Genomic DNA, 71,901 nt, shown 5'->3' on the forward strand with positions numbered 1-71,901 from the left:
ATCCTTGATATCCTTCGTCTGCGCTTATGGACTGCCCTCTTCAGTTCAAACCTGTTTTTCCAATGGGGTTCAAGTCCGGAGACTGAGATGGCCATTGCAAGATGATGATTTTGTGGTCAATTAACTATTTCTTTATGAATTGTTGTGTGTGCTTTGGGTTATTGTCTTGCTGGTAGATGCACTAACAGAGGCAACCATGTTTTTGGCTAAAATGTCCTGGTACTGGGTAAAGTTCATGATGCCTTTGACCTTAACAAAGGCCCCAGGACCAGTGGAAGCAAAATAGTTCCATAACATCAAAGAATACCTGTTGTATTCGGCGCATGTGACAAATAAACTTTGATTTGATTTGATCCACCACCATATTTTACAGTATGTATGGGGTTCTTTTCTGCTTATGCATCCTTTTTTCGATGCCAAACCCACCACTGGAGTGCGTGGCCAAAGAGCTCAATTTTCATGTCATCTGACCATAGCACCGGTTCCAATTCAAGTACCAGTGCCATTTAGCAAACTCCAGGTGTTTACACTTGTTGGATGACATTTAAAAAAAAGAGCTCTTTGGCCATGCACACCAGTGGTGGGTTTGGCGTCAAAATAAGGACACATAGGCAGAAAATAACCCCATTCAGACAAAATATTGATGTCATCCCTCATTATGAAGAACACTGTTCATGCCTCTCTCTCTCTCTGTGTGTGTGTGTGTGTGTGTGTGTGTGTGTGTAAGAGAGAGAGACAGAGAGAGAACGAGAGAGAGAGTGAGGGGGTGGGGACATGTGAGAGTCATTTATAATGAAGTCTGACAACTTTAGTCAGCACAATGATGTCATGATCTTGACTACACAGGCATAGCCTACGTGATTCTATGAGTTGTTGAACATTGTGTTACAACACTAACTCACACCTGAAAAATTATGTAATTAATTTCCTAGCCCCAAGCTTCAGAAATAATGCCTTTGGAAAGTATTTAGACTTTTTACCCAAAAATGTAACTTACAGCCTTATTCTAAAATGGATTAAATCGTTTTTTTTTCATGCATCAATCTACATACAATACCTCATAACAACAAAGCCAAAACAGGTTTATAGAATGTTTGCTAACTTGTAAAAAATATCACATTTACATAAGTATTCAGACCCTTTACTCAGTACTTTGTTGAAGCACCTTTGACAGTCTTCTTGGGTATGACACTACAAGCTTGGCACACCTGTATTTGGGGAGTTTATCCCATTCTTCCCGGATCATCTCAAGCTCTGTCAGGTTGGATGGGGAGCGTTGCTGCAAAGCTTTTTTTTAGGTCTCTGCAGAGATGTTCGATCGGGTTCAAGTAGGGCTCTGGCTGGGCCACTCAAGGACATTCAGACACTTGTCCCGAAGCCACTCCTGTGTTGTCCCATTGGAAGATGAACCTTCGCCCCAGTCTGAGAGCTCTGGAGCAGGTTTTCATCAAGGATCCCTCTGTACTTTGCTCCGTTTATCTTTCCCTCGATCCTGACTAGTCTCCCAGTGCCTGCCACTGAAAAACATCCCCACAGCATGATGGTTGCCACCACCATGCTTTACCTTAGGGATGGTGCCAGCTTTCCTCCAGACGTGACGCTTGGCAATCAGGCCAAAGAGTTTAATCTTGGTTTCATCAGACCAGAGAATCTTGTTTCTCATGGTCCGAGATTTTAGGTGCCTTTTGGCAAACTCCAAGCGGGCTGTCATGTGCCTTTTACTGAGGAGTGACTTCCGCCTGGCCATTCTACCATACAGACATGATTAGTGGAGTGCTGCAGAGATGTTTGTCCTTCTGGAAGGTTCTCCCATCTCCACAGAGGAACTCTAGAGCTCTGTCAGACCGACCATCGGGTTCTTGGTCACCTCCCTGACAAAGGCCCTTCTCCCCCGATTGATCAGTTTGGCCGGGCGGCCAGCTCTAGGAAGGTGCTTGGTGGTACCAAACTTCTTCCATTTAAGAATGATGGAGGCCACTGTGTTTTTGGGGATCTTCAACACTGCATACATTTTTTGGTACCCTTCCCCAGATCTGTGCCTTGACACAATCCTGTCTGAGCTCTACGGACAATTCCTTTGACCTCATGGCTTGGTTTTTGCTCTGACATGCATTGTCAACTGTGGAACCTAATAGAGACAGGTGTGTGTCTTTCCAAATCTTGTCCAATCAATTGTATTTACCACAGGTGGACTCCAATCAAGTTGTAGAAACATTTCAAGGATGATCTACGGAAACCGGATACACCTGAGCTGAATTTCGAGTCTCATAGCAAAGGGTTTGAATATGTATTACTTTAATTTTTTTAAATACATTTTCAAAAATGTCTAAAAAAACTGTTTTGGCTTTGTCATTATGGGGTATTGTGTGTAGATTGCTGATCCTTTTTTTTGGTAATCCATTTTAGAAGACTGTAACGTAACAAAATGTGAAAAAAGTGTTTCAGGACGCACTGTAGGTCAACTTGTAGGCTAGTAAAATCATGAAATGCTGTTATTTTAAGCAATAACCAACAGAGGGCAGCAAAAATGAGTAAATATCTGTGTTGGGGTTTCAAGATGAATTGGGGCCCTGCAATGATGTGTTTACAGTGCCTTCAGAAAGTATTCATACCCCTTGACTTACTGCACATTTTGTTGTATTACAGCCAGAATTCAAAATGGATTAAATATTTTTTTTCTTCTCACCCTTCTACACACAATACTCTAAAATGACAAAGTGAAAACACATTTTTGCAAATGTATTGAAAATGAAATACAGGAATATTAACATGAGTCAATACTTTGTAGAAGGACCTTTGGCAGTGATTACAGCTGTGAGTCTTTTGGGGTAAGTCTCTTAGAACATTGCACTCCTGGATTGTACAATATTTGCCCATTATTCTTCAACAAATTCTTCAAGCTCTGTCAAGTTGATTGGTGAACATTGCTCAACAGCCATTGTGACGACCCTCCCACTCTGTCTGCCGTATTCTGTCTTTGTTCTTGTTTCCTTATTAGGATGCCGGTGGGCGGAGTTGGGAGGGTCGTCAGCTTCATGGGAAACACCTGGGCCCGGTGTCTCCCAGGATAAATAGACCTCTTCCACATTCATGGAGGAGACTCTCCATGCAGACACCATTGTAGATTGTGTTGTGGTTCTTGGTGGCCTTTTGTTTGTTTGCTTTGGCACCTTTCAACACCCTGCATTATCACATTCATGCATGCAAAACACTCACTTACACTACTGATTACTGATTACACACACCATTGTATATTTTCCTTAGTTGCTTTAGTTAATAAATATATCTTTTGTTATGCCTTATCTCCGTTGTCTCCCTTTTGTTACGGGCTTTGAGCCGGTTTGTGATACCATTTTCAAGTCTTTCCATAGATTTTCAACCCTATTTAAGTCCAAACTGTAACTAGGCCACTCAGAAACATTCAATGTCGTCTTGGTAAGCAACTCCGATGTAGATTTGGCCTTCTGTTTTAGGTTATTGTCCTGCTGAAAAGTTAGTCTCCCCATGTCTGGAAAGCAAACTGAACCAGGTTTTCCTCTAGGATATCGCCTGTGCATATTCAGTTAATTTTTTTAACTCCCTAGTCCTTACCGATGATAAGCATACCCATAACATGATGCAGCCACCACCACGCTTGAAAATATAGTGGTACGCAGTGATGTGTTGGACTTGCCCCAAACATAATGCTTTGTATTCAGGACAAAAAGCTAATTTCTTTGCCACATTTTTTGCCATATTACTTTAGTGCCTTGTTGCAAACAGGATGCATATTTTTATTCTGTTCCTTCTTTTCACGCTGTCAATTACGTTAGTTAGTATTGTGGAGTAACTACAATTTTGTAGATCCATCCTCAGTTCTCACATCACAACCATTAAACTCCAACCATTTTAAAATCCCCATTGGCCTCATGGTGAAATCCCTGAGCAGTTACCTTCCTCTCCAGAGTTAGGAAGGGCACCTGTATCTTTGTAGTGACTGGGTGTATTGATACATCATCGAAAGCCTAATTAGTTACTTCACCATGCTCAAAGGGATATTCAGCATCTACTTGTACTTTATTTACACATCTACCAATCGTGTCCTTCTTTGCAGGACTTTGAAAAAACCTCCCTGGTCTTTGTGGTGGAATCAGTTGCTGAAATTCACTACTTGATCGAGGGACCTTACAGATAATCGTATGTGTCGGGTACAGAGATGGGGTAGTCATTCAAACATGTAATGATTCCATTCAACTTAAGCGATTTGGTAAGCACATTTTTACTCCTGAACTAATTTAGGCTTGCCCTAAAGTAGTTGAATACTTGCCTCAAGCCATTTCAGCTTTTTCATATTTTTTCTAACATTCTCTACAAACAAAATTCCACTTACATTATGGGGTAGTGACTAGATCAGTGACAAAAAAACACCATTGAATCAAATTTAAATTCAGTGCAGAAGTAATGGTTTATGAATACAGTGCCTTCGGAAAGTATTCAGACCCCTTGACTTTTTCCACTTCGTTAGGTTACAGCCTTATTCTAAAATTCATTAAGTCATTCCCCCCCTCATCTACACACAATACCCTATGACTAAGCAAAACTGAAATATCATATTTACATGAGTATTCAGACCCTGTGCTCAGTACTTTGAAGCAACTTTGGCAGTGATTACAGAATCAAGTCTTCTTGGGTATGACACTACAAGCTTGACACACCTGTATTTGGGGAGTTTCTCCCATTCTTCCCTCTCAAGCTCTGTCAGGTTGGATGGGGAGCGTCGCTGCACAGCTATTTTCAGGTCTCTTCAGAGATTTTTGATCGGGTTCAAGTCCGGGCTCTGGCTAGGCCCTCAAGGACATTCAGAGACTTGTCCTGAAGACGCTCCATTGTCTTGGCTGTGTGCTTAGGGTCGTTGTCCTGTTGGAAGGTGAATCTTTGACTCAGTCTGAGGTCCTGAGCAGGTTTTCATCAAGGATCACTCTGTACTTTGCTCCGTTCATCTTTCCCTCGATCCTGACTAGTATTCCAGTCCCTGCCGCTGAAAAAGGTCCCCACACTATGATGCTGCCACCACCATGCTTCACCTTAGGGATGGTGCCAGATTTCCTCCAGATGTAACACTTGGCATTCAGGCCAACACATTCAATCTTGGTTTCATCAGATCAGAAAATCTTGTTTCTCATGGTCTGACAGTCCTTTAGGTGTCTTTTGGCAAACTCCAATTGGGCTGTCACGTGCCTTTTACTGAGGAGTGGCTTCCATCTGGCCACTCTACCATAAAGGCCTGATTGGTGGAGTGCTGCAGAGATGGTTGTTCTTCTGGAAGGTTCTTCCATCTCCACAGAGGAACTTCAGAGCTATGTCAGAGTAACCATCGGGTCTCGGTCACCTTCGTAACCAAGGCCCTTCTCCACCGATTGCTCTGTTTGGCCGGACGGCCAGCTCTAGGAAGAGTCTCTGTGGTTCCAAACTTCACCACTTAAGAATGATAGAGGCCACTGTGTTCTTGGGGACTTTCAATGCTGACCAAATGTTCTGGTACCCTTCCCCTTATCTGTGCCTCACCACAATCCTGTTTCGGCGCTCTACGGACAATTCCTTTGACCTCTTGGATTGGTTTTTTGCTCTGATGTGCACTGTCAACTGTGGGACCTTATATAGACAGGTGTGTGCCTTTCCAAATCATGTCCAATCAATTGAATTTACCACAGGTGGAATCCAATCAAGTTGTAGAAACATCTCAAGGATGATCAATGGAAACAGGATGCACCTGAGCAAAATGTTTAGTTTCATAGCAAAGGGTCTGAGAAATTATGTAAAGGTATCTTTTTTTAAATGTTTTTAATTTTCTAAAAACCTGGTTTACTTTGTCATCATGGGGTATTGTGTGTAGATTGCTGAGGATATTTTTTTTATTCAATCAATTTTAGAATAAGTCTTTTCTAAAGGCACTGTACATGTACATCATTGGGCCCTACCCTTGTGTAGTTTCAGAATGTGATTTGTTCAATTTACAAATTGATTCCTGAGGTACCCAATGGAGGGTGCTCGGTGTAGAAATGTTTTACTTTTTCGGTGGGAACTCACATTGAGGAGGAGCCCTGATTTGATATGGGGATGCCCACGTCTCCTATGGCTCCCCTGTTATTTGAATGATGAGCTTGGATGAACATTTAACATAAGTGGGTTCGGGGCTGTTTCTTGAGGGCCTGAGGCTTTAAATGGGACAGAAGATTTAAGGTATTGCAGATAGAAAATTAACTGTCAGTGGCAATAGAACCTTGTTTCCTTAGCCTGGTCCCATATCTGTTTGTGCTATATTTCCACTCCTGGTCATGCAAAACATGTTTTAGCATTAGCTCTCGTTTACACAAGAGGGGGGCCTCTTGGGTTCTCAATTGAAACATGGATAATGGCTTGGCCAATGTGTACAACAGTACCGACGCTCTTTTTAAATAATCATTGCTTGCGATACTGTTTTGGTAACCTTGTCATTGAGGGGGAAAAAAGTCAAATACACGTTTTTTCTATTTGTTTTACACGGGTCCCACAGGTTATGGCTAGTTTACAGAAGAGAGGTGCCCACCTGTTCTAATTAGCTATTTAGCGTCCCAGAACACCTGTGTGTAACGGAAGACTGAATGGTGTTGTAACATAAAAGGACTGACTGGAACTGTGTTAAAACAGTACGTGCATATTTTGCTGTGATATGAAAGTAGAGGGCCTTACGTTTATAAAACTGTATTGCAATTGAGTGTCGATTCAGATGGAATATGTTCCTGTCAGAGCACCTCTTAACATAAGGGCCTTGGACGTTAAAAGAGTAGACTAGCCTTTAGCACATCTTGGGCTAATTTGCCATATGACACGGTGTAAACGTCAGCATAAACAGAGATTGGTACCCAGGCTAATGTTTTCTATTAGTGGCTTCTTATTTCCTTCAACCACACTGAAAAATCGGTACGCCACTGTCTGTTTAATACAATTCGTGGAGGTGACAGATGAACATAATTAAAACTGGAATGGCTAGTCTGAAATCAAGTCAGACCTTCTTAGATCTGAAATAATCGGTTGAGTAAAAAAAAAAATCCACCTAGACACCTGGTAGGTTCCACCATATTGCTTACACCCATCAGATATTGCGGTAAATGTGTAGCTAGCTATGGTTAGTGTTTGATTTCACACTGGGTTGTTTGGCCAGCTGGAAAATAATCAGCGTAGACGCAGTCGAAACCTGGGGGGCGCTTCAACTCTAGTTAGTCTATAGCCCACCCGAGATTCAGCAAATTGAGCATAGCGCGGAGGGACAAACTCGGAATTAAACTTGATTACATATGTCGCTTTAGCTAGTTATTCTGATATTCAAACCTGCTAGTATAGACAGCGAGCTACAATTTATACACCACATTTATAAAAGCAAGACCAAAGACGCACCGAGCGAGCTAACTTACTGGCCAAGTAACATAGCAAGCTAACTAACGTACGTAGCTGGTCAGGAAGAATACAGGACGTTGCGGTTGTTTTGCTCGTGTACCATTTTAGCTAACCGGCTAGTCGGCAGTTCATTTTCAGTTTAACTCGCGGATTCGTACCTCTGCCGTGGAGGGAAACTGGCCTACGCTATCTAGCAATCTAGAGTTGGCAAAGACAGCTCGCTGATAACGTTATCATTACAACGGAGGGTCGATAGTGTATTATAGTTAATTATATTTAACTAGCGAGCGTTTTTTTTTATCCCTCTAAAGAGGACGTTTGGACTGCTGCTATCGGCGTGGCCAAAGTTTCGTAGAATCCCCGGACTAGATTTGACCGTCTACTTGTGGGAACAAACCTCGCTTTGGGTGGAGCTTTGGCTCGTATAGCCCTCTAAACTTGACAGCTCATCCTTCCACTGCACAGCTCCGTGTGTAACTGGCAGACCACTTTTCTCCATTGAGTGGAATAGGCGTACCAATGTAAGATAGCTTGTGAATGCAGGGTTACCTTTTCACGTGAATAGCTGTTATTTCAGATACTTGTGATTCCAGAACTTTGAACAGTACTTATATTATATTGATAGGTAGCTAACTACTAACGTTATATTACTACTACCTGGACTAGGTATGGTATTTCATTGACGATTGAGTAACTTCAGCTAGCTGGATAGCTAGCTAGTTAGCTAGCTAGAACTTTAGCTCGCTAGCTAACTAGCTAGTTTAATTACTCCTAGCTAGCTAACGTTAGCCCCGAGCTAAGGCTACGCATGAGTAACTTTTTGATAAGTTGGCTAGCTAACTAAATTAGCTACACAAACAATATAGTCCCCAGTTCAGCAATAACAAACACGGAGGACAGATGTATAGTGAGTTTTGAGATTCTGTTAAGAAGTTACCCCCCGAAAATCTGTTAAGATGTCAACCCGGACGCCATTATTAACAATTGAACATTCGTCAAACCAGGTAAGCCAACTGCAGTTGCAGTATATCAGACAGTTTTTAGGTAGCTAATTTAGCTAGCCTGAGCTAGTTAACCTAAACCACATAAACCCTCTTTCTTTTCCTAGCCCTCAGGCTTGCTATCTTCCTAACTTTGCTACCTTACCAATCACATTGTTTGTGGCTAGGAGGTATTGCATGGTGTAGAATTGAAGTTTAAAAAAAATTAGATATTTAGCTAGCGAACTATGATTAAATAACGTTAGAGGGCTAATAGCCTAACTAGTTAGGAAACATTATTGTAACCAGGTTTAGACACTTTAGGAAGCATTTCAGTATGAAATGCCAATACTTTTTAAAACTCACTTTTCCATGTCTTCTTCAAATCGTGTCAACAGGAGCAGATATAATCTCTACACAGAATATATCAATCATGTTTACTTTTATAGTTTTTGACAACTTTATAGGTCTTCCTCTTTTCCTGTATGCCCCCACATTGTTTGAGTGACTTTGTCTAACTCGTCAACAGATCATTCACTGCCAGTAAGTCAAGTTGTAGGCCCAACTAGATATTGCCACTTCTACAACTGTTTAGAGTGTGAGCTGCATCCTCTGCCATCTTGTTTGTGTTAGCCAGTAGCTCGTGTCTGAACTGGAATGGGGGATTCCATCATACAAATTGCCTGAGAGTGTCCTAAATATACTTTAGTAGGAATAGCTCAAATCAGGTGTAAGTAGAGGACAGCATCATTTACATTTGTGCATTTGAGGAGCAACTCAGTCATGAACACACATCTGCTTGCAGTGAAGGCTGGCTCTCATTACTGACATGAATGTTTTAGTCAATAATGACATTATGAAACAATTGTCTACTCAAATCACAAATTGCTGATCTTTATACATGGGTAGCAGAGATGTTGACGCATTCCATTGTAGTGAAAATACCCTAACTTGCACATGCTACTAATTCCAAGGTTTTGTTTGCCACTGAATTTGGCTGAAGCAAGGAGTGGTACCCTGCCCAGCTTGTTTGATTACAGACTGCTGTTGACCAGGGACTCAATGTTCTTCTTACCCCAGTTTCTCTGTTCGTTAAACCAGCATTTCCAGTTGAGCTGGGCGTAGGATATGTGTGAAGGCCAAGGGGAGTGCTTCTTTTCTCCACTTTGGACAGATTAGCATTATTTGTATGCACGCACATCTGTCAGAGTTTCCCTGTGTGTGTACTTATACATTTTAGCAGAGGCTAATATCCAGAGCGACATACAGGTGCAATTCGGGTTAAGTGCCTTGCTCAAGGGGACATTGGAAGATTTTTCACCTATTCAACTCAGGGATTCTAACCAGCAACCTTTTGGTTACTGGCCCAATACTCTTGACCGCTAGGCTACCTGCCTCCCACTTTCTCCTGCATCTGTTAGTAATTATGGTTCTGGATATGGCATCATATTTATGATTGGTCAATGAAAGATGAAGAGAATTTATCCATCTGGTTGTAGGCCTATTGAAAACAATTAGGTTTTTACTATCTGGTTTCAGTGACAGTGTCTTTGTTTTTACCAGCCCTTAGTGATCTTGGTTTCTCCCTGTGGTCTTTTTGTCATGACCTAACCCCAATCATATACTTGTGGGTATTAATAGCTCACATAGGCAGGGGTGGGATAATTTTAAAAGCTTGTGTCAACACTCTTTTTCTTCCACCTTTGTTTAAAATTATCATTAGGTTTCTTGTCTGAAAGGATTCATCACTATCGAGTATTCCTTTTATTTCTCAGCTTTGTAGCTTGTGCTGTCTTCTCGGAGGAAAAAGTTGACATATTTTTAGTTCTGCTACGTATTTTTACATTTAGGCTTACTAATTCATGTATTCTCTTACAGCATAGGCTACCTGTCTTTATCTATACTGAACAAAAATGTAAATGCAACCATTTTAGTGTTCAAGTGTATATATAAGGAAATCGGTCAATTGAAATAAATTCATTAGGCCCTAATCTATGGATTTCACATGGGCCCAATCACTGGGGAGCCAGGCCCAGCCAATCAGAATGAGTCCGTCCACCACCCCAGATGATCCCCACAGGTGAAGAACCCGGATGTGGACATCCTGGGCTGGCGTGGTTACATATGCGATTGTGAGGCTGGTTGGATGTACTACCAAATTTCCTAAAATGACGGAGGTGGCTTATGGTAGAGAAATGAACAGTAAATTCTCTGCGACCAGCTTTTGTGGACATTCCTGCAGCCAACATGCCAATTGCACACTCCGTCAACTTGAGACATCTGTGGCATTGTGTTGTGTGACGGAACTGCCCATTTTAGTGGTCTTTTATTGTCCCCCGCACAAGGTGCATCTGTATAAAGATCATGCTGTTTAATCAGCTTCTTGATATGCCACACCTGTCAGGTGGATGGATTATCTTGGCAAAGGAGAAATGCTCAGTAACAAGGATGTAAACAAGTTTGTGCACAAAATTTGAGAGAAATAAGCTTGTTTTGCGTATGGAACATTTCTGTGATCTTTTATTTCACCTCATGAAACATGGGACCAATATTTTACATGTTTGTATTTTTGTTCAGTATAGAATATATAAAACCAGAGCCCCAGTGGTGTGTTTTCCTCCAGTGCAGTGCAGGTCTATGTGATTGTGCAAGCCTATGGTTGTGGTCCTTTTCATTTTAGCAGCTTGAGTTGTGCTCAATTATAATTAAAGACTAAACAAAACTGGGTTGCAATTGACTTTTCTCTCCCCCATAGTTCCACTAGGCCATGTGTTTTGATTTCAGGATGTTCTACTCATGTTATTGAGGTAAAGGACTGTCAGAAGTGTATGGAGAGGGGACTGGAGGGAGAGCTCAGTTAGTGTCTATTTGTGGTTCTTGCTGCCGCTACCCTGACTGGAAATAGCCGTGTGTGATATTAATACCCAGATAAATGACAAGCTGGCTCACTCGCCTCCTTTATTTACCAGTTCGTCTCTCTCTCCCCACCAGTCTGTTACTTTGTTTACTCACTTTTCTTCTTTCCCTCTTAAGTTTCAATAAATTGAGCAGGCAAGAAACACTTTTCCTCTGACAGGTAGCCTAACAATTACTAATAGGCCTTTACATTTAAAAAAAAAAAAAATTAAAATATGTTCACGTCTTTAGGCCTAGGCTATTTTCTTTGTTGGAAAAAATGTGCTTGTCCTTGTTTGACTACTGTGTTTTGCTCAGTCTGAATTGAAAGCTTTTCTCTGAGTATGTTAAGGAGAGCGAGATGTGAGGCGACAGCTAGGCTGGAGTGAGTGAGTGTTTTCTGTGTATGTATGAGAAGGTTGGGGAGGGAGGAGGGCAGAGTAGAGGACAGGTTTAAGCAGCAGGTCTCCATGGCAACACTCCCACAGCAAGACTACTTTTTCAGAGAGGGACCATTCCTTCTGATCTTAGCAACGCTAAAGCATTTCCCCAGCATTTCCCCAACCCAAGCAGCATTGCACATTACTCCAACAAATCTTATGTTTACATTTACATTACATTTAAGTCATTTAGCAGACGCTCTTATCCAGAGCGACTTACAAATTGGTGCATTCACCTTATGACATCCAGTGGAACAGTAGTGCATCTAAATCTTTTAAGGGGGGGGGGTGAGAGGGATTACTTTATCCTATCCTAGGTATTCCTTATAGGTGGGGTTTCAGGTGTCTCCGGAAGGTGGTGATTGACTCCGCTGTCCTGGCGTCGTGAGGGAGTTTGTTCCACCATTGGGGGGCCAGAGCAGCGAACAGTTTTGACTGGGCTGAGCGGGAACTGTACTTCCTCAGTGGTAGGGAGTTGAGCAGGCCAGAGGTGGATGAACGCAGTGCCCTTGTTTGGGTGTAGGGCCTGATCAGAGCCTGGAGGTACTGAGGTGCCGTTCCCCTCACAGCTCCGTAGGCAAGCACCATGGTCTTGTAGCGGATGCGAGCTTCAACTGGAAGCCAGTGGAGGGAGCGGAGGAGCGGGGTGACGTGAGAGAACTTGGGAAGGTTGAACACCAGACGGGCTGCGGCGTTCTGGATGAGTTGTAGGGGTTTAATGGCACAGGCAGGGAGCCCAGCCAACAGCGAGTTGCAGTAATCCAGACGGGAGATGACAAGTGCCTGGATTAGGACCTGCGCCGCTTCCTGTGTGAGGCAGGGTCGTACTCTGCGGATGTTGTAGAGCATGTACCTACAGGAACGGGCCACCGCCTTGATGTTAGTTGAGAACGACAGGGTGTTGTCCAGGATCATCTGCATAGCAATGATAGGAGAGACCATGTGAGGTTATGACAGAGCCAAGTGACTTGGTGTATAGCGAGAAAAAAAAAATGCAATCTTGCAACCTTACAAAAAATGTTCTCGATTGTTTAAAGTTATCAAGTCTAAAATAACATTAGTGCAATTGTGACAACAGGCACAAGTGTAAGTCAACAGATACTTTTAGAGGATACAGTTTAGAGGTCCAAAAAATTATTATGATTTTTCAACAACGATACCGATTATTGGAGGACCAAAAAAGCCGATACCTATTAATCGGCTGATTATTATTTATTTATTTGTAATAATGACAATTACAACAATACTGAATGAACACTTATTTTAACTTAATATAATACATCAATAAAATCAATTTAGCCTCAAATAATGAAACATGTTCAATTTGGTTTAAATAATGCAAAAACAAAGTGTTGGAGAAGAAAGTAAAAGTGCAATATGTGCTAACGTTTCAGTTCCTTGCTCAGAACATGAGAACATATGAAAGCTGGTGGTTCCTTTTAACATGAGTCTTCAATATTCCCAGGTAAGAAGTTTTAGGTCGTAGTTATTATAGGAATTATAGGACTATTTCCCTCTACCATTTGTATTTCATTAACCTTTGACTATTGGATGTTCTTATAGGCACTTTATTATTGCAAGTGTAACAGTATAGCTTCCGTCCCTATTAGCGTGCGCTAACTAGCTAGCCATTTCACTTCGGTTACACCAGCCTCATCTCGGGAGTTGATAGGCTTGAAGTCATAAACAGCGCAATGCTTGACGCACAACGAAGAGCTGCTGGCAAAACACACGAAAGTGCTGTTTGAATGAATGTTTACGCGCCTGCTTCTGCCTACCACCGCTCAGATACTTGTATGCTTGTATGCTCAGTCAGATTATATGCAACGCAGGACACGCTAGATAATATCTAGTAATATCATCAACCATGTGTAGTTAACTAGTGATTATGATTGATTTGTTTTTTTTTATAAGAAGTTTAATGCAAGCTAGCAACTTACTTTGGCTTACTGCATTCGCGTAACAGGAAGTCTCCTTGTGGAGTGCAACGAGAGAGGCAGGTCGTTATTGCGTTGGACTAGTTAACTGTAAGGTTGCAAGATTGGATCTCCCGAGTTGACAAGGTGAAAATCTGTCGTTCTGCCGCTGAACTAGGCAGTTAACCCACCGTTCCTAGGACGTCATTGAAAATAAGAATATGTTCTTAACTGACTTGCCTAGTTAAATAAAGGCATTAAAAATCGAATAAATCGGCAAATCGGCACCCAAAAATACCGATTTGTTATGAATAATTAGGGCCGATTTCAAGTTATCGGCCATTCCGATTAATCGGTCGCCCTCTAGTACAATTGTGAATGCAATACATTTCAAGAAATGTATATTGATGGTTTAAGCTGGACTAGGGGGATGGGGATAAGAGGGAGAATGGTTGCTAAGGTAGATGGGTAAAGCTAGTTCATCAGCCTATGATGTTATATATGGACCAGAGCATGGAAAAAGTTTTCAGGAGTTACTGGAGTACTAGTTACTGAGCACATTCATCATGTGTTTGTGTGTGAGTAACCTGATTTGACACCAGGTAAATGTTTGAAAAGGTAATTGGGCAGTGTTTTTAAAAGGGGTGTGGTACAGAGACTATTACAATACATGGATTTGCTCATCTGTTAACCAATTGGTGATGCGTTTTAAGGAGATCTAAGTTGTGCTTCCTGTTTTATTCTCTTTAGTATTGGGGAATCCTTGACCTTCCCCCTTCTATTTTTTTTCTCTCCCTCTCATATCCACCCTTCTTTCTCCTGATTGTATCTGTGGCACAGCTGTCTGAGCATGTCAGCTCTTGTCCATCGGGCTGCCTCCCTCCCTGGTCATGTCTCACCAGTGCTGCTGCTCTCTTAGCCAGACAAACCTAGGCACGTCTCACTGGCACTTGGAACCTGACCCTGTCATTGTGTCAGCCATTTTGTTAACTTTTTTATTTTTTTGTGTGTGGGGAGGGGGGGGTGGGGTAAATCACAATACTTCCTCAAATTACCCAAACAAACTTCCTGTTGACCGTTGCGACCGGCGAGGTTGTCTGGCCCTCTGGAGAGCCTGGCTGTGTGTCCTATTTTAGCCTGAGACCTCATGGCCCCCTGTGTCCCACTTCTTGGTCATCCATCCAAGCCATCAACACCCCCTTTATGCTTTGAAATCTGTGTCGAGGGGGACACTTACAATCTCAACTCTGTCCACACCTTTTTCTTAGAGCATAGCTGAAGTCACTTCCTCTATGAAGAGACAGACAAGGTTCCTATAGCCTGAATGGTATCTGGATGGTCAGTTCTCATGCTACTGTTAGCAATGGATGGAGTCCACAAGTCCCACTTCAAGCATCAAAATAACAGGTCAAGTACATTTGCATGTGTAGTTGTTTTGTGCGTATCGCTGAATGATTCATGTAGGAGTTTTTTTTTTTACAGAATGATAGCCGGCTGATACGTGAGGTTTTGCCCAAATACTACCGGCTAATATAGAGAATTATTTTTGAATTTCAAATCTGTCATCTTCAAGTGTTTGAGTGTGGTTCTTGCCTCTCTCCACCTGAGGCTGAACAAAGAGATGTGGGGCTGTATATGTAATTGATGAGACCCTCTAGGTCCCTCAGGCTTTTCCTGGTTGCACTCTCCTCAGCCTGTCTCTGTCTTTCGCTGTCAGTCAGTCAGCCCTGGAGCTGAGCTTCCATGACTTTGACGGTATGTCTGCATTTCTCTCGGTTTTGTCTGATATTATGTGTATTTGTGAACATTTTATTTATGCATCTTTGAATGTGCTGCTGTCTGTGTGCCAGCCTCTGCGAGTGCGTTTTAGTTTGTGTGGTAGACTAATGTGCGTATCTGGTAGGGATAGAAGTGCCGGCTGCTGTACTGAAGGTCAAAGCTGTGTTTGTGAGGACTGCGACTGCGTTGCTGACGCTCTGTTACTGCAGAGCATCCTCTGCAGATGAGCTGGGTGCAAGACACCTCTTTGACATGCAGTGGACACTTTCCCTCACACTCCCGACACACAACAAACCCACTGTAGATTGATAGCTAAACCATGTCTGCCAGCACAGAAATGAAAAGGAAAACAAAAACGAGGTCCGCACACTGAAAGTGTGGTAATCTGGCTTACCCTGTTCTGCTCTGTATGGAGCTCTCTGTGATGAGGCACTTCCTCATGCATTTATGCCAGAGTGTGTTTTTTGTTGTGTATGTGTGTGGGAGGGAGGGAGGAGCGTTTAGATGACAGCTGCCTTCTGGCTCAATGGCTCCTGCTGGTTCTACAGGCAGACTTGCAACAAGCTTCTGATTTATCGCTCTATGAAAACTCTGGGGCGGGACTCAACACACACTACACCGGTGTTACGTAATTGAACACAAAGCAGGCACACCTTTTGAAATGCAGATATTGGTGCGTAAAAAAAAAAAAAAAGTCTTACGTGGAATGCTGTTTTGTTTCTGAAAGGGAAGTGGCTTGTTGGGAAAAGTGACGTACTGTCTTTGTCTCATAGCCCGTGCTTTTTGTTTCTTCTTGGATTAAGTAGAAGAGCAGAACTTGACTTATATTACACAACGTTGTTTGTGTCAACTGTCAATTATTCACCCTATGCCAAATAGCCTTAACATTTCTGTCCAATTCATTGTAAATGACATTAACATTGCTCTTGATAAGAATCCGTTTAATTTTCCAGTTCAGAATGCAGAGAAGTAGTTCCGCTTGGGCCCAGACTTGGAATACGGAAACTAAGGTCCATGCGGAACAAAACGGTGCCCGTGTCAATAGCTTTTCTGTCCACTTACGTATGCTTACAAGGTAACAATCTCCTGGAGAGAGCGAGCGCAAAAGGATACATTGCAGAGTTTGTGAATACAGAGAGAGCAGGGACATGTAAACAGATACCCCCCCTTCAGTCACCTTCTCATCCTTGCTTTCCGGGGCTCCCACACACGAACTACCCCTCTTGCACCTTTCCCCATAAAGGTACTGTACATTGTTATTTTTCTCGTGGTCACCCCCCCTTCCTTCTGTTCTGTCTGCTCACTTTTGTCTTCTTGAGTCACTCTTCAGTCCCCCAACACTTTCTCTCTGTCCTGTTTGCTTGTCAGTGTGGATTTGAGTTGCTAGCAGAGACAAACATGCCCTCTGTCAGTGAGAGCCTCATTAGCTGAGAGGTGGGGGACTATGTAGATTAGTAAAAAGCATGAGCTGAAATTATTGTAGAGGTGCTGAACCATACTCCCTGTTACTAGCCGGCTACCACCCTCTACTCTACACCTTAGACTGCTGCCCTATGTACAGAGTCATTGAACACGGGTCACTTTAATGTTTACATATTGTTTTATCCACTTCATATGTGTATGCTGTATTCCAGTCAAGGATCATCCTATATAACTACGACTGTACACAACTTTTCTATTCATATAGACTACTGTTCATACAGTATATTTCACACCCATTATATACATATATACACTGCTCAAAAAAATAAAGGGAACACTTACATTTACATTTACATTTAAGTCATTTAGCAGACGCTCTTATCCAGAGCGACTTACAAATTGGTGCATTCACCTTATGACCTCCAGTGGAACAGTAGTGCATCTAAATCTTTTCAGGGGAGGGGGTGAGAGGGATTACTTTATCCTATCCTAGGTATTCCTTAAAGAGGTGGGGTTTCAGGTGTCTCCGGAAGGTGGTGATTGACTCCGCTGTCCTGGCGTCGTGAGGGAGTTTGTTCCACCATTGGGGGGCCAGAGCAGCGAACAGTTTTGACTGGGCTGAGCGGGAACTGTACTTCCTCAGTGGTAGGGAGGCAAGCAGGCCAGAGGTGGATGAACGCAGTGCCCTTGTTTGGGTGTAGGGCCTGATCAGAGCCTGGAGGTACTGAGGTGCCGTTCCCCTCACAGCTCCGTAGGCAAGCACCATGGTCTTGTAGCGGATGCGAGCTTCAACTGGAAGCCAGTGGAGGGAGCGGAGGAGCGGGGGTGACGTGAGAGAACTTGGGAAGGTTGAACACCAGACGGGCTGCGGCGTTCTGGATGAGTTGTAGGGGTTTAATGGCACAGGCAGGGAGCCCAGCCAACAGCGAGTTGCAGTAATCCAGACGGGAGATGACAAGTGCCTGGATTAGGACCTGCGCCGCTTCCTGTGTGAGGCAGGGTCGTACTCTGCGGATGTTGTAGAGCATGAACCTACAGGAACGGGCCACCGCCTTGATGTTAGTTGAGAACGACAGGGTGTTGTCCAGGATCACGCCAAGGTTCTTAGCGCTCTGGGAGGAGGACACAATGGAGTTGTCAACCGTGATGGCGAGATCATGGAACGGGCAGTCCTTCCCGGGAGGAAGAGCAGCTCCGTCTTGCCGAGGTTCAGCTTGAGGTGGTGATCCGTCATCCACACGGATATGTCTGCCAGACATGCAGAGATGCGATTCGCCACCTGGTCATCAGAAGGGGGAAAGGAGAAGATTAATTGTGTGTCGTCTGCATAGCAATGATAGGAGAGACCATGTGAGGTTATGACAGAGCCAAGTGACTTGGTGTATAGCGAGAATAGGAGAGGGCCTAGAACAGAGCCCTGGGGGACACCAGTGGTGAGAGCACGTGGTGTGGAGACGGATTCTCGCCACGCCACCTGGTAGGAGCGACCTGTCAGGTAGGACGCAATCCAAGCGTGGGCCGCGCCGGAGATGCCCAACTCGGAGAGGGTGGAGAGGAGGATCTGATGGTTCACAGTATCGAAGGCAGCCGATAGGTCTAGAAGGATGAGAGCAGAGGAGAGAGAGTTAGCTTTAGCAGTGCGGAGCGCCTCCTTGATACAGAGAAGAGCAGTCTCAGTTGAATGACTAGTCTTGAAACCTGACTGATTTGGATCAAGAAGGTCATTCTGAGAGAGATAGCGGGAGAGCTGGCCAAGGACGGCACGTTCAAGAGTTTTGGAGAGAAAAGAAAGAAGGGATACTGGTCTGTAGTTGTTGACATCGGAGGGATCGAGTGTAGGTTTTTTCAGAAGGGGTGCAACTCTCGCTCTCTTGAAGACGGAAGGGACGTAGCCAGCGGTCAGGGATGAGTTGATGAGCGAGGTGAGGTAAGGGAGGAGGTCTCCGGAAATGGTCTGGAGAAGAGAGGAGGGGATAGGGTCAAGCGGGCAGGTTGTAGGGCGGCCGGCCGTCACAAGACGCGAGATTTCATCTGGAGAGAGAGGGAGAAAGAGGTCAGAGCACAGGGTAGGGCAGTGTGAGCAGAACCAGCGGTGTCGTTTGACTTAGCAAACGAGGATCGGATGTCGTCGACCTTCTTTTCAAAATGGTTGACGAAGTCATCTGCAGAGAGGGGAGGAGGGGGGGGGGAGGAGGATTCAGGAGGGAGGAGAAGGTTGCAAAGAGCTTCCTAGGGTTAGAGGCAGATGCTTGGAATTTAGTGTGGTAGAAAGTGGCTTTAGCAGCAGAGAGAGAAGAGGAAAATGTAGAGAGGAGGGAGTGAAAGGATGTCAGGTCCGCAGGGAGGCGGGAAGTTTTCCTCCATTTCCGCCGGCTGCCCGGAGCCCTGTTCTGTGAGCTCGCAATGAGTCGTCGAGCCACGGAGCGGGAGGGGAGGACCGAGCCGGCCTGGAGGATAGGGGACATAGAGAGTCAAAGGATGCAGAAAGGGAGGAGAGGAGGGTTGAGGAGGCAGAATCAGGAGATAGGTTGGAGAAGGTTTGAGCAGAGGGAAGAGATGATAGGATGGAAGAGGAGAGAGTAGCGGGGGAGAGAGAGCGAAGGTTGGGACGGCGCGATACCATCCGAGTAGGGGGCAGTGTGGGAAGTGTTGGATGAGAGCGAGAGGGAAAAGGATACAAGGTAGTGGTCGGAGACTTGGAGGGAGTTGCAACGAGGTTAGTGGAAGAACAGCATCTAGTAAAGATGAGGTCGAGCGTATTGCCTGCCTTGTGAGTAGGGGGAAGGTGAGAGGGTGAGGTCAAAAGAGGAGAGGAGTGGAAAGAAGGAGGCAGAGAGGAATGAGTCAAAGGTAGGCGTGGGGAGGTTAAAGTCGCCCAGAACTGTGAGAGGTGAGCCGTCCTCAGGAAAGGAGCTTATCAAGGCATCAAGCTCATTGATGAACTCTCCGAGGGAACCTGGAGGGCGATAAATGATAATGATGTTAAGCTTGAAAGGGCTGGTAACTGTGACAGCATGGAATTCAAAGGAGGCGATAGACAGATGGGTAAGGGGAGAAAGAGAGAATGACCACTTGGGAGAGATGAGGATCCCGGTGCCACCACCCCGCTGACCAGAAGCTCTCGGGGTGTGCGAGAACACGTGGGCAGACGAAGAGAGAGCAGTAGGAGTAGCAGTGTTGTCTGTGGTGATCCATGTTTCCGTCAGTGCCAAGAAGTTGAGGGACTGGAGGGAGACATAGGCGGAGATGAACTCTGCCTTGTTGGCCGCAGATCGGCAGTTCCAGAGGCTACCGGAGACCTGGAACTCCACGTGGGTCGTGCGCGCTGGGACCACCAGATTAGGTGGCCGCGGCCACGCGGTGTGGAGCGTTTGTATGGTCTGTGCAGAGAGGAGAGAACAGGGATAGACAGACACATAGTTGACAGGCTACACAAGAGGCTACGCTAATGCAAAGGAGATTGAATGACAAGTGGACTACACGTCACGAGTGTTCAGAGAGTTAAGCTTACGTAGCAAGAATCTTATTGACTAAAATGATTAAAATGATACAGTACTGCTGAAGTAGGCTAGCTGGCAGAGGCTGCGTTGTTGACTAAGTAGGCTAGTTGGCATTGGCTGCGTTGTTGACACTACACTAATCAAGTCGTTCCGTTGAGTGTAATAGTTTCTACTGTGCTGCTATTCGGGGCTAGCTGGCTAGCTAGCAGTGTTGATTACGTTACGTTGCGTTAAAAGAACGACAATAGCTGGCTAGTTAACCTAGGAAATCGCTCTAGACTACACAATTATCTTTGATACAAAGACGGCTATGTAGCTAGCTATGTAGCTAGCTACGATCAAACAAATCAAGCCGTTGTACTGTAATGAAATGAAATGAAAAATGTGATACTACCTGTGGAGCGAAGCGAAATGCGACCGGATTGTTGAGTGCAGAAGTTCTGTTCGGTAGACGTTGGCTAGCTGTTGGCTAGCTAGCAGAGTCTCCTATGTTAAGGACGACATAAAACTACACACTCTAAACTACACAATTATCTTGGGTACGAAGACAGCAAAGACAACTATGTAGCTAGCTAACACTACACTAATCAAGTCGTTCAGTTGAGTGTAATAGTTGTGCTGCTAATCGGTGGACTAGCTAACGGTGGACGTTAGCTAGCTGGCTAGCTGCAGGGCAGTGTAGACTGCGTTAGGACGACGAAATACGATAATTACGCAATTATCTATGATACAAAGACGGCTGTGTAGCTAGCTAAGAAGGAATTGCTAAGATTAGACAAATCAAACCGTTGTACTATAATGAAATGTAATACTACCTGCGGACCGAGTGCAGATGCGACCGCTCGCTCCAACCCGGAAGCCGACTAAAACTTAAATAACACAATGTAACTCCAAGTCAATCACACTTCTGTGAAATCAAACTGTCCACTTAGGAAGCAACACTGATTGACAATAAATTTCACATGCTGTTGTGCAAATGGAATAGACCACAGGTGGAAATTATAGGCAATTAGCAAGACACCCCCAATAAAGGAGTGGTTCTGCAGGTGGTGACCACAGACCACTTCTCAGTTCCTATGCTTCCTGGCTGATGTTTTGGTCACTTTTGAATGCTGGCGGTGCTTTCACTCTAGTGGTAGCATGAGACTGAGTCTACAACCCACACAAGTGGCTCAGGTAGTGCAGCTCCTCCAGGATGGCACATCAATGCGAGCTGTGTCTGTCAGCGTAGTGTCCAGAGCATGGAGGCGCTACCAGGAGACAGGCCAGTACATCAGGAGACGTGGAGGAGGCCGTAGGAGGGCAACAACCCAGCAGCAGGACCGCTACCTCCGCCTTTGTGCAAGGAGGAGTAGGAGGAGCACTGCCAGAGCCCTGCAAAATGACCTCCAGCAGGCCACAAATGTGCATGTGTCTGCTCAAACGGTCAGAAACGGACTCCGTGAGGGTGGTATGAGGGCCCGACGTCCACAGGTGGGGGTTGTGCTTACAGCCCAACACCGTGCAGGACGTTTGGCATTTGCCAGAGAACACCAAGATTGGCAAATTCGCCACTGGCACCCTGTGCTCTTCACAGATGAAAGCAGGTTCACACTGAGCACATGTGGCAGTCTGGAGACGCCGTGTAGAACGTTGTGCTGCCTGCAACATCCTCCAGCATGACCGGTTTGGCGGTGGGTCAGTCATGGTGTGGGGTGGCATTTCTTTGGGGGGCCGCACAGCCCTCCATGTGCTCGCCAGAGGTAGCCTGACTGCCATTAGGTACCGTGATGAGACCCCTTGTGAGACCATATGCTGGTGCTGTTGGTCCTGGGTTCCTCCTAATGCAAGACAATGCTAGACCTCATGTGGCTGGAGTGTGTCGGCAGTTCCTGCAAGAGGAAGGCATTGATGCTATGGACTGGCCCGTCCGTTCCCCAGACCTGAATCCAATTGAGCACATCTGGAACATCATGTCTTGCTCCGTCCACGAACGCCACGTTGCACCACAGACTGTCCAGGAGTTGGCGGATGCTTTAGTCCAGGTCTGGGAGGAGATCCCTCAGGAGACCATCCGCCACCTCATCAGGAGCATGCCCAGGCATTGTAGGGAGGTCATACAGGCACGTGGAGGCCACACACACTACTGAGCCTCATTTTGACTTGTTTTAAGGACATTACATCAAAGTTGGATCAGCCTGTAGTGTGGTTTTCCACTTTAATTTTGAGTGTGACTCCAAATCTAGACCTCCATGGGTTGATACATTTGATTTCCATCATTTTTGTGTGATTTTGTTGTCAGCACATTCAACTATGTAAAGAAAAAAGTATTTAATAAAAATATTTAGGATGTGTTATTTTAGTGTTCCCTTTATTGATTTGAGCAGTGTATTTATATTCTGGACTCTGACATGGCTTGTTCTGATATTTCTTTCTTTACATGTTTTGGATGTGTGTGTGTTCGGTATTACTGCACTGTTGGAGCTAGAAACATAAGCATTTCACTGCTACTGCGATAACATCTCATATGTTTACACGACCAGTACATCTTTTTTTTTTTACTAACAAAGTGTGAACCGTATAAAAAGAAAGTTGCACACTGCAGTACCTTCAGAAAGTATTCATACCCCTTGACTTATTCCACATGTTGTTGATTGGACCGGGTCTGGATCCAACCAGGTCTATAAGGAACTGGTGTAGTTGTCCTCTGGTCCGTTCAGAACGGGTGTCTATTTATTTATGCATACATTTGAAGACTTCTACTTGAGGTCCAACATCCCTGTCACAACAGACAATGCCAGGAACATTGTGAATGCGGTCATAGAAGCTGGTCTTGTACCACAAATAGGGTGCTTTTTAGTTGTCTCTTGCCAAATTAACTACAGTAACTGTTGGCGTTTAATTTTCCCACTGTAATGTTACCGAACCGTGACCCCATAACTGTGAAACGTACACCCTTAATTTCTGAACACTGCTACATTCATGAGGATGCTACCATGATTACATATAATCATGAATTGTGAAAAAGGATAAGTGAGAAAGTTTGAGGAACAAAGGTCATAACCACCCCAAAAAAATGCGAACACCCAAAATATACGCTACATTATTCACCATTCAGTTCCCATTGGGCAAAACATAACCCGAAACACAACCAAAACAAACTGAAAATGCATTCAAGTTTGTAGTCACACGATTGATGTAGTCATTGTGTGCTAGGAATTTGGGACCAAATATTAAACTTTTGACTAATTGAATCATTGTGAATTTGTTTAGTCATTCCACCTCAAAAAGCACAAGAGAATTTCGACACCCACTATCTCCGATTGTTCTAACATCGTTACTTTAGTTTAAAGCAAATAAGATGATCATTCGTGAAATATAATTGGATTAAACGAATGAATTGCACCCAAATGTGCAATTAAAAAAAAAATGTATAGGATTCATATCTTCAATAAATATGGTACCTAAACATCCGATTTGGACCATTCTTCCTAACAACGATTAAGATGATCTATCCAATAAAAGGATCAAAAGCCACCCACAACCCCACCTCCAACAACCAGTATACAGTATCAGTTCTGTCTGCTGTATTCCCTGTGAATCTTAATTTTTTTTTTGTTCAGAGAAATTAGCCATTGGAGTCAAAAGCTATTGGTTTTCTGCCCAAAGTTGCCAAGAAAATGTTGTGATCAATTTAATAAACACAAGAGACTAGTCAAATTTGATAAAAGGGTGTTGCGGAAGTAGCAAGAACAGCAGCATCCAGTGTGCAAACCTGGTACTTTCACACTAATTTATGGTAAATTAATGCAAGCAACTTCAATGGTTAATTTCTCTGAACAGGGGAGGAAAACAACATCACCAGATTCACAGGGAATACAAAAGATCAAGAAGCTATACAGCATCTCCATACTACCTATCAGACATAGATAACTAATGTTGGTTGTTGGTGGGATTGCTGTGGGGGGGCTCCTTGGGTGGCTTTTGACCCTTTTATTGGATTGCTCAAGTCTTACTCACTGTTAAGGAAGAAGTTTGATCCAAATTGGATGTTTTGGTGCTATAACTGTTGAATATTATGTGAATTCTATACATTTTAAAAAGCCAATTTGGGTGAAATTTTAAATAAAATATTTCAGGAAAGCTATCTTATGTTTCTAACTACAGAAACAATTCCAGAACAGTCTGAGATGGTGGGTATATCGTGGCTTGCTGAAATGACATAGAATGACCCCAAATACTTATGAAGAAAGGTCAAATGGGGGGACCAGATGCATAAAGTGCTTTCATTTCTAAACGGTAAAACAGATGTATGAAAACCCCCTTAAAAGGTGACATTCTGAACTATCGCCTCATGAAACATTTGATCTCCAATTCAAAATGCTGGCGTATAGAGCCAAATTTACACATTTCAGCTTCACTGTCCAAATAAAGAGGAGTATATGCTCCCAACAATTTTAATGGGTGAACCTAATGGCTTAGGTTGACCCATTAAATAGTTTGGAGCATACATAGTGTGCAACTTTATTTCATAATTTTTTATATAGTGACTATGTAGATTGAGAGATCAAAATTATTGGACAGTATCAAGTTATGCTCAGTTGCATTTTTCTATGAGGTCACCTTGGATCCAAGGCTCTTTCTCCTTTGATGGGAGTCTAAAATGCATTGTCTGGATTTGTGTCGGAGGTGTTGTGTAGGCTAGTGTTAGGAAATCGCCACTCCTAACAGAATCTTGTTCTCTTTCAGTCTCACTCAGAGTCCAAGGCAGGAGGGCGTCCTAATATGCCGCGGTGCCGGAATTCTGTCGCCACAACGCCAGACGAGCAGCCACACATTGGCAACTACCGTCTGCTCAAAACCATCGGCAAGGGCAACTTTGCCAAGGTCAAACTGGCTCGTCATGTCCTCACAGGGAAAGAGGTGAGGATAAACTGAGATCAAACCAAGTCCAAACATTGGATTTAGTGGCGCTGATGTTACTGCTTTTTTGTTAGATGTGTTTAGGGATGTGACTCTTTCCTTTCAAACACGGTTTGATACGCATCTAGATACATGGGCTCTGATATGATACTTTCATTTTGAAACGATTTGGTGCGATTCAGTTTGATTAGTGGAAGGAATCGATGTGATTTGATGCACTAACATTTGTTGTCTGAACACATTCATTTTCCAGTCTAAATTAAAAATTTGATGGAGCTCAGGAGCTGGGCCTCTGAACTGGATCTGTCTGAGCTGAGTGGCCCTCGTGTATGTGTCTCAGGGGTTGTGTTAGTTTTCAACATTTCAGACTGCGTTTTATACCAGTTCACCTACGTTTTATATTGAAAGTCAAGTTTTTTTTGTTGCATCAATAGAGTGATCAGAGTGTGCAACTATAGTTTTCCTTCATAGAAAATACATTAGTGCAACACATTTGGCAGAAAAAAGCTTACTTTCCATCAAATGACAACAGAAGTGCAACACTACAGTGCCATCAAACTATTCACACCCCTTTACTTTTTCCACATTTTGTTGTTACAAGGTGCGATTAAAATGTTGACAAAATTACAATTTAAATCCAGTCTACACAAAAAAAATAAAGTTATATTCATGTTTTCTAGTTATTTTTTATCTTGATTAGTTAATTATTCAACCCTCTGAGTCAAAACATGTTAGAATCACCGTCGGCAGTGATTTACAGAGACTTACCCAGAAAGACTCACCGCTAAGAGCTTTGCACACCTGGAATGTACACCATTGTTGATCGATGCTAGACAGCCATTTTCAAGTCTTGCCATAGATTTTTAAGCCAATTTAAGTCAACTGTAACTAGGCCACTCAGGAAGATTCAATGTCGTCTTGATAAGCAACTCCAGTGTATTGTCTATTTGGCCTTGTGTTTTAGGTTCTTGTCCTGCTGAAAGGTGAATTTGTCTCCCAGTGTCTTGGAAAGCAGACTGAACCAGGTTTTCCTCTAGGATTTTGACTGTGCTTAGCGCTATTCTTTTTCTTTTTATCCTACAAAACTCCCTAGTCTTTGCCGATGACAAGCATACCCAAAACATGATGCAGCCACCACCATGCTTGAACATATGAAGAGTGGTCTGTGGAGAAGTGCAACTGAAGCACAAAATTAGTCTGTCGAACAGAAATTACAATAAGAAGCATTTTATATCTGCATTTACAAAACACAAAGATATTTCTTATGAGTTTAGTCTTTTTCTCTTGTGAAAAATGCAGAACTCTGTTAATGCGACCCCCTGGTGGGTGTGTAGACTCCTGAGCTGAGCCATAGGGCAGACTGAGCATCTAAACACTATCCAATTGGGGGGAGGGGGGAATTTGCTTTATGTCCCCCTACTTTATTCTGACATCCCCGTCACCCACTAATTAACTTGCCATTTTACAGGTCTCCAGACTGCGACCGTTTAATCGCATTTTGCAACCCTTTGACTTGGCTCTGCGCGAGTTACATTTTTAATTGGTTGCATCAGACAAGTGTTCTGATTGTAACATTTCAAAATCCAACCACGGGGAAAACACAGCAATCCTGTGTAGTACTGTTGTTGCCATTGAAGAGAGGAGGTTCTCTGCTTTCTGTAGGTAGGATTTTTTTATTTCTCAACTGAATATTCAGCAGGATGTTTGATATAGCTTTGAGATACGGAGTGCACGAACTGTGCATCGGCGATTGTGATTGCATAGGCGTCATTGGATAGTAGGCTACAACTGCGAAGTTTTGGGACATTACATTTACTGTTAGATTAATACATGGCTACTAGCAGTGGGTATTAGATTTAGAGTTGACGATCTAGCTAATATTTTGAGTTTCCATTTACTCAGGTGTAAATTAGCCCCAAATAAATTGGCCTATGATATTAGTGCACATAAAGACGTAGGCAAATTCATCTCTTTTGAGCAAGAATTCTGGAGCCCTATTTTTAACAGCACAATATAACAATTGCCTTGTAGTCATCCCAAAATTCAAAATGGATTAGGTTGCACATCAAATGATTTAAAATCACAACCCGTGAGATGAAACTTATTTCTTGAATACCATTACATTACATTTAAGTCATTTAGCAGACGCTCTTATCCAGAGCGACTTACAATCTCAGTAGTCTATTACACTTCTTATTAAAGCACTGTGAATGACTTTAAAATGATTACTCATTTTGTTCTGTTGTGTGACCCCACATTTTTGTATACGAGATCAAATCATGGGCTGGTGCTCGCACAAACAATTTCACTCTTTGTAATGAAATTACAACTTTACCATGTTCATGTAAAAATGACCAGATGCACTGACTGTTTAAAGCAAAACTAGGAAAACTATTATTTTGAAATGTGCAATCTCAAAGCCCCGATCAGCAGGTAGATGTGCAATCGGCAAAAATGCGAGTTGTCCACTCCACTAGCCGACACAACTATGCCGGTAAAACACAATTTTCTACAGCACATTTGGTAACAATGACCCATCAAATTACATTGGTTGTCACCCAACTACACTGAACAAAAATATAAATGCAACATGTAAAGTGTTGATCCCATGTTTCATAAGCTGAAATAAAAGATGCCAGAAATGTTTACATCCCTGTTGATGTGCCATGAGTGCTTGGAGTGGGGCATCACATGGAGAAACAATACAGAGAGTAATAGAGTTGTTTGGGGGGGAAAGAGTCCTCATCCAGTTCTTTCCACTGGTGGGTGGAATAGTTCAAGTCGAGCTACTCATGTCTAACTTTCCCCCCTCCCCTCCTATAAAAGGTGGCTGTGAAAATCATAGACAAAACGCAGCTCAACTCTTCCAGTCTCCAAAAGGTGAGGACAATGAGATGCTGGGTTAATGCTATACGGTTGTTGTTTTGATTTGTGTGTTCAGATAGGGGCGGTTTATTTCTGAAATAGAAAGAATACAGCTCAAATCAAGAAGAGATTGTGACAGAGCATTGCTTATTCACATCCATCCTCTTGAAGCATCTTCCAGTCCCTAACCCCAATCTTCTCCTGAAGAGGGTAGTTCCCTCTGTAGGGCTTAGGGCAGGATATGGGGGTAATTACAGGAAATTAGACCCAAGTACTTCCTGTCGTGATGGTTTGGGTGGGGTGCCAGTACTCTATTCAGAAATGTATGCATGGAGACGTGCACACAGTGATTTTCACATACAGTCTTGGAGTGTAGAGTTTAAATTATATTGGATAAACTCTGACTTTGTCGCATATAAACTGATTGATCTTCTGTTAATGTCTCTGTTCTCCTGCCCATAGCTGTTTCGTGAAGTGAGGATCATGAAGCTGCTCAATCACCCAAATATCGGTGAGCTTTGTGCTGCTTTCCTTTTCAGATTATCAATCCCCAACCAAATAACAGAAACATGTTTTGCTTGCCTGCTTATTGGTGGAGGCTTCCGATGTAGAGGTCATAGTTCACTTTTTGAAAATTGATCGCTAAGTTGTGATGGAAGGTGTTGTCTTGATTGAATTTAACAAAATGTATATTTTCTCTGTAGTTAAGTTATTTGAAGTTATTGAGACAGAGAAGACGCTGTACTTGATCATGGAGTATGCCAGTGGAGGTGAGTAAAGACCTACTCAGTTCAACCTGATGTTCTGTTTTCAGCATTTAATAACATCAGTTCTGTCTCGCTTTATTCACATACTCTTTTTACTCAACCTTTTATCCTCCTTTGTTTCCACTGCTTTCTTCAACACTCCCCTACATTCTGTCTCCCCCTCAACCCCTCTCCTCAGGTGAGGTGTTTGATTACCTTGTTGCTCACGGGAGAATGAAAGAGAAAGAGGCCAGAGCCAAATTTAGACAGGTGAGACACTGTTTGTCTGCTGGTTTCATTTCCTGTTATTGCCAATACTGTTTAAAAGGGAATGGTCATCCTAGCTGTTGCTCCTTGTCTTGCTACAGATTGTGTCAGCGGTACAGTACTGCCACCAGAAGTGCATCGTACACAGAGACCTGAAGGTGAGGATGGACAAGAAATGGGGAAGTGTTTTGATGTGTAATGTAGAGAAAGAGATGGCTCCATTTGTGACAAAATCAAGATTATTACATTATGAAATGCATAAACATTCCTTACCTCAGGATACTTCAACTGGTGACTACCCCAGAGAATAAACAAGAAGGAGCACTCTGTTGCTTCGTATATCTGATTTTTACGTAAGCCTATTGTTTTTCCCGTCAATAAATCCATCAGATTTACCCAGCAACAGTGCTCCTTTTTTTCTCTATTTATTCTCCCGGATAGTCACCAGTAGAAGTATCCTGGGGTAAGGAATGTTTTTGGGATCCACCCTTTTTTTTCATTTAAGCTGGGCTGAAGTGCCTTTTGAGTACACCTTTTTTCCATGTTCATGTTGTTCTTTAAATATTTTTGTTGAAAGAACTGGTATCAATAGAAAACAATTTCTCTCCAGGCAGAGAATCTACTCCTAGATGCTGACATGAACATCAAGATCGCAGACTTTGGTTTCAGCAATGAGTTCACCATGGGGAACAAGCTGGACACGTTCTGTGGCTCTCCCCCCTACGCCGCCCCGGAGCTGTTCCAGGGGAAGAAATATGACGGCCCCGAGGTGGACGTCTGGAGCCTGGGGGTCATCCTCTACACACTGGTCAGCGGATCTCTGCCTTTCGACGGACAGAACCTAAAGGTGGGCAGTGAACAGTGAAGGTGGAAGGGATGCATGGTAAACACGTGATGTTGTTGAATACCTACCCACACCTCACTTTAATCCTTGTCTGTTGCGCTCGTCTTCCCTTTAGGAGCTGCGCGAACGGGTTCTGCGGGGGAAGTATAGGATTCCCTTCTACATGTCCACAGACTGCGAGAACCTGCTCAAGAAGTTCCTCATTCTCAACCCAACCAAGAGGGGCAGCCTGGAGGTTAATAGTACCTCACCTAGCCACTGCCTCCGCTGGATACAAACCAGAATTGTGTAGAGACAACTGTTAGTACTGTGTTTTTCTATCCACCTCCCTTTCCCCATTAACTCCAAGACTCCGTCCTTTCTCTCTGCTTGTGTCCAGCAGCAGATCATGAAGGACCGCTGGATGAACGTAGGCCATGAGGAGGAGGAGCTGAAGCCCTTCATCGAGCCCCAGCCAGACTACAAGGACCCCAAGAGGACAGGTCAGCACCCCGACCGAGCGGGGGGGTGGAAGAGAGGTGGGGCAGGCGTCTGGTGGATGAGCTGGTGGCAGTAAAGGGGTTACTGGGGAAGGGGTTAGAGGTTACATTAATTGGGGGAGGGCCCCTCTATCTGAAGGTAGTCTTATTTTACGTGCCCTGTTAGTCTGCCTACCTCTGTGTTGCGTAACATGCCCTTTGCTGTGTCAACATGTGCCTTCATGTTTAGTAAAACTAAATACTATACTTTTTTTGTTAGACTCTAATGATATGCCTTTATGGTCTAACTATTTTGTCTGTAGAATCATGTGTTTGTGATCGGTTTCTCTCTGCAGTATGCTGCATGTGTGCGTAGTACTTCTGTCTTTGATGCGGTAGTACGGTTGACCTTTTCTCGCCATTCTGTCCAGATATCATGTTGCAGATGGGCTACTCTGCGGAGGAGATCCAGGACTCGCTCGTCAACCAAAAATACAATGACGTCATGGCCACATATCTATTACTAGATTACAGGAACTCTGAGGTACGAAGTGAATACACTCTATATGTAGGAGCAAAGTGTGTCCTACTCCTGCCATGGTAATATTTATGACCATCCCTCTTCCCCCTCAGATGGACGAATGCATCAGCCTATCAATGAAACCCCGCCCAGGAAGTGATCTCACAAACAGCAATGCCCAATCCCCTTCTCACAAGGTACAGCGCAGTACCTCATCCAATCAGAAGCCCCGGAGAGCAACAGATGCAGGTAGGAAGCTGTTTGGATTGATGAGGATACTGTAAATGTACTGCTATTTTGGACAAATGCTCTTATTTTGGTTTCAACTATCTTTTTATATTGATCTCCGTCTTTGCGTCTCTGTCCCACTCTTTCCATTCTTCTGTTGTCTCTTGTTCTTTTTCCCAGGTTCTTCAGCTTCTAAGCGTTCCCAGGGCGACAACAAGCACACAGCAGAGGATTATGGGAGGAAAGGTTCTGGCACTGGCAGCTCCACTAAAGTCCCTCCCAGTCCCTTAGCTGCAGCAGATCGTAAGAGGAGCACCCCAACCCCCTCCACCGTGAGTGGACTTATTGTTCTGCATGCCTGCCACTCCAGGGTTGATGGCATGTACCCTACTGTACTCTACATCATATCCTCTATCGGTCCTACAGAACAGCATCCTGTCCACTGGTACGAGTCGCAGTCGAAACTCGCCAGTCCCTGAGAGAGCCACACTTGGGGTCCAGAACGGAATGGACAGGTAGACACAAGCACCCGTGCGCGCACTCTTACACACTCGCAATCACACACTCTCTGACATGGCAGTGGAGATCTGTTTTTGGGGCTAGTCAAATGTCTAGGTGGCAGTGTTTACAAGCCGTGGCCAGCCGCCAGTGGATTTAACACAGAGCAGGTGGATTCCTAGTGTACATACTAGAGGTTGACCGATTAATCGGAATGGCCGATTAATTAGGGCGGATTTCAAGTTTTCATAACAATTGGAAATCTGTATTTTTGGACACGCCGATTTTGCCATATCTATATATATATTTTACAACTTTATTTAACGAGGCAAGTCCGTTAAGAACACATTCTTATTTTCAATGACGGCCTAGGAACGGTGGGTTAACTGCCTTGTTCAGGGGCAGAACGACAGATTTTTACCTTGTCAGCTCAGGGATTCAATCTTGCAACCTGTTACGCGAATGCAGTAAGAAGCCAAAATAAGTTGCTAGCTAGCATTAAACTTATCTTATAAAAAACAATCAATCAATCATAATCACTAGTTATAACTACACATGGTGGATGATATTACCAGTTTATCTAGCGTGTCCTGCGTTGCATATAATCGATGCGGTGCGCATTCGCGAAAAAGGACTGTCGTTGCTCCAACGTGTACCTAACCATAAACATCAATGCCTTTCTTAAAATCAATACACAGAAGTATATATTTTTAAACCTGCATATTTAGCTAAAAGAAAGGTTAGCAGGCAATATTAACCAAGTGAAATTGTGTCACTTATCTTGCGTTAATTGCACGCGGAGTCAGGGTGTATGCAACAGTTTGGGCCGCCTGGCTCATTGCTAACTAATTTGCCAGAATTTCATGTAATTATGACATAACATTGAAGGTTGTGCAATATTTAAGCTTAAGGATGCCACCCGTTAGATAAAATACGGAACGGTTCCGTATTTCACTGAAAGAATAAACGTTTTGTTTTCGAAATGATAGTTTCCGGATTCGACCATATTACTGACCTGAGGCTCGTATTTCTGTGTGTTATGTTATGATTTGATAGAGCAGTCTGACTGAGCGATGGTAGGCACCAGCAGGCTCGTAAGCATTCATTCAAACAGCACTTTCGTGCGTTTTGCCAGCAGCTCTTCACAATGCTTCAAGCATTGCGCTGTTTATGACTTCAAGCCTATCAACTCCCGTGAATAGGCTGGTGTAACCGATGTGAAATGGCTAGCTAGTTAGCGGGGTGCGTGCTAATAGCATTTCAATAGCCACTTGCTCTGGAGTAGTTGTTCCCCTTGCTCTGCATGGGTAACGATGCTTCGAGGGTGGCTTTTGTCGATGTGTTCCTGGTTCGAGCCCAGGTAGCAGCGAGGAGAGGGCAATACTAAAGTGCCTATGAGAACATCCAATAGTCAAAGGTATATGAAATACAAATGGTATAGAGAGAAATAGTCCTATAATTGCTATAATAACTACAACCTAAAACTTCTTACCTGGGAATATTGAAGACTCATGTTAAAAGGAACCACCAGCTTTCATATGTTCTCATGTTCTGAGTAAGGAACTTAAACGTTAGCTTTCTTACATGGCACATATTGCACTTTTACTTTCTTCTCCAAAACTTTGTTTTTGCATTATTTAAACCAAATTGAACATGTTTCATTATTTGAGGCTAAATTGATTTTATTGATGTATTATATTAAGTTAAAATAAGTGTTCATTCAGTATTATTGTAATTGCCATTATTACAAATATATATTTTTTTAAATAGGCCGATTAATCGGTATTGGTGTTGAAAAATCATGATCGGTCGACCTCTAGTACATACACATTCTCACATACAGTCACACAGGAGCAGTTTTGAAATCTTTTATAATGGATTAGTGACACATTTTAGCAAGTATGAAAGAATCAAAATATACTCAAGGCCAGCTTACTCACAAAGTGAAACACTGCATCTGCAATCAACTGAAACCATAATAATTTCTTGACCCTGATAGTCAGATCTCACTCTTTCATCTGGGATTTATGATGCTGGCTGCTTTTATATGCAGGCTACTTCCAGGCACAAAAAGGGAAGAATGCAGAGGGAATGTGTTTAAAGAACATGTTCTGTGTGGGAGAAGGAGAGCAGCGTTGCCAACAGCATGTGACTAAAACATGTTTGCTTGAAAGAGATGATGAGAGGGCAAACTGACACGGTGTGGTCAGCACCATCGCTACTAAACTGTATTGGTTGAACACTAGCACACATTCTCCTCACTGACAGAATGGCGCTTTCACACAATGTTATGTCAAATATGCCTTTTTAATTTAATAGAGTTTTGTAACATTGTCCCCATTTAAATTTAAAAAAGGCAATTTATTCCTTTATGCATTTTTTAAAGCCACTTTTTCTTTCCTCAAACTTGTGCTCTGGTCTGACAGTTTCTCTCTCCATCTCTTCTTTGGGGTGCAATGCTTCCCAGAAGTAATGCAGTCTTCGATTTAAGGGAGCTTAATGGAAGCTGTTCTGTATAGTCATCCAATACAAATCTGCCTTATCTGAGATCCTGTGTTGTTTGTGTTGTTTTCCTCCCGCCGTGTCCCCCTCCGCTTCCTCCCCACTTCTAACCTTGATTACCCCATGGCCCTCTTCCACCCCTCACGGGGGGGCGGTCGGCACTGGGTTTATTAATTTCTCTCCCCCAGCCTAACCACCCCAGGGTCCCGCGCCTCCACAGCCTCGGCAGCCGCAGTTCTCTCTTCCTCCTCCCGCCCCCGACACCACAAGTCCCTGTCCACCTCTGCCCATCCCACCCCCTCAGACATCCACGCACACCGGCCCAGGCAAGTGTCACCAGAGCGGGGAACACAAGGACAGTCACTCGTCAGAAGGGAGAACAGAGAGGGGATATGAAAGGGTTTGGGTTAGATGGTCCCTGGTGGCAGTTCTCAGCATTGAGTATTCAAAATAGGTAGAGATGGATCACAGATGTAGGGGTTAAAAGTTAGCAATATTGCTGGAAGGGCAACATTGAAAGCACCCTACTTTTTTCTGTCTGCCACTTTTCCCACCCCCTGAAACTCACCCTACAAGCACCCCACCTCTTTGGGAAATACCTTTCTCCCCAACACTGCTGTCCTTATCCGACCAGTCCTACCACAAATATTGCACATGAAATCCAGAACCTTCCCAACCCATGGTTCATGTGTACCTGCAAACCCTCAGTTACACATCAAACACCATCACACTTTGAACGTGGCCCGGCCGGTGCCATGTTTTTGCCTGAGCCGGAACTCTCTCAGCTCCTGGCTGGTGTGCATGTCATGTAATCTCTTTTTAATACCTCCTGTAACTCCCTGTCCATACAAAATCTGACATCTCATGGGCCATGCACATTGTAAAAAAAAATCAACAAAAACAATCCTAGTGAATGAGCTATAATGGTAGGATGTCATTCACTTATCAATTGGTTAACACGTAATCCACTTTATCACTACGTGGTTTCGCTATAACCTCAATGAGTGAGTGGTCCACGACAGTATCACAGCTCCATGCCCCTTCCCCAACCTTTCCTTCTTTGTAGTGATGCTGCATTTGTTGTTACCCTGTTAGCTGATCCTACTGTGTCACGCTGATTTTGCGATAATGCAGAGTGCCTCTGATTTTAACACTCAACAAAGCTTCACTGGCCTCAAATTCCAAGTCTGTAGTTTATACCTGCTGCCCATGGCGGGTCACGAGGCTGTAATCGTTTTCTGGGCAATATGTCATTTTACTAGGCTTCATCTTTCAAGATTAAAGTCAATCATGGAATATTTTGCGGTGTGGATGGCATGTTGTAGCCTAATAGAAGCAGCTACATTGTTGCACACATTCCTTTAGTCAAAGGCTTTTGTATAGAAATTATATGAATTTACTGAACTTTTGTTTCACCATCTCAAGCTCAGTTATGTTTTTATCATACATTCTTTGTGGGGAAATAGCTTCAGCAATGGGGAAAATGTTGATGTGCATGGTGATAGTGAAATCTATAAATGTCTCTGCCTACTCATTCTACTCCCAAAACTATAAAACAGCACTGCCCCTCTGAGAGTACCAGTGGCGTCTCCCTCTGCCCACAACGTCAGCAGTTCCACGGCGACTGAGCGATCCAACTTCCCCAGAAATGTGGCCACCAGAAGCACTTTCAGTGCTGGGCAGCAGAGGGCGACGCGGGACCAGCATGCCTCCACCTACAATGGTCCCCCAGCATCCCCCTCCCTCTCCTATGGGAACAGCCAGGCCCGAAGAGCTGGGGGCACTGGTATCTTCAGCAAGTTCACCTCTAAATTTGTGCGCAGGTGAGAGAATGGGGGAACGGGGACCTGTGATGTTGATTTTCTGTTTTGCTGATCACATCCTGGTGTTGAACAACTTGCCTTAAGTGAATGAGAGTGAGAATTACAGTGAGGTATTCATGTTTGTGCATTGTGATTTTTGGACTTTTCGTTCTTCTCTTCACTGTGTCCCTGTGATTATTTTTTTTGTCTGGACATAATGTTCTTGTGCTCACAATGTGCTTGACTACAAGTACTCTCCTCTTTTCTTTTCTTTTGAGTTGGTTTGGAGCTGTGCATGTTTTTGTTGCTATGGTCAGTTGCCACACATGTAATTGGAGCAGCTAGGGAAGTTACTCTGTGTAGAAATACCTTCAAATACAAATCTGAGTATCTTGCTATAGTTCAATTGTTTTATTGATAAATTGTACAACACTCAGAATGTAAGGTGTTATACACAGTGTACAAAACATTAAGAACACCTTGCTAATATTGAGTTGCACCCCCCCCCCCCCCCCCCCAATGTTGCCCTCAGAACAGCTTCAATTCGTCAGGTCATGGACTCTACAAGGTATCGAAAGCATTCCACAGGGATGCTGGCCCATGTTGACTCCAATGCTTTTGTGTCAAGCTGGCTGAAAGTCCTTTGGTTGGTGGCCCATTCTTGATACAAAAGGAAACTGTTGATTTATGAAAAATCCAACAGCGTTGCAGTTCTTGACAAAAAAACGGTGAAGCTTGGCACCTACTACCATACCCCGTTCAACGGCGCTTAAATCTTTTGTCTTGACTGTTCAACCTATGAATAGCACACGTACACAATCCATGTCTCAACTGTCTTAAGGCTTAAAAATCTTTCTTTAACCTGTCTCCTCTCCTTCATCTACACTGATTTGTAGTGGATTTAACAAGTGACATCAATAAGGGATCATAGCGTTCACCTGGTCAGTCTGTCATGGAAAGAGCAGGTGTTCTTAATGTTTTGTACACAGTGTAAATATATCATAATTGGCATGCATGTCTCCCAACCAGTGCTAACGTTAGTCCTAATCCGAGTCCGTTCATCTAACTGCTCTGCCTTTAACATCCTGAAGACTATGGTAATGTCAAGCTACATTAACAGCTATTTAGTGACAAACTGTTTGGCTTAAGCAGCTCACCTCCTGAGGGACACCGGGGGGAGTATTCATCTCTTTCAGTTGACTGACATGTATAACAGATTTGCTGTGGTTTGTTTATGCGCACGTTTGTGTACATACAGTTTTCTTTTTCTTCCCCCCTCCCCTTTTTTGTAGAAATCTCTCATTCAGATTCCCCAGAAGGTAGGCAAAAATAACCACACCCCTGAGTTTTTCCTCAACTATTACCTTGTCGTATCTCTCCACTGTGAGGCTATTTTATGTGTCATGACCCTTTTTTTAAATTTATTTTAATTTTTTTTAATAAGGATTTATTTTTGTAACGATTTGCCTTTTTATACTAACTCACCCTGCTCTCCATCGCCTGGTTCACCGTCATCTGCTGCTCTCGTCATCCCTCAGTGAATGATACTCCTCCCTTTCTGCTTTCTCTCATTCCCGTTTCCTTTTTGTCTCGGTTAGTGTTGAGTGTTGCCCTATGGGTCCTTGGCCAATTGAATAGAATCCTCCGTGCAGCCCAGTCTGATCATGCCATGCTACCCAGTGTGCATAAAGCTAAGAAGCTTAGAATACAGAGAGATGGTGATTGTTGAGAAGAACACGCATTCTTCTGAAATCTAATGCCATTGTCAGCTGCCTGTATTGTTGGGAAGGCTTTCAACATTACATGCTCAGACAAGAGTAGGGATTATTGCTGTTGATTTTGAAAAGGTCACGTCACTGTTATTTTGGGAGTGATATCTCCTGCTTTTCTTTTGTCTGATACCAGGCCACTGGTCCTGGCTTGCAGTTTGCACTAAACAACCTCATATTTCAGCAACGTCCTGCTGTTTTCTTTTTCTTAACTTGGCTTATTTTTGTTTCTATTTCGAATGAGTTCCCTGAAGTGTCATTTGAGCCGTCTGTTTCTTGGCACTAATATAATATTCTCAGCAACAAAGTGATGAAGATAGAATTGTATTATGTTTACTAAAACTTGCGTCGAGTGCATGCATTTGACGTCGTATAATTGTGGTGGGCACAGACTTCAGGTTTTGGGCACCTTGGGAAACTGAGAATAGGTCCGCAGAATGCCTGCATATGCATCTGACCGATGCTGTTTATTTTATTCTTATGGATGCCTTGCTGTGGGAGTTTGAGGAGAGGGGTTATTGGATGGTGGTGATGGGCCTTATTAACATAACAGACAAAGGTGTGATCTCTGACTGTTCATTCCAGTTGTATGCTAAACAAAAATACAGCAGTATCCATGGATTGTGTGATTCCACTTCGGGGGGGAGGGGGTGTAAATCCATTTTTAGGGATTTGAAATAGAATTAGTAGAGATACCTAGTTATTTCCTCATAACCCTCTAAAATGTAGTGGAGCTCACATGATTGAAATCTATGGATACATACAGTATAATCTCTAAGAAAAATACTATAGAATCTGGAATTTGAAGGTGCAGGGGTTGCAATGGGAGTTGATGGCGTTTGTACTAACCTGGTAATAAAGTCTAATTGGAATTTGGGGAGACTAAACTTTTGCCGATTTTCTTTGAGGAGCCCGTATGAGGGAGAGGGTCGAGATGAGGCCAACAGGTGAGGATTACGATAGTGACAATTTGATCAATCTGTTGATTCAGTGAAAAAAATGTCAATCAAATAATGATTAGATGAATTGATTTAGGTGGTGTAAAGAATAGCATGCTGATTATATGATCAGTAGCGCTCCTTCGGTTTTGACAATGTAAGCATTGATCTTTTAATAACAGAAAGAGACGCATGTATTCTGTTGCTCATTGAAGAGTCCATGTAAATGCACAACTTAAATGTTTCATGCTCATGCTGTCATTGGTTCCCCCTGTGATTGAATGCATTGTTAACCAGCCCATAACCTTGCTGTTTTTGTCTGTTTTTCATTCATTCTGTCCTTGCCTTATATTTATTCTCCTTTCCTACTTTCTTTCCCAACTCAGACCCATGTTGACCACTGCTGAGAAGCTGGAGAAGGGCACCCTGGGCTCTGCAGGAGACGAGAACAAAGACTCCCTGTCCTCCACCTCTACGGTGCCCAGCACCACGACCCCGGGCCTGATCTCCAAGGACAACAAGCCCCGCTCGCTGCGCTTCACCTGGAGCATGAAAACCACCTCCTCCATGGAGCCCAACGAGATGATGAAGGAGATCCGGAAGGTTCTGGACTCCAACAGCTGCGAGTATGAGCTGCGAGAGCGCTACATGCTGCTGTGTGTGTCTGGGAATCCCGCCCGTGACGACTTTGTCGAGTGGGAGATGGAGGTGTGCAAGCTGCCCCGCCTCTCCCTTAACGGGGTTCGCTTTAAGCGCATTTCTGGCACATCCATCGCCTTCAAGAACATCGCCTCCAAGGTTGCCAATGAGCTCAAACTGTGAGCTTGTGGAAGAGGGGTAGTGATGATAACAATGAGTTGGACGGTGGATGGAGATAGACTGGAGCACAAAGGCAAAGAGGCTGAACTTTGAGACTGAACTGAGAGCTTTTGAGATGAAGGCAAAGGAGGATGGAGAGACTTTTTGGGTGGGTGGGGGGAGCAAAGTGGCTAGGGGGAGGTTGTGTGTGTATAGACCGTTTTGAGGGGATTGTTAATTTTCTTGGGAGGGGATGTTTTTTTCAGTTTGGGGTTTCTGGCCCCTCTCGCCCCTCTGACTTTTCTGTTGTCTTCTGAGACCGTTTTGTTTCTCTTAAACCTCACAATCATCTTTTTCCAAAATACATTTATTGGTGGAAAATATGAAAGGAAATGAGTTTAAAAAAAATGTATGAACTGATTTGTAGGTTTTCTTATTTTTATTTTGAGCCCAAAATGGCCCTGGACTCAGCCAGCTGTAACCCTCAGGCCTTTCTCCCTTGCTTATCCTGCACCAAGCCCAATCTATGGTCTAAGCACCATGTTACTGTACTTGAGTATCTTGCCCCCATTTTCAGTTGTTTGTTTTGAACAGATGAAGAGAGCTGCAGTTTGACACTGAATGTACAACATGATTAGACTAATGTATCTGAGGTACAACGCATATTCACTACAGCTGTAAATTGGTTTTCACATCATGTTCTAATTTTAATCAGCTAATGACAGTTGCACAAGGTGTTTCCGTGTGGTCCAGAAAGCTTCTGCCATTTTTTACATCATTGTACAGTGTCTTACTTGAGGCTACCATGGACATGCAGACTTGAACTCTTTGCACTCTGATTGCGAGCCTTCACCTGCCTGCTCCCCAAGCCCCTTCAAAAAAATTTTTTTTTTTTTTTTATACAGCAGGGGTAATTTATCTGATTAAATAATTAAGGGCCAATTGATAATTATTGGTGGATTGTAATGTAATTAAAGAGTTGCTGGTTGGTTTCAATGTGCTGCACTGGAATGTCTGAGTCAGAGTTCCTTTGCCTTTCTCTGGAGAAAATAATTATTAATATTGTTATTATAAGAATAAACAAAGTTGGATGATATCTTTGCTTTTCAGTTTTGTTATCTGTTATAGAAGCCCACTTTAATATGCCCACATATTGCTGATGAATGAAGAAAATGCAGAACAATTGTACACGCTTAAGAGACTCATTATTTCACTATAAACATTAGATATGCTACTAATGTATATACAATCGTTCAGAAAGTATTCAGACCCCTTGACTTTTTACACATTTTGTTACATTACAGCCTTATTCTAAAATGTATTAAATGTTTTTCCCTCATCAATCTCCACACACTAACCCATAATGACAAAGCAAAAACTGGTCTTAAATGTTTGCAGATTTATATAATTTAAAAAAAAAATGAAAAACATACCTTATTTACGTAAGTATTCCCTTTGCTATGAGACTCAAGATGGATCTCAGAGGCATCCTGTTTCCATTGATCATCCTTGATGTTTATATAACTTCATTGGAGTCCACCTGTGGTAAATTCATTTGATTGGACATGATTTGGAAAGGCACACACCTGCCTATATAAGGTTCCACAGTTTGACAGTGCATGTCAGAGCAAAAACCAAGCCATGAGGTTGAAGGAATTGTCTGTAGTGCTCTGAGACAGGATTGTGTCAAGGCATAGATCTGGGGAAGGGTACCAAAAAATGTCTGCCGCATTGAAGGTCCCCAAAAACACAGTGGCCTCCATCATAAATAAATGGAAGCTGTTTGGAACCACCAAGACTTCCTAGAGCTGGCCGCCCAGCCAAACTGTGCAATCGGGAGAACGGCCTTGGGCCGGGAGGTGACTAAGAACCTGATGGTCACTCTGACTGAGCTCCAGAATTCCTCTGTGGAGATCATTCCAGAAGGACAAGGATCTCTCCACCAATCAGGCCTTTATGTTAGAGTTGCCAGACAGAAGCCATTCCTCTGTCAAAGGCACATGACAGTCTGCTTGGAGTTTGCCAAAAAGGTAACTAAAGGACTCAGACCATGAGAAACTAGATTCTCTGATGAAACAAGATTCTCTGAAGCCAAGATTCAACTCTTCAACCTGAATGCCAAGCGTCACGTCTGGAGGAAACCTGGCACCATCCCTACGGTGAAGCATGGTGGTGGCATCATGCTGTGTGGATGTTTTTCAGCTGCAGGCACTGGGAAACTAGTCAGGATCAAGGGAAATATGAACGGCTCAAAGTACAGAGGGATCCTTGATGAAAACCTGCTCCAGAGCGCCAAGGACCTCAGACTGTGGTGACAGTTCGCCTTCTAACAGGACAATGCAGGAATGGCATCGGGACAAGTCTCAATGTCCTTGAGTGGCCCAGCCAGAGCCCCGACTTGAAGCTGATTGAACATCTCTGCAGAGACCTGAAAAGAGCTGTGCGGTGGTGACGCTCCCCATCCAACCTGAGAGAGCTTGAGAGGATTTGCAGGGAAGAATAGGAGAAATTCCCAAATACAGGTGTGCCAAGCTTGTAGTGTCATACCCAAGAAGACTCGATGATGTAATCGCTGCCAAAGGTTCTTCAAGAAAGTACTGAGTAAAGGGTCTGAATACTTATGTAAATGTGATATTTCATTTTTAGATTTTATCAGCATAATGCAACAGGAATCAGTATTAGTCAGATGAGGCAATGTTTTTCTACTCATCAATTGTCCAGTGTTGGTGATCGCGTGCCAACTGGAGCTGCTGCTTCTGGTTTTTAGCTGATAGGAGTGGAACCCGGTGTGGTCGTCTGCTGCAATTGCCCATCCGTGACAAGGAGTGACGTGTTGTGCGTTCCGAGATTGCCAGAACACACAACTCGTTGTACTGTGCAGTTCTTTGCCTGTTCATTGCCTGTTAGTGACCTGCCTGTAAGCTTGCACAATTCTTATCATTCTCCTTCGACCTCTCATCAACAAGCTGTTTTCGCCCACAGAACTGCCTTTGGCTGGATGTTTTTTAAACATTTTTTTAAATAAACCATTCTTGGTAAACCCCAGACACTGTTGTGCGTGAAAAGCTCAGGCCAGGCCCTTTCTGAGATACCTAAACCGGCACCTGGCACCAACGATCAATCATACCGCGCTCAAAGTTGCTTAGGTCACCCATTTTGCCCTTTTTAATGCTCAATCGAACAGTAACTGAATATCTGTCTGCCTCCTTTATACAGCAAGCCACGGCCACGTGACTCACTCAAGTAGGAGCTAACTATTTCTGTGAACGGGGTGGTGTACCTAATAAACTGGCCACTGCGTGTAAATCACAACAGACCTTGATTTGAGTTGACCTTTGCCTTGTACCCATAACTGCAGAAAGCAATGCTATTTTGTTTTCCGTTTCAATACAAAGCACAGTGCAATAAACACACATAGAAACAATGTGAAAATCAACACAAAAACAAGTGTCTCTGCTAAAATGAAAGGAGACCGGACAGTGAATTAGAACACGGAAGAATGACGCATTCCTGGATTGCTGATCTTGGTGTTGTGTTCTTTAAACCAGGGGATCCTCACAAGACCCAGTAGTGGGGCAAAACATATTCTGGCCTATATTATAGTATATCTGACTGAATATTTATCACTACACAATTTCACTTTGTTTAATAGGGGTAGCCTGGATGCAAAAAAAAGGGATGAGCCTGTAAACAGACCAGCATGGATGAAATATTCCATGCACTCAATGTGGACTGGAAAATGTTCTGTGGTAGATTTAGGCTACTTCTTGGGCCTTGAGTCCATTTGTCTCTCACTTCTTCTGGACCCAACAGTTTGCCACATAGTTGGCATATTTATTTCAGACCCTGTCCTCAGGTCTGGAAGGTGGTGTAATCCGAATGGAGCGCAGGAATGACTTGGCATTAGGCACTGAATCAAAGATGTGGGTCTCGCTCTCATGGGTGATGTGTAGCTTTGCAGGGAACATCAGAGAATATGTGATGTTTTTGGCTGCCAATTCTCTCTTGATCCCGTCTTAATATTTTATTTTCCGCAACAGCTCTGCAGTATAGTAATTGAAGACAGATATGCGCTTGTCCTTAGAATAGTTATCCCTTGGTTCTCAACAACTGCATCATCTCCTGTTTCCATTTTAGTTTTGAAGCAGTCTTCACCTGACAAAGTTATGTTAGTGTATGTCAGTTATCCCGTGAGCACTTTTGTGCCGAATGTTGGGCATTGGGCCAGTAACCAGAAGGTTGCTAGATCGAATCCCCGAAGGTAAAGATCTGTCGTTCTGCCCCTGAACAAGGCAGTTAACCCACTGTTCCTAGGCCGTCATTGAAAATCTGAATTTGTTCTTAACTGACTTGCCTAGTTAAATGAACTTTTTTTTTTTAAATGGAAACTGTACCGCAGAAATGGAATGGAATTCATAGAAAAACATACAAATGCATTTGGAAAATATTCAGACCCCTTGACTTTTTCCACATTTTGTTATGTTACAGCCTTATTCGAAAATGGATTAAATAGTTTTTTCCCCACATCAATCTACACACAATACCCTATAATGACAAAGCAAAAACAGGCTTTTAGAAATTTTAGCAAACCCTTTACTCAGTACTTTGTTGAAGCACCTTTGGCAGCGACGACAGCCTAGTGTCTTCTTGGGTATGAAGATACAAGCTTGGCACACCTGTATTTGGGAAGTTTCTCCCATTCTCTGCAGATCCTCTCAAGCTCTGTCAGGTTGGATGGGGAGTATCGCTGCACAGATATTTTCAAGTCTCTCCAGAGATGTTTGATCGGGTTCAAGTCCGGGCTCATGCTGTGCCCTCAAGGACATTCAGAGACTTGTCCCGAAGCCACTCCTTCGTTGTCTTGACTGTGTGCTTAGGGTCGTTGTCCTGTTGGAAGGGGAACCTTCACCCCAGACCGAGGTCCTGAGCGCTCTGGAGCAGGTTTTCATCTCTGTACTTTGCTCTGTTCATCTTTTCTTTGATCCTGACTAGTCTCCTAGTCCCTGCCGCTGACAAATATCCCCACAGCATGATGCTGCCACCACCATACTTCATAGTAGAGATGGTGCTAGGTTTCTTCCAGATGTGACGCTTGGCATTCAGGCCAAAGAGTTCAATCTTGGTTTCATCAGACCAGAGAACCTTGTATCTCAAAGTTTGAGTACTTCAGGTACCTTTTGGCAAACTCCAAGCGGGCTGTCATGTGTTTTTTACTGAGGAGTGGCTTCCATCTGGCCACTCTACCATACAGGCCTGATTGGTGGAGTGCTGCAGAGATGGTTGTCCTTCTGGAACTCTGTCATAGTGACCATCGAGTTCTTGGTCACTTCCCTGACCAAGGCCCTTCTCCCACGATTGCTCTGTTTGACCGGGCGGCCAGCTCTAGGAAGAGTTGTGTTGGTTCCAAACTTCTTCCATTTAATAATGATGGCGACCACTGTGTTCTTGGGGACCTTCAATGCTGCAGAAATGTTTTGGTACCCTTCCCCAGATCAGTGCCTTGACACAATCCTGTCTCGGCGCTACGAATAATTCCTTCAACCATATGGCTTGGTTTTTGCTCTGACATGCACTGTCAACTGTGGGACATTATAAGGACAGGTGTGTGCCTTTCGAAATCATGTCCAATCAATATAATTTTTCCACAGGTGGACTCCAAGTTGTAGAAACAGCTCAAGGATGATCGACGGAAACAAGAGGCACCTGAGCTCAATTTTGAGTCTCATAGCAAAGGGTCTGAATACTTATGTAAATAATTGATTTTATTTTTAGACATTTGGAAAAAATTCTAAAAACCTGTTTTTGCTTTGTCATTATGGGGTGTTGGGTGTAGGAAAAAAATGTATTTAATCTATTTTAGAATAAGGCTGTAGCGTAACAAAATGTGGAAAAAGTCTAGGGGTCTGAATACTTTCAGTATGGCACTGTAGATGTTGTGGTGGCAGCTGCAGAGAAGTACTTGTTGGTGTGAGGTTTTACTGCAAAAGACTTACAAGGTGTGTTTAACAAAAGAGTCCCCTCCTCCCAGGCCGTTAGCCTGGTGTAGGATTAGTTCGGCTCAAAGTAGTGGAATGTGGTGTAAAAAGATGAAATAGTGATATATAAGTGAAGGGTTAGTTGGTGGTGAAATAATTTTTTGGGGTATCACAAAATGTAACTTGATTGACCACACACTCCCATTACAGTAGGTGGTGGCATGCACAAACAAAATGTGCAAATGCCATGATACCAAAGAAGAAGAATACCACTCATAGGTTTCTGTGTCAAGGAGGACGGAGGAGAGAGCTCAGTCAGAGTGACCATCAGGTTCTTAGTCACCTCCCGGCCCAAGGCCGTTCTCCCGATTGCACAGTTTGGCTGGGCGGCCAGCTCTAGGAAGTCTTGGTGGTTCCACACAGCTTCCATTTATTTATGATGGAGGCCACTGTGTTTTTGGGGACCTTCAATGCGGCAGACATTTTTTGGTACCCTTCCCCAGATCTATGCCTTGACACAATCCTGTCTCAGAGCACTACAGACAATTCCTTCAACCTCATGGCTTGGTTTTTGCTCTGACATGCACTGTGGGTGTAGGAAGCCAAACAGAGTAGATATTTGCTCTAATTCATGTGCAGTGTTTGTGTCTCCAGTCCTTAAGCTCACATAGCAGACAAGACCTGCTTTATGAGGTGCTACAAACCCATGGCAGGATTAGACAAATGTGTATACAGAAAGGATTTATTTTGGTCCCTGCCCATGCGAGGGTGGAGGGGAATGAGGCAGTTGATGTACTGGCTAAACAAGCACTTAGTAGTGGGGGTGTTGATGTTGTAGTTTCAATGAGCAAGGAAAAGGCAAAGGGCCTGATATGGACAGTGATGGTGCAGAGATGGCAGGAGCAGTGGAATAGAGATACTAAGCGCAGGCATTTATTTCAAGTACAGAGGAAAGTCGGGGAGGATGGCAAAATATGTTTTATTTTATTTAACCTTTATTTAACTAGGCAAGTCAGTTAAAGAACAAATTCTTATTTACAATGACGGCCTACACCGGCCAAACCCGGACAACGCTGGTTCAACTGTGCGCCTCCCTATGGGACTCCTAATCACGGCCGGTTGTGATACAGCCTGGAAGGGACAGAAGAGGGGAGACTATTTTTACAAGATTAAGGGTGGGACACAGCCAGTTGAATAAATGTGATAGGAAAGCATCCAACAGGAAAGTGTGATTATTGCCAGGAAACAGAGACCATGGAGCATGTATTGCTACAGTGTGGGCAGTAACCTGGGGAAAGAGAGAGGATGAGATGTAGTATGAGGGAGAAGGGATACATGATATAGTCTCAAATATTTTATATTTTTAAAGAGCAACAGGGCTGGCAGGTAGGATTTACATTCTCCATGTCTATGGCCCACACTCCAGTGCAGTAGCTAGCGGTAAAGGCTGGATGCCAACCACCGATAAACCCCACCAAAGAAGAAAGACGAGGAGAATCTCCTACGGGAAGGAAGCCACTATAGACTGTATTGACACAGATAGATTATATTAGAATATACACTGCTCAAAAAAATAAAGGGAACACTAAAATAACACATCCTAGATCTGAATGAATGAAATATATTAATATTCTTAGTAAATACTTTTTTCTTTACATAGTTGAATGTGCTGACAACAAAATCACACAAAAATTATCAATGGAAATCAAATTTATCAACCCATGGAGGTCTGGATTTGGAGTTACACTCAAAATTAAAGTGGAAAACCACACTACAGGCTGATCCAACTTTGATGTAATGTCCTTAAAACAAGTCAAAATGAGGCTCAGTAGTGTGTGTGGCCTCCACGTGCCTGTATGACCTCCCTAAAATGCCTGGGCATGCTCCTGATGAGGTGGCGGATGGTCTCCTGAGGGATCTCCTCCCAGACCTGGACTAAAGCATCCGCCAACTCCTTGATAGTCTGTGGTGCAACGTGGCGTTGGTGGATGGAGCGAGACATGATGTCCCAGATGTGCTCAATTGGATTCAGGTCTGGGGAACGGGTGGGCCAGTCCACAGCATCAATGCCTTCCTCTTGCAGGAACTGCTGACACACTCCAGCCACATGAGGTCTAGCATTGTCTTGCATTAGGAGGAACCCAGGGCCAACCGCACCAGCATATGGTCTCACCAGGGGTCTGAGGATCTCATCGCAGTACCTAATGGCAGTCAGGTTACCTCTGGCGAGCACATGGAGGGCTGTGCGGCCCCCCAAAGAAATGCCACCCCACACCATGACTGACCCACCGCCAAACCGGTCATGCTGGAGGATGTTGCAGGCAGCAGAACGTTCTCCACGGCGTCCCCAGACTCTGTCACGTCTGTCACATGTGCTCAGTGTGAACCTGCTTTCATCTGTGAAGAGCACAGGGTGCCAGTGGCGAATTTGCCAATCTTGGTGTTCTCTGGCAAATGCCAAACGTCCTGCACGGTGTTGGGCTGTAAGCACAACCCCCACCTGTGGACGTCAGGCCCTCATACCACCCTCACAGAGTCTGTTTTTGACCGTTTGAGCAGACACATACACATTTGTGGCCTGCTGGAGGTCATTTTGCAGGGCTCTGGCAGTGCTCCTCCTGCTCCTCCTTGCACAAAGGCGGAGGTAGCGGTCCTGCTGCTGGGTTGTTGCCCTCCTACGGCCTCCTCCACGTCTTCTGATGTACTGGCCTGTCTCCTGGTAGCGCCTCCATGCTCTGGACACTACGCTGACAGACACAGCAAACCTTCTTGCCACAGCTCGCATTGATGTGCCATCCTGGATGAGCTGCACTACCTGAGCCACTTGTGTGGGTTATAGACTCCGTCTCATGCTACCACTAGAGTGAAAGCACCGCCAGCATTCAAAAGTGACCAAAACATCAGCCAGGAAGCATAGGAACTGAGAAGTGGTCTGTGGTCACCACCTGCAGAACCACTCCTTTATTGGGGGTGTCTTGCTAATTGCCTATAATTTCCACCTGTTGTCTATTCCATTTGCACAACAGCATGTGAAATGTAGTGTCAATCAGTGTTGCTTCCTAAGTGGACAGTTTGATTTCACAGAAGTGTGATTGACTTGGAGTTACATTGTGTTGTTTAAGTGTTCCCTTTATTTTTTTGAGCAGTGTACTTGGTGTTGGTACGCAGCTGCACGACAAAGTCCTCTTCCTTCTTCAGTTAGTCAGCTGGCTTGCTGCCTGGCTCACGCCATTTGCTGTCAGTGAGAAGGTGTAGTCACTAGTTACCACAGCCACAAAGACATAAACCCCGCCTATTTCTAAAATTGATTTTATTAAAATCTTATTGGAAACCTAACCCTTACCCCACTGTTAACCTTATGCATAACCTTAAATTAAATTCACAAAATCATGTTTGTAGTTTCAAAAACGGTTTCGATATAGACAATTGTGACTTTGTGGCTGCGTTATCTAGTGGAAACCGATGTGGGGCTGGTGAGAAGCCATCAAAGTACAAGGAAGGTAACGTTACATAGCTAGCTACGTAACCTAACTGGCAAGGTGAGATTAAAGTGAATTTGTACAGAAATAGACTAAACAAAAGTGACTTGGTTCGTCCAACCTCAAAAGGTAGCTAGATAACTTTAGCTTGATGTAGTTAGTTACTAACGGTTAAACATATCTAACATTACTATAACGTTGTTAGCTTTCTAGCTAGCCTACTGCTGGCAGCTTTTCAGTTGGCTAGTTAGCTCGCTCGCTAACCTTACATACACTAGAAAAAATATTTTTCTAGCTACAGTAGTCTACATCTACTAAGGTAATTGGTAAGTCCTTTTGTAACTCGCTATCAGTCAGCTAGCTAATGTACTAGCAAATATACTAGTCAGCTCCGACCCTAGCCTGGCTGCAACAAGCTAGCTAATGTTAGCCCCTAAGAGCCAAGAGTGTGCCAGAGAAAACCCCCAGGACTCCAATTTACTATAACGTTTCTAATGAGATCTTAATAGCTATCTAACTCCTCTCAATTTTGGTTTTAGAGACTGAAGAAGCTGCTCTGTCACCGTGTGAGTGCTGAAGAAGAGTCCTCCAGGAATCCTCATTTACACTTGATTACACACCTTTCTCTGAAACAGCTAAGTCAAGACTGTGTCTTGTTAGCTACCATACAAAAATGGTGAAGATATTTGTTGGAAACGTGAACTCCTCAACCACAGAACCAGAACTGCGTACTCTTTTTGAGAAATATGGTCAGGTGTCAGACTGTGACATTCTGAAAAACTATGGCTTTGTGCACATGAATGAGGAGGAGGAAGCCCAGAAGGCAGTGGCAGAACTCCATAAGCATGAGCTGAATGGGGCACCCATCACTGTGGAGTTTGCCACTACGAAGGTCCGCAATGCCACCAAGATCTACGTTGGGAATGTCCCTGAGGGGACCACAGCTGCTAAGATAAGAGAGCTCTTCCAACCGTTTGGTAAGGTGGTAGAGTGTGACATTGTGAAGAACTTTGCCTTTGTGCACATGCAGAGAGAAAATGAGGCCTATGAGGCCATTTCCAAGTTGAACCACTCTAAAATGGAGGGCCAAAAGATCTTTGTATCCATCTCCCGCAACAATCAAGCCAGAAATGGCAGAGGGGATGACTACCCTCACCACTATCCACCTCACCCACACGACGCTCCTCACTACCTCCCCCTCGAGCTCTACACGGTGACTACTACCCACCTCGTGGTCGCTATCCCCCTCCTCCTCCCCTTCCCCCACCCCCTCCTAGGGCCTACTATGAGTGTGACCTCTATGAGAGGCGTGTCCTCCATGACCCATACTCTTCCTCCTCACGTTACTATGAGCAGGATCCTTATGAGCGACGGCTTCCCCCACTCCCTCAGCGGCCACTTTCCCCCCCCCTTACTTCCTGTTATTACCGGGAGCGCAGCCCCCTGGCTAGCTGGTCTCCACCCCCACCTTCCTCTGTCAGCTATGCCCGAAGGGGTGCCGGGCGAGATTTTGTTGGTGGCAGCTCTGTGCCCCCTCCTTCCTCTATGTGCTATGCTCTGGGCTCAGGCTTTGATAAGGATGATTACTTTGAGGAGAAGTACTCCAATGGTTTTGGTAGGGGCTACTAAGGGCACTTTTTGAAAAATATTTTTGGTGGAAGATGCTGTGTATGAGTATGTTGGCAATGAGTGCGCAGTTTTTTTAGAAAAACGGGTAATAGGAACAATACCGTTCATTCATAAAGCTTACTTGTCAAGTCAATAGCACACTTAATTGATTTTGACCAGTTTTTGTTGATCATGAATAATCACCAGCCATATCAGCAGTCTTTGAATGCATTTTATATTAGTTTTTCATTGTTGCCAGATTTTTAGACTTGAGGTGGTAAGCTTGTGTCTTTGAATGTTTGTTAATATTAATGTCATATTTTGAATTTTTGAAGGAGTTTAGGATTTAAAAAATGTAGTATAGGAATTATGTTTTGTGTAGTCGGCCCTACATCAGGGGTCCCCAATTACATTCAGCCGTGGACAGATTTTTCTTTCAGCGGAGGGTTGGAATGCCGGAACATAGTTATAAATAATTTGTACACTGAAAATTGCTAATCTCATCTGAAGGCCTTGCCACATTCGGTGCAGCATCATAGGATAAAGCATTGTCTCCGAAACGAAACCCGATACGACCGATTCATCGACTTGACGACTAAATAAAAAGATAACCACCGAAAAATTGTTGCACCTCCGGAGTCACAGCCTGTATATCTATTTGACATTATGCATATGAATCACTCGCTGTCCGTAGAGTAACAAGTCCTTTTTGTTTTTGTATAAAATGGATGTAATCCAAGATAAAATAATTGAGAAATCTACGCCTATAAGGACAAATCTGACTTGTTTTTATTAGAAGAAATACATGAACAAATGTCTTGATCAACCGCTGTTGTCATTTGGCCGCTTAAATAAATGTTCGACCTCTGATCCCGTCGATTTTTCATTTCATTTATTTTTTAGTTGACTATATCTTTACGAATTGATAGTGGAATAATTCTTGCTCAAATACATGATTGACAGTTACAAATTGTTTAATTGAAATGGTTTTTGTCCTTTTTACAACCAGATATGAATTGGAAGGGGGGGGGGAACATCCTCACCGGTGGTCAAGCGAGTAGCTTAGAACAATGTCAATGGTGTTGAGGTGTTTGGAGGTCAAACATCTGCAGAAGGTAAGATGTCGGGTGTATACAGGAACTTTCATATAACCTACCCCCACAAACAACCCCCCACAGGGGGCTAAACTGTGACTAAACTCACTTTTGTGTAAGACCTTACACATGGCTTTTCCCTCTTGTTTACTCCAAATAGAGGAGTAGGACCGGTATAATGTAACCCTTACCTGCTGCTATTTAATTGATATTGTACATAAGCTATTCTATGGAAGCTTTCATTCATCTGAAAAAGGTAAGTGACAAGTTGTGTCATGAGCTTGACAGGAAAACTGAAAGTACTGAAATTGAATGTAAGGATGCACAGGGCCTCCAGCATGGTCTCTGATAAATGTTTTAGTATTTATTTATTTTGATGGTGTGCAACATTGCAACCTCTCCATGGTGTACTTCCCCAGTCTAATCCATGGTCCCACAATGGTGCACATTTTCAGTTATGTCCAAAAAATCTAATCTGAAATGTCTTAATTCTCTGTCCTTGCTGATCTGGTCTTGAATGACTTGATTGACACGTGAGAATGAGGACAAAGAACTCTGGATTTGGCCCATGATCCCTTTTCAAGCACATGGATTAGAATCGGATACTGTCCTCTTTCGACCCTCTTTCCTCTTCCATTCTGTCTAAAGCACGTCACTGTGTACGGTTCCTTATGGTATATTTAAGGATTTGTAAGTATTTAAGCACAACGATTAGTCATTAATTTATCATTAAGGGAATTTTTAAGGGAATTAAGGGAATTTTTTAACAGCCGCCATTTTGAAGACTTATTTTACTATCTGCTGTGCAATAAATTATATTGATTTCCAATGCTGGGCATGACTTGTGTTCTTCATCACGTGTCTGTGTGTTAAGAGGGAACACCTAATTCTCTGTTATGTAAAATAGCATACCAGTCTGCTGCATTACCTGAATATTTAAAGGACCGTTTTGAACTTCTGATATCTGATGGAAGGATCTGGGTAGTAAGAGTAAAAGTCAGGAGAGATGAGATGAGATCCAGGAGATGAGCAAAGGAGAAAATGTAATCATAAAATATGGCCACTCGATCATCTGCAGTAAAGTGAAATAACTAATGAATTAATTTGATCTTAGCCTGTGTTTGTTATTTTTATACCAGTCTAGATTTTTAGATCAGAAGTAGTTGAAGGAAGCCACTGTAGACTATTGAAATGCGTGTCCCCAGTGCATGTGATGAAGTGCGTGAAGCAAATGACTGGAAAATGTGAAATATTTTTGGAATGTAGCCAACCTCGCTCAGATACTACAACATGTTTGTGTACCCTGTGTTAAACATATACAGTTGAAGTCTGAAGTTTACATAGACCTTAGCCAAATACATTTAAACTAAGTTTTTCACGATTTCTGACATTTAATTCTAGTACAAATTCCCTGTCTTAAGTCAGTTAGGATCACCACTTTATTTTAAGAATGTGAAATGTCAGAATAATAGTAGAGAGAATTGTTTATTTCAGCTTTTATTTCTTTCATCACATTCCCAGTGGGTCAAGATAACATACACTCAATTAGTATTTGATAGCATTGCCTTTAAATGGTTTAACTTGGGTCAAACGTTTCGGGTATCCTTCCACAAGCTTCCCACAATAAGTTGGGTGAATTTTGGCCTATTCCTCCTGACAGAGCTGGTGTAACTGAGTCAGGTTTGTAGGCCTCCTTGCTCGCACACGCATTTTCAGTTCTGACCACAAATGTTCTATACCATTTGCCATATTCTAATAATTCTCATGTGAGTATTTATTGCCACGGTCTAATGTAAAGCAATTCAGTCATTCTTGAAAGACAAGACAATCCTTGTCATGGAAAGAAACATTATTTTTTATAGGTAAATACATGGATTTTGTAAGCAGTAGGCATTTAGAATTAAATTGGGAATGGAACTTTATAGTTAGGCTTCGTGATAATATCACACCCAGCGTACCTTCAAATTAGTCAATTAGTCTGTTCGACAACCATAATTTATTCGAAAGGCAACGTTTTCATAATTTGTTGCAAAAAAGAAACTTTGAAAAAAGAACCCACATGGGCCTCCCAAAAGTGGCACAGTGGTGTAAGGCGCTGCATTGCAGTGCTAGAGGCGTCACTACAGACCCGGACTGTATCACAACCGGCCGTGATCGGGACTCCCATAGGGCGGCGCACAATTGGCTCAGCGTCGTCCAGGTTAGGGGAAGGTTTGGCCGGGGGTCTTTACTTGGCTCATCGCGCTCTAGCAACTCCTTGTGGGGGGACAGGTGCCTCTGCAGGCTGACCCCGGTCATCAGTTGAACAGTGTTTCCTCCGACACATTGATGCGGCTGGCTTCCAGGTTAAGCGGGCAGGTGTTAAGAAGCACGGTTTAGGGTGACGCATGACTCGACGCATGACATCGCTGCAACTTCCCTCCCGAGTCCGTTGGGAAGTTGCAGCGATGAGACAAGATCGAAAAAGGGCGTAAAATACAAAACAAAAAAATCTAAATCCACCAGTTTTTGTTGTTGCAACATTGCTTTTGTCGAACGAACCTGGGTCAATGGAAACCTACCTATTGGCTGATTGCTCCCAACTCATAGGAATCCCCACCCAGATGACAACTTTAAAATGGTGGAAGCCCTCAATGGCAATGTCCATGTAAAAACAGCTTATATCAATGATGAGTCCTCTATCTTTCTTTATGTCAACAGGGCAAGTTAGGCAGGTAGCTTACTGGTTAGAGCTTTGGACTAGTAACTGAAAATCGAATCCTGAACAAGACAGTTAACCCACTGTTCCTAGGCCGTCATTGAAAATAAGAATTTGTTCTTAACTGACTTGCCTAGTTAAATAAAGGTTAAAAAAAAGTTGTTTTGGGGTAAATTGCCGAAATGCCACATGTCCATTTACATCAGTGCATTTGTAACAACCTAACCATTACAAAACTTTGATTAGATCAAATAAGCCTCACGTAGCAATTTAGCAATTACATTTTTTGTTGACCAAATTCGACACTCATTGACTCTTTTCATCTCTAGTATGGCTTATATCCACAATGTCCCCCCCAAAAAATCTCAAAGCACAGTCCTCCCCAGCCCCTTCATCTGGCAGTGATGTCTTCTTCACTGCCCTCTTTTAGACTGAACACGGGCTCAGATGCCCCCCCTGGGCCTAGTAACATACAAGCTGCAGGGTAAGCAAATGCACCTGAGTGGGGCTGGAAATCGTGCCTTTAAAACTCCTACAGTGTAAGGCAATGAAGCAGACTTGGGCTGTGCCTTGTTGGACCTGATGCCCAAGCACAAACTGACATCTTCCTCAACCTTAAGCTGTACCCAGCGGAACTGGGCCCAATGGTCAGAGAGGGCTGTGCTCGTAGACTGTAGAAGCTGGGGATAGGGGGGACCTGTACCTGATCCATGGGCCTGAGACTGAGGGTCTGGAATCAGAGGACTAGAGGAATAAACAGCATCGAGCCCACAGTTGGATTGTCATGGAGGAGCTCCATGCCAATGAGATGCTCGGAGCAATTGGGGTCTCAAACTACTCTCCAAGACACCTGACAGAGCTGCTGGAGACCTGTAGGGTGCACCCTGCTGTCCTACAGGTACATTGATACCCTCAAGATTTGTTGGATACAACAAGGGCACAGTTTTTAAGTTATGTCACAGCTGTTCATTGACTAAAGCTCAGCCTTCAACACCATAGTGCCCTCCAAGCACATTACTAAGTTCAGGGCCCTGGGTCTGAACCCCTCCCTGTGCAACTGGGTCCTGGTCTTCCTGACAGGCTGACTCCAAGTGGAGAAGGTAGGCAGCAACACCTACACCACACTGATCCTCAACACGGGGGCCCCATCCTATACTCCCTGTTCACCCAGGACTGTGCGGCCATGCACGTCTACAACTCAATCATCACGTTTGCTGGCACAACAGTGATAGGCCTGATTACCAACAATGATGAGACAGCCTGCAGGGAGATGAGACCCCTAACTGAGTAGTGCCAGGAAAATAACCTCTCCCTCAACATCAACAAACAAAAGGAGCTGATCGTGGACATCAGGAGACAGCAGAGGGAGCACGCCCCCATCCACATCGACTGGGCCGCAATGAAGCCATCACTGACAATGTGGTGAAGAATGCACAACAGCGCCTTTTCAACCTAAGGATGCTGAAGAAATGTGGCTTTGCCATCAAGACCCTCACAAACTTCTACAGATGCACCATTGAAAGCATCCTGCCGGGCTGTATCAATGCTTGGTACAGGAATTGCACAGTATACAACTGCAGGACTCTCCAGAGGGTGGTGCGGTCAGCCCAACACATCACCGGGTGCACACTGCCTCCCCTCCAGGACATCTACAGCACCAGGTGTCACAGGAAGGCCAAGAAGACCATCAAGGACCTCAGCCACCCGAGCCACATCCTGTTCACCCCACTACCATCTAAAAGGCGGAGACAGTAATGGTGCTTTAAACACCACTAGCCTGAGTCACTGTTCTAGCCGGCTACCACACTCTACTCTACCCTGCACCTTAAAGACTGCTGCCCTATGTACATAGTCATTGAACACTGGTCACTTCTATTCATATATTGTCCATACTGTCTTTACACACCATTATTTATATATACAGTACCAGTAACACATATGGAATAATGTAGTAACCAAAAAAGTGTTATAAAAATCAGAATATATTTTATATTTGAGATTCTTCAAAGTAGCCACCCTTTGCCTTGATAACAGCTTTGCACACTCTTGGCATTCTCTCATGATGTAGTCACCTGGAATGCATTTCAATTAACAGGTGTGCCTTGTTAAAAGTTTGTGGAATTTCTTTCCTTCTTAATGCATTAATTTAAGTGGAAGGGATTTGAACTCTGATTGCCTTCTATTTCTTTGTTACCATTCTGCAGGTGGAGTTCCATCCCAGACTGGCACAGAGGGAGCTGAGGACGATTTGCAGGCACTCAGGAGTCTGCTTCCAGGCGTATTCCTCCCTGGGGAAAGGTACCCTGTTGCCGAACCATAAGTTGTAGTTATGGCGGAGGGGCATGGCAGAACTGCCTCCCAGGTGCTCTTGCGGTGGGCCACTCAGTAGGGTGTGGCTATGTTACCCAGGTCTTCATGGCTCGAGAGGGTGAGAGAAAATGGTGTTTGACTTTGACCTGGATGTAGAGACTGTCTGACATGGACAGTGGAACAAGGTTCTGCAATAGAGATCCCACTAGTGTGGTCTAGAGGAGAGAGCCCCACACCAATATATTTGATCGGTCATAGAACATTATGTGTTAAGTGTAATTCTGAACTACAAATGACCTATAATGAATTGTTTAATTTACCATATTATGTTTAGGACATAGTTCATTGATTCTTGAACAAATGTTTGGCCAATAGGTTAGTTAACATAGTTGTATCCTATTACATGTTAAAATGCTTATTATGAATGTGTTCAACAAAGATTTGCAAATAACAATTGTTATGTTTTAATTAGTTAATTATTGACAGTAAGGCAAATTAATACAAATAGAATTATGCCATACCTTTATTTCTTTACACTTTCTTTTTTTTCTCCTGTGTTATTAACTTGTTTATTGTTTACTCCATGTGTAACTCTGTGTTGATGTCTGTTCACACTGCTATGCTTTATCTTGGCCAGGTCACAGTTGTAAATGAGAACTTGTTCTCAACTAGCCTACCTGGTTAAATAAAGGTGAAATAAATCAAATAAAATCTGAAGGCTAACCGCAAAGTGTAGCTAATCCTTATTGTTGCTAGCTTCACATAGATGGGTCTGACCACCATTCATCAAATAAGAACTGTCTTATAAATTAGGGTTATTTTAGATGACACCTAGCTATATAGTTAGCTATCTAACTATAGCTACTGAAACAAATGGTTGTTTTGCTATGTTTTTGGGGAAGAACATTGTTTGCATCCGTGAGCCAGCTAGCTTTTTTTATGAACAGCACTGTAGGTGTGTGAGACAACTTCACCAGCATCATAGCATACGTATCGATGAATCATTGTGACATGAAATACTAGTGATTAGTGTAATCACAGTGTAATAACTACGTTAAAAAAATGTATGAACGCATTGTTATGTGACGTGTAATCATATTCAGGTCCTGATTGGTCAACAAGTTTATTTGACATGTCAAATAGTGTTAAATAGTATATTTTTTGACACGCAAAGACCCAAACGGCGTTCCATAGAAATCCTGGTTGAGAATGAAACGGCTGAACAAATGGACAACAAAACAGCACAGCAAGGGACTGTTGTGACACTTCTTGCACTGAGATGCAGTGCCTTCGACCGCTGCATCCTTGTGTGTGTTAACTATTTAACTGTACAAGAATGCTTAAAGGGACTCTAAAAAATGTTATCAGGTTTTTTGGCAAGGAAAATATTGGATATTGGTATCAGCCAAAAATGTTATATCGGTGCAGCACTAGTTTTAATAAGACATTTTCAAACATTTCATATGTTACATAACATAAAAAGATGTAAAAACAGTTAACAGTTATTAATGAAAAGGAGAAATATCAAAATGTTAAGACACACAAAAAAGTTTCAAGTAGAATTTCAGTTATAACTGAAGGCAGTGACCATAGTTGTTCTACACCAGACTGCCCTATCTATATACACTCATATTTCTTCAACCGAAGACTTAACAGTATTCAGAATATTTGCTTATAAGGCAGTTGAAGGGTGTATATGGCCTGGATTGTAATTATGTCTTCATCTTTGTTTTAAATATCGGTATGCATAATATACAATTGAAAAAAATATACAGATTAAAATTAAAGATGATTGCAAATGAAAGAACATGAAATGTACAGTCTCTAAGTTTAAGATAAATACCAAAATAAACTGAGTGTACCAGTCAAAGTATGTATGAGGATAATTGTTGAATGTCAAAACATGACATTTTTGGCAAAACCCTGAAGAGTTGTAAGAGCTTATGTGAAGTCAGAATTTATTTTTGCAGAATAAAGCATTCAATAGACTAGCATAGCTAACGATTGAAATCGGGGGAAAAAAATATGTATAATAGAAAATTGTGTTCAACATACAACATATCTGTCTAATAATTATTGTCCTCACAGATCAGTTCTTTCACACGTTTCATATTTTAAGAATCTCGAAAGTATATTTACATTTTGTGAACTTCTTGAAATTCATACCTACAAATGTAGAACATTTTCAATAGAACAATTTATGAAATTTCTCTGGAAATATTTGTTATACGTATTTATACATATGTTATAAATATGTCAGTAGCACAAGAGATTGTCGCTTAGAAAATGCATCTATTGTGCACTGAATAACTTATTAATTATTGCAACATATTTTCAATTATGCAGTGAATTTTTACATAACATTTGATTGTACAAAAAGGTCACATTTGAACTGGTGATATTTTCCATAAAAATACTGTAATTTTCACAAAAGTATGCACACGGGACGTGAATATTTCAGCTGTGGTCCAGTCGTTATGGAAATGAGTATGAGTTCTTGCCTTGGCTGGGTCTTTGAAAGAGGTTAACTTTTTCACTCCCTGCCTTCGGCCTCGTTTGGACTCCAGAGGAAAGAGAACCATCCTCGGGAGACCTGCTTGACCCCTCCTGGGCTAATCCCTCTCTTGGTGGGCTCCTAGGGAGGGAAATGGATAGAAAGGTCAACTCTATACATTTTTATGTAAAGCAGTATGGATGTGCATTTTTCCCTTCAAAATGATTCGGTATTGGGAAAGGGGGAATGTGTCTTCCGCGTTTAACCCAACCCCTCTGAATCAGAGAGCGATTAACCAAAATGTTTTGTTTTTTGTCGTTTTTAAACAACTAATTGACCGACATCGATAATTTGAATTCCATTTCATAATATTTTTTTCTGTGAGCTCAATGCACACAAAGGTGACAGGCGGAGCAGTTTGAGTGTGTCAAGAACTTCAAAGCTGCTGGGTTTTTCATAATCAACAGTTTCCCGTGTGTATCAAGAATGGTCCACCAACTAAAGGACATCCAGCCGATTGGACACAACTGTGGGAAGCAATGGAGTTAACATGGGCCAGCATCCCTGTGGAATGCTTTCAACACCTTGCCCCGACGAATTAAGGCTGTTCTGGGGGTAAAAGGGGGGGAGGAAACTCAAACTCTATTAGGAAGGTGTTCATAATGTTTTGTATACTCAATGAACAAAACAACAGAAATATTTTCATAAAGTGAATAAATGATAGTGATTGCAGTAATGGGAAGCCACTACCATCATGGGACTTTTATTGTTTTATTCTGCGTTGTTACAGAATTCAACCCGCATTTCATTTTTTTTATTTTATCGAAACCGAAAAACCTTGATTATTTTTTAATAATCAAACCGAAACCAAACTGACCTCCAGCACTACTGGATACATGGGCTCCAATACAATACAGGAACAATACAATTTAGTTTGAAAAGATTTGTGCGATTCAGTTTGATTAGATGCGATAAGATGAAGAAATTTGTTTATACAATGGGGCAAAAAAGTATTTAGTCAGCCACCAATTGTGCAAGTTCTCCCACTTAAAAAGATGAGAGAGGCCTGTAATTTTCATCATAGGTACACTTCAACTATGACAGACAAAATGAGAAGAAAAAAATCCAGAAAATCACATTGTAGGATTTTTTATGAATTTATTTGCAAATTATGGTGGAAAATAAGTATTTGGTCAATAATAAAAGTTTATCTCAATACTTTGTTATATACCCTTTGTTGGCAATGATAGAGGTCAAACGTTTTCTGTAAGTCTTCACAAGGTTTTCACACACTGTTGCTGGTATTTTGGCCCATTCCTCCATGCAGATCTCCTCTAGAGCAGTGATGTTTTGGGGCTGTTGCTGGGCAACACGGACTTTCAACTCCCTCCAAAGATTTTCTATGAGGTTGAGATCTGGAGACTGGCTAGGCCACTCCAGGACCTTGAAATGCTTCTTACGAAGCCACTCCTTCGTTGCCCGGGCGGTGTGTTTGGGATCATTGTCATGCTGAAAGACCCAGCCACGTTTCATCTTCAGTAGGTATGGTGTTCTTTGGATGCAACTCAGCATTCTTTGTCCTCCAAACACGACGAGATTAGTTTTTACCAAAAAGTTCTATTTTGGTTTCATCTGACCATATGACATTCTCCCAATCTTCTTCTGGATCATCCAAATGCTCTCTAGCAAACTTCAGATGGGCCTGGACATGTACTGGCTTAAGCAGGGGGACACGTCTGGCACTGCAGGATTTGAGTCCCTGGTGGCGTAGTGTGTTACTGATGGTAGGCGTTGTTACTTTGGTCCCAGCTCTCTGCAGGTCATTCACTAGGTCCCCCCGTGTGGTTCTGGGATTTTTGCTCACCGCTCTTGTGATCATTTTGACCCCACGGGGTGAGATCTTGCATGGAGCCCCAGATCAAGGGATTAGTGGTCTTGTATGTCTTCCATTTCCTAATAATTGCTCCCACAGTTGATTTCTTCAAACCAAGCTGCTTACCTATTGCAGATTCAGTCTTCCCAGCCTGGTGCAGGTCTACAATTTTGTTTCTGGTGTCATTTAACAGCTCTTTGGTATTGGCCATAGTGGAGTTTGGAGTGTGACTGTTTGAGGTTGTGGACAGGTGTCTTTTATACTGATAACAAGTTCAAACAGGTGGGAGAACTTGTGGGAGAACTTGCACAATTGGTGGCTGACTAAATACTTTTTTGCCCCACTGTATCTCTGTGAGCATTTCTGCTTTACTAAGACAATCCATCCACCTGACAGGTGTGGCATACCAAGAAGCTGATTAAACAGCATGATCATTGCACAGATGCACCTTGTGCTGGGGTCAATAAAAGGCCACTCTAAAATGCACAGTTTTGTCACACAACACAGTTCCACAGATGTCTCAAGTTGAGGGAGCATGTAATTGGCATGCTGATGGCAGGAATGTCCACCACAGCTGTTGCCAGAGAATTTAAAGTAATTTCTCTACCATAAGCCGCCTCCGTCATTTTAGAGAATTTGGCAGTACGTCTAACCGGCCTCACTACCGCAGACCTGTGTAACCACGCCAGCCCAGGACTTCCACGTCTGGCTTCTTCACCTGTGGGAGTTTACTGAAGAGCATTTCTGTCTGTAATAAAGACATTTCTGATCGGCTGGGCCTGGCTCCCTGTCATTTTTGCAGATTAAGTGTTTGAGCTAGTAATGTATCAATATTTATATCAGCATACACTGATTGTTTAAAGCAAAACTACCAAACGCATTGCTAATGGTGAATCTCTTGTAAGGCCCGTTCAGCAGGTATAGCCAGATGACAGTGGTCTCCGATAACTTACTACCGGTAAAAACACAATTTTAAACAGTGCATAGATAACAATAACCTAGCAAATTACATAGGTTGTCACCAATGTTCCCTCTAATTTCTTTCGGAACTGAGAAAATTTCAGGTCTGCTGAGCACAAACTTGAACGTTTACTGTGAACTGAGGCTCTAACAGCTTTAAATGAGTTTTAACAGTGTTCAATTGGGCTATTGTGGCTAACAGAGTGGCCTAACATCAAAAACAATTGAGAAAATACATCCCATAACATTTTAACATGGAAATAGCGGTTCTATAATTCAGCCTACAGTAGCAGCCAATGTGTGGTATTCAGTGTTGGAAAAAACATGCAGGGCTTGACATTAACCTGTTTATCCACTTGTCCTTCAGACAAGGAGGTGACTGAAAATGGTGTTTAATGCAAGAAACCACTTTCCAAAATAAAATACATCACCATACCATTTTTAGAGAATCAAACAAATGATGCTACTCTCTGCCTATTGGCTACTTAGCTTATTCAAGCCTGTCTCAAAATACAAGATTCTTTACCTGACTTGCTTTTCAAAGATGTCTAGAAATGCACATGTTTTGTGCTCTTGTTGGAAGCAACCATTACCCCATTGCGGACTACAAATGAGCTATAACTCGGCTAATAACTCACTAACCAGCAAAGGATATGAACAAATGTGCACACGTCACTAGGGTTGTTCGGCATGCAACATGACTCGTGGATCAATGACTGTCAACACAGTTACATACTTAGTTCAACACGGAAGGAGAGGACGCATCAGTTGTCACAATAGAGGTATTTTTGAAAGGTAGAAAGAAAGTAGTATGAGCAAAACATGTTGGTGAATCAGCAATTCTTAATGTTTGAATCAATTTTCTGACCGATGCATGCTACATTTGGATCCTTTGGGGCCTGCGGAACGATCAAGTTCTATTTTAAACATTTGAATCGGGGACCGATGGTGAATCATTATGTCCATATTAAGCAGTCTTTACTGCAATCACTGTCAAGTAGTGATACTCTGGTAAAATTAGCTCCCTACAGTACATAAATGCACTACGCCTAGACTTTTGGAGTCCATTCATGTGGCGAAGGATGAAGTCAAATTGATTACACGTTTACTGTATAGTAATGTATACTATATAGGAACTAGTGTCTGCTCTGTCCCCACTCTTTTTCAATTGTACACTCCTCTGTCAGACCTCATAGCTTACCCCTTTGTCGAGCCAGGTGTCAAATTCATCACTCATCCTCCTCAGCTGGCGGCCATATTTCTTTGCAGCCCACAGTGTAGGAGGAGCAGACTGTGATCGGCTTCGGAAAGGAGCCCCATCGCCCCCGCCCTCCTCAGTAGGAGTTATTGCATCCTGAAACTCTGTGTCATCCCTTCTGCCAACCTGGGAGCACACCTGGGACTCGGAGTAGAGCCGAGCTCGCCCACCTGTGTCAGTGAGTGGAAAGGGATGGGGGGGGATTGAGATATGGTTAGATATATTTAAATATAACTTAAGAGGTTCACACATGTATCCAAACTGAGTATTAATGCATTTTCATATTATTTTACATTTCCAGGCTTGATAAGTTTGAGGGTAAATTCTAGTTTGATTCTGACCTGGTCGTGGTCTGATGCTCGTCGTAGTGGAGACATTATGGAGCTGAAATTCTGGGTAGTGTGTGGTTCCTGAGTGGTCAGACTCATCTTGTTCATTCATGGTTTCTGGGGGGGGGGGGGGCAACTCAATGTTAGGAAGGTGTTCCTAATGTTTGGTATACTCAGTGTATATCTACTGTAAGGATATACTATCACCACAGGGTGTTGGTAAAATCACTATAAATGTATTTTATTGACAAATATAAATTGAACTTTTTAGAAAATATCTACAACATATTTTTGTCAAGTAACTTAACCAGTTAGCTAGCTAGAACTTACCCAAGGACCTGTCTCGAGTCCTGATGACTTACAAAAGGGTTGATTACATTTTGGTTATCCTCTTCTTATGTCAATGTTAAACTGGAGGCGATATGATATTTCTGTCTTTTCCACGAACCGGTCGGTGATGATTTCCTCGCATTGCATGTGGCACACCCGAATACAAAAATATAGTAACGGGCTAGCTACCTTTAGCTAGCGTTACCTGATTAGTCGTTGAATTGTTTTGTGTGGCGCCGGATCAAATGTTCAAAATGAACTTGTATAACTAGCTACCTGACATGTTATTTTCTTATTTTCTGTTATTTTCTTTACGACTGCCTTCGCAAAATTCTATTTCAGTTGGACGACTTTCTCAAATTATTATCGAAATGTCTTCATGTGATTACCTACTTTCACAGTCTATGCTATCACAGGCGACGCACCCAATGTTTTTGTTGTCTTCCGTCGTCTTGTACGCCACTGTAGTAGTACCTCTTTACCCAATCGACTGCCACTGGCATTCAGAAAGAGCCAATAAGGGCACGCTGCTAGGGTTTACTGAGTGACTATCTTGTCAAAACGTCACTGTTGCGAAAGGGCTATGGAAAGCCAAACGACTCGTGACTTGTTATCCATTTCGCCCATCCGTAGTGGATCATAGATGTGTTGTCGTGGAGATTTAGATTATCTGATGAATAAACACACTTTTACATTAGGTAGACACATTTCCCAATGGCCTGTATATTTGTTCTTCTTCGGTAATTTAGAGCAATTTTCACTGTTGAATTTGAGAAGGTGAATTTATCTGAGATATCATCCCTAATTATTTTTCATTTGTTTGAAGCAGAACAGTATTCTGGCCATGATGATGGACCTGTAATGATGGGCATCACGTCAACCTATGTTTGCCTTTGTTCCCCAGACCCCTTCCCTCAAAAGCACCCGTACATAAAACCACTGGTTATGTCTCCAATCCAATGATTGCATTCATCAAGTTAAGGTTGGAAAACTACTGGTAATTTACCGAAGTTACTGGAACGTTCAGTCATTTTGGTAATAAACAGGTATTCAATGGAAATCTATAGTAACTTGTGTAATTTATACTTGAATAACTTAAAAAATATATACTTGTATATAGTATTAATTTGTGTATATGAGTTTTTAGTGGATATACCATATGGTTCAAGAGAAAATAGCTGAAAAAAGCATCTAATCAGCAATGGCATTATTTTCAATTAACTCTGTAACTCTTCCAATGATTGCTTTTTTTCACAACTGCACTTGCACATCATCATCTGCACATCTATCACTCCAGTGTTAATGCTAAATTGTAATTAATTCACCTCTATGGCCTATTTATTGCCTTACCTCCCTACATTTGCACACACTGTACATACATTTTTCTACTGTGTTATTGACTGTACGTTTGTTTATGTGTAACTCTGTTGTTTTTGTCACACTGCTTTGCTTTATCTTGGCCAGGTCTCAGTTGTAAATGAGAACTTGTTCTCAACTGGCCTACCTGGTTAAATAAAGGTGAGAAGAAAATAAAACTGCCATCAGTTTGGCACCAAAACATTTACAACAAATATTGACATGGTTAAATAAAAGTGTGTAAAAAAATATAAATGATATTTCATGCTTAAACCCTCATGTTAAACACCAAATGGCATTCACTAAGTTGATGGTTTATATTTAGGATAATGTCATTCTAGTTCTATTTTAAGATCATCTTATTATTTTATATATTTTTACACTTGATAAGGCCATACAGATGGCCAGATACAGACCCCTGTAATAATCTGAAGTACCAAAAAAAAAAAAATGTGTTAAAATTCCACCCCAAAAATGTAAAGTCACCAAAATTCTGGTAATTTACTGGTAAACTTAGAAAATGTCCAGTTATAGAACCTCCCTTTGCAACACTATATCAAGTCGTCTGAGATGAGAAGGTGGCCGGAAAGGCAACGAGGAAAGGAAGCCATAAAAAACATTGAGATACAGTCTCTATCTTGCCTATATGTTGTTTTATTTACTATATGGTGTTTTATTTACTATAGTTATCTAGTTGTAGTTTCGTTTTATAGCCACTAGATAGCGGGAAACTCTTATACATCAAAGCTGTGCTGTAAATTATTTGACTGTAGCATGCTATAAAATGGTCCAATCCAAATCCAGGATTGTAATTTAGTATGTTGAGTCCATATCAACCCCTACAAGTGCATTTATATTAATTCATAATAAGGGAGGGTCATTCCTGCTAACATTTCTGGAAAGGGAGGTAGTAGGCTTGCTGGAATTATTAGTTTTACTAACACACACACACACACACACACACACACACTGTTTGGGATATATTTTCTGTTTTCTAGTGTCTTAGAAAATGACCATGAGCTTGGATGGTTTATTTAAGTATTTTATTGTACAGTAAATCTTACTGCTGCTGTTTCTCATCCGGGATTACTGATTTAGTTTATGAACTCAGACCAGATTACTGGACCCTTTGTGCACATTAGTATGGGGTGATCATTTGTAACTAAATTTAATCGAATATGTAATCGATGTAATCTGGTCTGAGTGATAAAGTAATAATCTATCATGACAGGGCCACAAACAATAACTAGCAATGATGCACACCCCAAGAAAGGTTCAAATCTCACCTTTCTGGTAAAAATTAGTTATAATTTGCTGAAGTGTAGTCACTTTTGAGGACACCAGCTCAAGTACACAGTACAAATGTGTTGAAAATATGAAATATTTTACATTATGTATTTCCTATTCAACAAAACTGTAGGAATAAGGCTCGAAATGACTTATATTCGTTTCTAAATATAGTATAATCAATTGATAAAATGACCATAAGATCTCAAATTCCTTATAACTGTAAAATACATATTTGCATATTTTCTAAAGGTGTCTCTTGATCAAAACTTTTTTTAAAACCTTTATTTAACTAGGCAAGTCAGTTAAGAACAAATTCTTATTTTCAATGACGGCCTAGGAACAGTGGGTTAACTGCCTGTTCAGGGGCAGAACGAGAGATTTGTACCTTGTCAGCTCAGGGGTTAGCCTCCTGGACTCGTTAGGAGCTGACTTTTCATCTCATATTAATATTGACTGTCTATGACAAACAGAAAGTGTTTTTTGTTTAAAATCTATTCATTATTTTAGATTACTGGCTATAAATGAGCTCTGAATGTGCTACAGCAACAAAACCACTCTCTCCTGTTGCATTACAATGTAAGGATTTCAGACATGCGTTGTTAGTGGCTGTGACATAGAGTTCAGCCAGGCGTTGATGGACAGTCGAAAAAGCTAATTAAATAGTAGGACCCAGCTTCAAGTGGTGTCAGATTTCACATCTTGCTTCACACAGACAGAAGATACATACTCCTGTGTCTGTGAGAATCCGGGTTATTGCTCAATGCAAGCCATCTCGATCTATGCTGTCCACATATACATTTTTAAGGGAAAATGTCAGTTGGAACTGGTACCAGAACCACGCAGTTGAGGTCTCAACATACCGTTTGTTCTAAGTTAGAATAGTAGAATATACAAGGTACAATTTCGAAATTTGGTTGTGCATCAGCAGTTTTTCTCTTGCTATGTCAGTCAATGATAGTCACTCAATTCACCCATGTCAGCAAAACATTTAGTTAGTTAGTTAGTCTGCAGCCAGCTATCTAAACTTAATCATCATAGTCAAATTACCGGCTGGGGGGCCCCCATTGATTTTGTTTGTCAGTCTCACTCAGATATCATATTAAAACCAGCAAACATTTCTTTCCACCTTATGGAAAAATGTGTAGAATCGCATACAATTAGTTATAAATTGCTAAATCTACTCTCCGCCCATTGGCAAAATGTGTAGAATTGCAGCAGACTTGCTTTAAAACGGCAACATTTTCTCTACACCCCATGGCAAAATGTGTTGAATTGCACAAAATGGAGGGAGGGTATGCACATGTGGGTACACAGACTGCGTTCCCTCATGATGAGTTCTGATTTTTTTGTGGCCCCCACCCTATCAAAGTTGCCCATCCCTGGTTTAAACTGAGTCGATGTCCACAGGGGCTTGGGGAATTGGATTACTCACCTGCCCTGGCCCTGAGAAACTAACCTGAATGGCTTTGTTACTGTAGATGCCTTGGTGGCTCAAATCTGTAGCTGTGAGCAAGTAGGCTAATGGTGCATTCCGTGAGAGGCAAAACAAAGAAAACATGATTACTTGATATTACATGAATATATATCCATTGTTTAGTAGCCTAAGGTTGTGCAGGGAGGCCCTGCCGTCAGGGGAAACTCAGTGAAAATGGGCCAGGTCTGCTGTCACTCACCGGGCTGGGGCTCATCCAGAATGATGTGATTATAAGTGGCTTTCGATTATGCAACCATAGACACAATGCCAGTCTGTGGGCAGTCCATTAATCCAAAACCAGCAGAGTGACAACGATTTAATTTGTTTATCAGTTCCCCTGTCCAGGAAGACCATAACCCTCTTCAGAATGTCTGAAACATTGCTCTCATAGGGAGTTACAACCATGGGTTCCATCCAAAGGTTATTTGGTTACATTTAGGTTTTGAAAGCTGTGAAATTATTCCCCAAATTAGTTGCTTTACCATTATACTTTATTTCAACCTAAATACATCTATTAAATGTCATATTCCACAGTATGCCGTGGAGCGCCATTCTTTACTTACCCAAATGTAACGTCTGGTTATAACAGTAAGATTTATGGAGATCACAATGTTTCAATAGACTGGATAAATGCTAACAAGTAGTGTTGTTAATTGACAACTTGCGGTATGCATGAAGCAAAGACTCATTATTAATGTAAATAGGAAGAGAAAAGATCAGTAACCACTGGTTTTATAATTTTTTTGGGTGGAGAAAATCCAATAATTTAAATTATTTATGTCGGCCGTTAATGGGCAGGCAATGGGGAGGACGAGACGCGCGTATCGAGCTGTTTCCAAACGCCCCCCCCCCCCCCCCTGTACTGCAGTCCACGCTTCTATAAACTGCTGTACCCTCTCGCGCACTGTTTCTGCATGGTGCCTAACCCTGTCCACTGATAGACGAAATTAGAGAGGGCTGCATTTGATATCCTCGTGTCTGCCTATCCATCCTGTTCTCCCCATTTCCATCACCTTTGCTTCTATGCTAAACTGATGCTGATGTGAGCGTTGGGTTTAAGTCCGTTTCCATCACTCATTCGCGCCTACACCCATGTGCATCTCTCTATCGTAGGCTATTCTTCGAATGGACTCTGAGAAACAGCATTTTCCAATTAATTTTTGGTTAATTGTGAAACATTATGCTAAACCTGTTTATTATTTGTTTAATTTAGTGCAGACAAACAGTAGTTTGGTATTCTGTTTGCTGTGGAGAATAAATGGCCGATCCAAAAAGGAGCGAGGTTCTTTAAACGATCCAGCACGGTGTCAATAATTTAACTCAATAATTCAGCATCAACAACCGCTCATTGCCTGGCTAACAGAGACGAGTGCCAAATTAGATTTTAAAATAAATAAAACATAAACAAAAGATTCTGAATACCAGACATTATTTATTAAGAATAAAATGACCGAGAATAGCATATAAATTCAATCCATGTTCGCAAGGAAACCTGCCTGAGAAGCCTAGAAGAAGCGCCTAGGCAAGCTGAACGACGTCTCCAAGATCCAGCGCATCAACGCGAGGAGCACCATTGATAGGCTAGTGTTCTTTGGAGGCAACATACAGTGAGTTTTGCTGTGCCACATTGTATACGGAGAAGGAGTCGAAGGACAGGAGGCAGCTGATATTGGGCAGCAGCAAGTGAGTATTATTGCTATACAATGCATTGGCCAGCACCGAACCAAATGGATGAATCATTACTTTACATTGCACATATGAATTCCGCAAATAAGCTACCACTTTAATGGTAAACAAGGTTGTTTAACAATAAGCTAACCAACACGTTGTCTCATTGGGAGGAGGTGCATTGGATTGGATACAGGCAGCTTCATATAGGATATTGTGTGCACCTTTAAAAAACATATGAATTCTGAACGCTAGTGTCATTTTGTGTATCTCTTATCGACCAAGTTTTAAGAATTGATGTCATTGTCCTGTCTTGCAACAGTACCACATAGGAAGAAAGCCTGCTTGTCCCCTGCCATTCGGGAAGAGGTAAGGGTGATGATCTATTAAGACAAGTTTTTTTAGTTCCTGCTGACAGAGCGCTGTTCAGGTGAGTGATAATACTGTTCTTTCTACAGCGAGTTTGACCTATTCAAGAGACTATGGAATACTGTGTGTTTTTTATTAAAACTATGGAAGTAATAACCTCAGTCAATCGCTTTGTTTGTACCCTAGAAGTTTACTTGTTAACGTTTGTAGTACCTTAGCTACAGTATTGTGTCCAATTGTTGATGCTGTCGTTGACACACCTGTTTATTGTCAACCTGTGTGTTAGTGTAATGTTCTAAATCCTCTTCCTGATTGTGTCATGGTATTGCTACAAAGTCTACAGGAGTTGCATACTTGTCTTATTAAGATGTGTCGATATGGTTTACATAACACATTGAGATTAGGTTATACCTGAGTCCAGAGTGTTATTGTACCGCATCCAAAGTAGTGTTTTTCCACCAAACAAATGACATTAAATGACAATGTGAATTTCTGGTATGCCATGTTGTTTCCTGGATGAAACATATGCATTGGTGTGAGAAGAGAACCTCTGTGTATGTGTTTTTTTACATTAGTGCAATGCATCAGCGTGCGTGTTGTGCTGCATCGGTGATGTAGATTCCCTTAATGATACTTATGAAGGATGAAAAAAAGAGGATGGAGGCCTGAGATGTTTAGACCATATATTACATAATCCTGTGGATGCCTTCGCTCTTCACCTGAATAATCTAATGTTGAGTTAGTGGTTCTATTTTTATTTACCACATGTTAAGGGAATCCAGTTCCTGTTTTATCTGCTCTCGTAGGGCTTGGCTCTGGACAAACGTTGAATGCTGAGAGATAGGGGGATTTGAGCTTTCTTTGATGCACAGCTGCTTGTATTTTTGCATTTTGAATATCTTTGATCTCATTTTCTGCGTTGGAGGATGGTAAATGCGATTAGTTGTGTTTTAGTGCGATACATTAACTACCCATCCTAGAGGTTTCAGTTATTATTATTATTATTATTATTTAGGAGCTGGTGTGAAAAAGAACAATGGCAGACAGCAACTCATTGAACAAATCCATAGTAATTTAACCTCTGTGCTCCTATGAGTTCAGTAGCTACTGTGGGACTTGGTCAAAAAGGTCTGTAAGAACAAGTACGTTCAGTGTTATATAGTGTTAGAAATACCATTTTAAGGATGCAACAGTTAAATTATGTTCAGAAACATGACACAAACATGAATCCATCAAAATTACATAATTACTTAATCTTTGTCATTTTAGTGCCTATTTAGTTTATTTTTTAAATGCATTTGTCCTATTTTATTATCCTTTATGTTATATCAGATTTAAAATAGTTTCCTCTCTTAAGATACAAGTATCAACATGTCTGTTTTTACATGTACAGTAGGGTTATTTTGTCAAGTTGAGACATTCTGTCCATCGCCAACATCCTCATTGAGCTGGATTGGCTCTAGTACCATTCTTTGCTGTTTTTTGAGGTTTGGTTAGAGACATGAACTTTGACTGCTGGCGCATTCCACCAATATTTGTTCTGCTTCTGCAATCCTGCAATCTGATTGGTTGTGAGTAGTGGATTCACTGTCTTTCTCAGTTCATAAGTCACAACCACAGAGATAACTTTCCGGTTCGACTCACCAGGATGTGGGTGGATAATAGTACTGCCAGGGTTCAGGGATTTCTCTCAGAGAAAAATGTGCATTGAAAAGAAAGATCACGTTGGGTCAAAAATAGATTGGTTTGTCACACTTTTTAAAAAACATCAATATCACAACAATGGTCCTGCATGTGGATTTATTGAAAACAGTGGACATATCTCCTCTGAAATCTGAGAATGTACCATCTGCT

The 71,901-nt window shown here is 42.6% G+C and overlaps 3 protein-coding genes and 1 pseudogene across 17 annotated transcripts; 3 read left to right on the top strand and 1 right to left on the bottom strand.

Annotated features, from left to right (window-relative positions):
- Window positions 1-6,196: 6,196 nt before the first annotated feature.
- On the top strand, window positions 6,197-40,578 carry LOC115135602 (serine/threonine-protein kinase MARK2-like). 15 transcript variants are annotated; one of them, XM_065023586.1, is made up of 19 exons: window positions 6,197-6,219; window positions 25,074-25,247; window positions 28,074-28,127; window positions 28,575-28,623; window positions 28,817-28,882; window positions 29,058-29,128; window positions 29,227-29,283; window positions 29,736-29,972; window positions 30,085-30,204; window positions 30,349-30,487; window positions 30,859-30,971; window positions 31,061-31,196; window positions 31,356-31,507; window positions 31,602-31,690; window positions 34,364-34,501; window positions 35,735-35,998; window positions 37,270-37,296; window positions 38,655-38,693; window positions 39,071-40,578. In XM_065023586.1, the coding sequence occupies exons 2-19, from the start codon at window positions 25,110-25,112 to the stop codon at window positions 39,504-39,506; spliced, it is 2,325 nt and encodes a 774-aa protein (XP_064879658.1). In that variant the 5' UTR covers window positions 6,197-6,219; window positions 25,074-25,109; the 3' UTR covers window positions 39,507-40,578. The 15 variants fall into 15 exon arrangements, with proteins under 15 accessions (XP_064879658.1, XP_064879659.1, XP_029526334.1 ...); XM_065023587.1 differs by lacking the exon at window positions 6,197-6,219 and adding an exon at window positions 7,064-7,083; XM_029670474.2 differs by lacking the exon at window positions 6,197-6,219 and adding an exon at window positions 7,164-8,417.
- An 8,201-nt stretch (window positions 40,579-48,779) lies between these two features.
- On the top strand, window positions 48,780-51,414 carry LOC115135648 (RNA-binding protein lark-like). Its single transcript, XM_029670545.2, is given in 3 exon segments — window positions 48,780-48,996; window positions 49,476-50,126; window positions 50,129-51,414. Coding segments are annotated over 2 exon segments (954 nt in total). The 5' UTR covers window positions 48,780-48,996; window positions 49,476-49,609; the 3' UTR covers window positions 50,566-51,414.
- A 200-nt stretch (window positions 51,415-51,614) lies between these two features.
- LOC115136259 (9,11-endoperoxide prostaglandin H2 reductase-like) lies at window positions 51,615-57,411 on the top strand (annotated as a pseudogene).
- Window positions 57,412-57,750: 339 nt separating this feature from the next.
- Window positions 57,751-64,361, bottom strand: LOC115135649 (bcl2-associated agonist of cell death-like). The gene is made up of 4 exons (XM_029670550.2): window positions 63,891-64,361; window positions 63,573-63,677; window positions 63,175-63,401; window positions 57,751-59,281 (listed from the first exon to the last, which is right to left on the bottom strand). The coding sequence occupies exons 2-4, from the start codon at window positions 63,670-63,672 to the stop codon at window positions 59,180-59,182; spliced, it is 429 nt and encodes a 142-aa protein (XP_029526410.2). The 5' UTR covers window positions 63,673-63,677; window positions 63,891-64,361; the 3' UTR covers window positions 57,751-59,179.
- Window positions 64,362-71,901: the final 7,540 nt, after the last annotated feature.

Source organism: Oncorhynchus nerka, linkage group LG10 (genome assembly GCF_034236695.1).
Source record: "Oncorhynchus nerka isolate Pitt River linkage group LG10, Oner_Uvic_2.0, whole genome shotgun sequence".
Taxonomy (NCBI): Eukaryota; Metazoa; Chordata; class Actinopteri; order Salmoniformes; family Salmonidae; genus Oncorhynchus; species Oncorhynchus nerka.

Bases quoted from the DNA above. Each gene is read 5' to 3' on its own strand.
- LOC115135649 (XM_029670550.2), bottom strand. From the start codon at position 63,672: ATGAATGAACAAGATGAGTCTGACCACTCAGGAACCACACACTACCCA. The intron at 63,402-63,572 runs GTCAGAATCAAA...TCACTGACACAG, and splicing joins GAGCATCAGACCACGACCAG to GTGGGCGAGCTCGGCTCTAC. The intron at 59,282-63,174 runs GTAAGCTATGAG...TTCCCTCCCTAG, and splicing joins ACACCTGGCTCGACAAAGGG to GAGCCCACCAAGAGAGGGAT.
- LOC115135602 (XM_029670474.2), top strand. From the start codon at position 8,370: ATGTCAACCCGGACGCCATTATTAACAATTGAACATTCGTCAAACCAG. The intron at 31,691-34,363 runs GTAGACACAAGC...TCTCTCCCCCAG, and splicing joins GTCCAGAACGGAATGGACAG to CCTAACCACCCCAGGGTCCC. The intron at 37,297-38,654 runs GTAGGCAAAAAT...ATTTTCTTTGAG, and splicing joins TCATTCAGATTCCCCAGAAG to GAGCCCGTATGAGGGAGAGG.